This window comes from Microcaecilia unicolor, chromosome 1 (assembly GCF_901765095.1).
Source record: "Microcaecilia unicolor chromosome 1, aMicUni1.1, whole genome shotgun sequence".
Lineage (NCBI taxonomy): Eukaryota > Metazoa > Chordata > Amphibia > Gymnophiona > Siphonopidae > Microcaecilia > Microcaecilia unicolor.
The window spans coordinates 11,957,146-12,029,234 of NC_044031.1; the positions used below are offsets into that span (position 1 = coordinate 11,957,146).

At 45.6% G+C, this 72,089-nt stretch overlaps 1 protein-coding gene across 1 annotated transcript; it reads right to left on the reverse strand.

Moving 5' to 3' along the window:
* Positions 1-11,483: 11,483 nt before the first annotated feature.
* LOC115463017 (zinc finger protein 780A-like) lies at positions 11,484-51,427 on the reverse strand. Its single transcript, XM_030193182.1, has 9 exons — positions 51,191-51,427; positions 49,053-49,179; positions 48,130-48,243; positions 47,905-48,018; positions 47,651-47,811; positions 34,262-34,388; positions 29,162-29,275; positions 28,904-29,017; positions 11,484-13,268 (listed from the first exon to the last, which is right to left on the reverse strand). The coding sequence occupies exons 1-9, from the start codon at positions 51,212-51,214 to the stop codon at positions 11,626-11,628; spliced, it is 2,538 nt and encodes an 845-aa protein (XP_030049042.1). The 5' UTR covers positions 51,215-51,427; the 3' UTR covers positions 11,484-11,625.
* Between the last annotated feature and the right edge of the window lie 20,662 nt (positions 51,428-72,089).

The following is a 72,089-nucleotide window of genomic DNA, read 5'->3' on the forward strand; positions in this document are numbered from 1 at the left end:
CTTATGCATTATTCTTTGTTATGTATCTTATACAGTTTATTGTAAGCCACATCGAACCAAACTTGTTTGGGATAATGTGGGATATAAATGTCATAAAGAAATAAATCCATAATTTGCTCCTTTGGACTACAAAAATGTATTTTCTCGCTGTTTTCGTTGTTGAGTGTGATTCCTTTTACCTTCAGGTGGGTCTCCCTTCTGGATAACCTGTACCCGTATGTTTTAGGATCGGCTGAGACAAACTCTGTGATATGCTCACCCCTAGAGATCTCACTCTTTAATTCACTTAAATAGTCACCCAAAGGAGGATTCCATTTACCCTCCTTGCTCACAAAAATCAGAGTCTTGATAAGGACAGTGCTCTTGTAAAGCGTGATGAGCCCTGTACAGTTCTAACCTGCTTGCGTAGTTGTAAAAGAGGCTATGAAGATGTTAGTATTACCCGGTGGTGCACAAAATTCCTTTGTGCGCTTCCAGGTGCTGCATCATCGTCTATAAGATCACAAGACGACACGGTGTCTTCAGGGGGAAACAGGTGCATATAGAGCTCATCAGGGTCTCTTGTGATTCTTGTGGCAGGTAGATTTCTTCCTTGGCCAAACTTCCCCCACAAAGAGTTTAAGAACAGTTTTGTAATTTGTCATTTTGCAGGGTTCACGGTTATCTGATCAGCACGTAAAAGCACACTTTCTTTCTGATAGAAATCATCTATGTACCTGTTTTGTTGTTCAGCATCAGTACACCGCTGAGGAAACCCCGATGCTTCCTGCTTTGGACGCAGATGCATGCTTATGTATTCTCAAAGAGGTGTGTAGACACATGCAACACAACAGAAACATGAGTTTACCATGCAGCCTAACAGGAGGGAACAACTTGGCTTATACAAGCCCGAAATAATCGAAGGGTCCAAAATTTTCATAGATGATTTGGGGGTGACCAATAGGATATTCTTTAGTTTTATTGACAAAAAGGGTGTCTCGTGGAACTAAAGGTTTGGCTAACGCGGCTCTGCTCAGAAAGGCCGCATGTTCCCTATCTGTTTTAACCAAACTGTCCCACTCATGCTCTGAAAAATTTACAACCTTAAACCCTTTCTCTTTTAGGTAATCTGCCTTGCACTGTATTTTGTAGTTGAGTCTTTTTCAGAAGTTCTTTTTGTAAATCAAAAGTTGTAATCATGTTCTAGCTTGTACCGTCATGTGAAAGGTTCTCTTTCATCAAGCATCATGCTCTCAACACCGTAGTACTTTTCCTCAGGCATTTCCCCCACATAGTTTTGATTTTCCATGGTGTTAAAAAAGTGCTACCTTCAAAGGCCATGGCTTGCGGGAGCTTGGTAAGCTTCATGGGCAGAAATTTTAGAGAATCTATGAAGTGAATGACCAGCGCATCAACTCTGATTTATGAAAGCTTACCACATTGCGCTAACAAACTCATATCCATCGTTTCCTGCAACAGCTGACTGATGATGAAATAACCATCGTAGCCTTTTGAATTCTGAGCTATGAAAGTGTAGTCCTTGAACCGCTTGTCAATGAAACAACTTACGAACTCAGACAGTTCACCCCCTTGGATTCCCAGTCATGCTAACGGTAAAGATCCATTGTAAAGATGTAGTTGGGGATGTGTAACCCTGTCTCCTGCATATATTCACAGTTTTAAATTATATACCTTTCATGTGTTTTACGTCTAGCCAACCTTGTCATATAGCATAAGTGTTATTCGCCTTTCAGTACAGGATCACCGCACTGCAAACATGACTTTGCATTTGTGCTTTTTTTCTGTGTAAGAGTCGCACTTATTGCAAAATATTTTAGACAAGCATTCTCTCTCATTTTTGGATGTCAGGTTTGTATCTTGTTTTATACGTTCCTTACAGCCGGCAGTTAGGACACTTAGGACACCTCTCTCTACCACTGCCCGAACTGCACATGTGTTAGATAAACAAAGGTGACAGCATAATTTGCACGTATGGTTATGGCTGGTAAGGTGTTTACAGAAATGTTTCCTTACTATAGAACTGTTTGATATCAAAGATACCGTCAAAATGATCATGATGGAACAGCTGACAGTTGCTTGTTTTAAAAAGATACCAGCCATTTCTGGGCAAGTCACTTAACCCTCCATTGCCCCATGTAAGCCGCATTGAGCCTGCCATGAGTGGGAAAGCGCGGGGTACAAATATAATAATATATATATTTATACGATGTAGGACTCATACGTTGTGGGCCATCTAGCCCAGTATCCTGTTTCCAACAGTGGCCAAGCCAGATCACAAATACCTGGCAGAAACCCAAATAGTGGCAACATTGCGTGCTACCAATCTTAGGGCAAGCAGTAGCTTTCCCATGTCTGTCTCAATAGCAGACTATGGGCTTTTCCTCCAGGAACTTGTCCAAACTCTTTTTAAACCCAGATATGCTAACCACTGTTACCACATCCTCTGGCAAAGAGTTCCACAGCTTAATTATTTGGTTGAGTGAACAAAATCGTTGCTTCTATTTGTTTTAAAAGTACAGTGCACTCCATTTAGTGCACGTCGGATAAGCGCATGCTCTGTTTAACAGCATGCCGTACTTTGGTCCCGTTTTTGGCACCATCAATTTCTATTTATTTATTTATTGCATTTGTATCCCACATTATCCCACCTATTTGCAGGCTCAATGTGGCTTACATAGTTGTGTTATGACATTGTCACGCCGGAATATCAGATACAGTTAGTAGTGTGCAGAGATTGAGTAAGGGAGGAAAGAGGAAGTAATTAGGCGAGTGATTGTGGGAGTAGATTTTCATAGCTGGTTGGGTTGGTAAAGTGGGCCATTGAAGCTGTTGGTTCTCTTTGTAGGCTTTGTTGAAGAGGTGTGTCTTCAGAGATTTGCGAAAGTTATTTGTATCGGCGATTGATTTCAGATCTGTGGGTAGAGCATTCCATATCTATGTGCTCGTGTAAGAGAAGGTGGTGGCATGCATCAGCTTGTATTTTAGTCCTTTACAGCTGGGGAAGTGTAAATTGAGAAATTTGCGGGATGTTCTTGTGGCGTTTCTGGGTGGTAGGTCCACTAGGTTCAACATGTAGGTAGGGGCGTCTGTGTGCATGATTTTGTGTACAATCGTATATATCTTGAACGCAATGCGTTCCTTAAGTGGGAGCCAGTGCAGTTTCTCTCTAAGGGGTTTTGCACTATGGGGACAAACTTCGGTTTAGCCCACCACTGATAAGTGCAAGATTCGCTTATATGCATGGTTCAAGACTGCTCCTCTGTAGGAAACACTCCGCATAACCGCGCGCATGGAATATGGAAGCTGATTGGCACATGACAACCAACAAGATTTCAAATTTACTGCCTCTTTAACTGCCACAGGCAGAATAAGTGAAAGAATGTTGTTAGAGCGTACACCGGGGTCGTCGATGCAGCGGAACTGTAAGACTTTAACGCTTGCTGAACAAATAGAAGTTCTTAAAAAATTAGAAAACAAACAAAGTCAAGCACCTATTGCTAAAGAATATGGTGTCAATCCCAGTCAAATTTCACGTGTCTTGAAGCAGAAAGACCGGCTTCTGGAAGACTGGCAAAACAATACAAATCCACAACGGAAACGAAAATGGGCGGGAAAAGCTGAGGAGGTAGAAGATGCTCTTCTTCGGTGGTTTTCTTGAATCAGGAGCAGACAGTTTCCTATCAGTGGTCCACTGCTTATGGAGAAAGCTAACCAGCTAGCTGAAAGTCTTGGACTAACTGAATTCAAAGCCACTGTTGGATGGTTGGAAAGATGGAAGGAGAAGAACAGCATAAAATTCAAGAAACAGCATGGTGAGAAACAAGATGCTGATGACTTTGGTGCTGAAAATTGGGTTGTTTCAGTTCTTCCTACCATCTTGAACGAGTTTGCACCTCGTGACATTTTCAGTACTGACGAAAATGGTCTCTACTGGCGAGCGATTCGTGATGGAACACTTGCATTCAAACATGCCAAAACTACTGGAGGTAAAACATTGAAGGACCGACTGACGATCCTCCTTTGCTGCAATATGGATGGGAGTGAGAAGTTGGAACCCCTCATCATTTGAAAGAGCAAACAGCCCTGTTGTTTCAAGAAAGTTAAACGACTTCCTGTGTCATACGAGGCTAACGCAAATTCATGGATGACTGGGGAAATTTGGAAGCAGTGGCTAAAGAAGTTACACACTAGAATGCGGGCACAAAAGCGTCAGATTTTGCTGCTTTGTGATAATTGATGATGTCAGGCTGTCTAACGTCAAGGTGGTCTTCCTGCCACCAAACACTACCTCTCTGATCCAACCTATGGATCAGGGCATAATAGCCAATTTCAAACAACATTATTGGGCTCTTGTGCTACATTGTCTGATGAGCGTTATGGATGACCAGACTGGCAAGGATAAACGTGCTGTTGAACTGGCTCGTAATCTATCATTGTTGGATTCCCTATATATGCAGAAAGAAGCCTGGAATCATGTTACACAGGCAACCATTGTGAACTGCTATAAGCGGGCAAGCTTTGTTAAGGATGTGGAGAGGAACAAAACAGATGCAGCTGTTGCAAACGCGTCAGATGAAGAGATTATTGACATCCCAGCCGGTGTTACTGAAGAGTTCCATCACTACGTAGCTGTTGATTACGATCTACAAACAGCTGACGACAGCACTGATGTCGAGATATGCGCCTACATGCAGGCAACAACGGCTGATGATGGAACAGATGAAGAAATGAGCAGCGAGGCACATGCTGACGAAATTCAACAACCTCCTCCTGTCACTTTTGCAAGAGCACTGGAAAGTCTCAACACCGTGCGGGCCTATCTGGAGGCCACTGGATGTCAGTGCTATGACAGTTTTTACCGTCTGGCAGACGTAGTCTATGGAACTCACAGACCCAAGAGTGTACAGAGGACTATAACTGATTACTTCAAGTAAAGCCTAATGTCAGTTAACTGAGACTGTATACTGTACGTAAAATAATAAACAGTACTGTACATATGTTTATCAGATGTCAAGCTTCTTTGGGTCACAACGGTTAAGTGCACGCTCTGGTTAACTGCATGTATTTCTTTGGTCCCTGATGCTAGAGAAGGCAGATCAAGGGCGCACGGGACTTGGGGAAGGACAGACTATATGTTAATCTCAGAGGACCTCTTTCACTGCGTCAGGGATTGCAAAATCGAAGAAATAATGATATCCGATCATAGCCCCATCTGGTTTGAATTGGAGGCCCCAGGTAGCGTCCAACCGGCCAGACGGTGGCGATTTCCCAGTTATTTAGCAAAAGATAAATCCTTTCAAAAATTTCTAATCAAAACGTGGGAAGAATTCGAGTTATACAATAGAGACCATAAGTCTAATCCTCAATTGTTTTGGTGCACCGGTAAGGCGGTACTCCGGGGAGAACTGATTGCATATGTGGCAAATAGACGTAAAAGGGCCACAGTCAGCCTTATCCATCTAAATAGACAATTGCAAAAGCTAGGCGCCGCTACACGGTGCGACCATCCGTAGTTACCAGGGATGCCTACCTATCTGCCCAGGCTGCTATTAACTCACTGTTACATGAAAAAATGCTAAGAAATCGGACCTTTCAAAAATATAGATTCCAGAGATTTGGGAATAGAGTGGGCGGTCTGTTAGCTCGGGTGGTGCAGAGAAAAGGAGGGAATAGAACAATATCAACGCTGAAAGACAAGGGGGGAAATATCACTAATAGGCCAGACAAGATTCTTCAGATACTCCAAGAACACTTTAAAAATCTTTACACAGCCGAACAAACTAGGGGGGGAGAAAGAAATAAATGATTTTTTTGCGTAAAGTCCAAATGCCGCAATTAGGAGAGTTAGAGATATCACAGCTGGATTCCCCACTACAACCTAAAGAATTACAAGAAGCAATAAAGGGGCTGAAGTCTTTCTCGGCACCTGGGGTGGATGGATATTCAGGAAAATTTGCAATATCATTTGTTAGCTCCCCTATTTGAATATCATCAGGCTGTCATCTGAGAGAGGAAATTCCCCCTATATGAAAATACTGCTTGTATCTCCCTACTATTGAAGCCAGGAAAACCCATAGAGGAGGCAGAATCATATAGACCCATTTCCTTGATTAATGTGGATATTAAGCTGCTAGCAAAGGTCCTGGCAGTGAGGCTCAGAAATTGTCTGCCCAGTGTGATAGGGCCTGCGCAGGTGGGATTCATCCCTAAGAGACATTCAGTATTACATATTAGGAGAACCCTGTTAGTAATGGCCCAGTGTCGATATCAAGACAACCCGGGGATAATAGTGAGCCTTGACGCCACCAAGGCATTTGATAGGGTTGGATGGGACTTTTTGTTCCACATACTTGAATGGATAGGAATACCTGCTGGATTACGGCAAGCAATCCAGGCCCTCTACACTGGCATGGAGGAACAGGTAGCGGCCAATGGAGGGGGTCTTAAGGGGTTCCAGATAGGACGAGGTACGCGGCAAGGTTGCCCTCTCTCCCCGTTATTGTTTGACTTAACATTAGAACCGATGCTTCGACTATTAAACTCTGATCCAGGGATTAGTGGTGTATTGATCAGGGGACAAGAGGTTCGGGCACTGGCATACGCAGATGATGTTCTTCTGGTTTTGACAAACCCGCAACAATCCTTTGAGACAGCTTTGAAAGTGATATAGGAGTATGGTCATCTGTCAGGGTTTAGTCTCAACCTTACCAAGTCCTGTGCAATGCCCATAGATGCCATCACTAGAGCAAGCTGGCGGGGGGAGTTTCCAATTAACTGGATAGACGCAAAAATGAAATATCTAGGGGTGTTTCTATCGAACGATCGGTTCTCTTTGTACAGGGATAATAATGATCCACTGATAGACATGACCAAAAGCAAATTGTCCATGTGGAGAGAATTACCACTCACTATACGGGGTCAAATAGCACTATTCAATATGATGATCGCCCCTAGATGGCTATATGTTTTCCAACAATTACCTCTCTTCTTGCAAAATAGGGATGAAAAAACGTTGAGGAGACTAATACAAGATTATTTGTGGCAGGGGAGGAAACCTAGAATACCGTACTATCAGATAGCGACCCCAAGGGAGGGAGGGGTCATGGGACTCCTAAACGTTAAATTAATGACAGTTGCATGCTCCATATAAATGATTGGTACCGTGGGACCTCTGACTTCTCCCTTACTAAGATAGAGACCTCTGTGTTCCCGGGAATCCATTTCAGTCACCTACTCCACTCTGGAGGTAACCCACCTACTGATGCTTTTAAAAGACACCCTTTGCTGAGGTCCCTCAGAGAAACTTGGAGGTGGATGTGTAGGTGTCCTAATTTCTTGTCTCGAGTGTCCCCTTGGCTGTCAATTTGTGACAATCCAGCCTTTCCACCAGGCCAGGGAGGCAGTAAATGGGCCACAAAGGGGATAGTGTATTATAGCTCACGTAGTGACAGAAGAGGGACAAATACTCCCATATCCTGAGCTCCAGTTGCGGTATAAGATCCCCATAGGAAATCAATTTGCCTACTACCAGTTGAGGCACTATGTGGCTTCTCTGGAGTGGACGGATTTAACGGAAGATGTGGTGGAGGTTCTGTCAGAAGATTTAACTTTGGGAGCACAACTCTCGGTCCCATTGAGATTCCACCACCAACAGCTTAAAGACACAATAGCAGAGGTGGATACCTGGCTCGGAAATGGTCGAGGGATCTAGACTGTGCATTTTCAGAGGAAGATTGTAGATCATATATGAAATCTTTATATACACAGAGACTATCCATTCCACAGAGAGAGAGACTATACAGGTGGATATTAAGAACACACATATCTCCCCACCGAGCACGTTGGGCGGGGTTTGCCACAAGTGGGGCATGTCCAAAGTGTAATCATGGATCGGCTTCTCTGGGACATATGTTCTGGAGTTGCCCTTATATGAAACGGTTCTGGAATAGGGTGGTGAGGGGGGGGGGTGGATCAATTATGGAACTGCACCATTGTCTGGGATCCTCTACTATTATTTAATATCTTTAATTATACCATGGATCCCCCGGAGGGATTCAAGGCATTTGCAAGGATGGTAGTATATTTTGGAATAATTACTATTTTACAATTTTGGAGATCAAAAGAAGAACCCCCGTTGCAGGTCTGGCGATCACAATTAGTAAAACAAATGCGAATAGATAGATTGCGGAGTGACTGATATGGATAGCCCCCCAAGCTTGAAGTTCAGAGCGCAGTGGGAGGCCCTGTGGGTCACTCTTCCATCTAGAGGGAGAAGTCTCCTGTTGAATTTTTGAACCCCATTGTTAATAAACTATTTACGTTATGGATGGGGAAGGTTGATAGTAAAAATAGTGGTCCATGGTAAATTCCGCCCTGAAAGGCGCATAGTCTGGGCCCCATTGCCATGAGCTTGCATGGTGGGATTGAGGGATTTTCCTGAAGGACACCATCACTCATTCACAGGACCAACTATAGACACACAAGTTTCGTGTTGATATTCTAACACTGGTGGTAGAACGGGTACTACTACTACTACTATTTAACATTTCTAAAGCGCTACCAGGGTTGCGCAGCACTGTACAATTAACAAAGAAGGACAGTCCCTGCTCAAAGGAGCTTACAATCTAAAGGACAAAAAGTGCAGTTAATCAAGATTGAGGCAGTCTAGATTTCCTGGATAGAGGTACAATGGTTAGGTGCCGAAAGCGACATTGAAGAGGTGGGCTTTAAGCAAGGATTTGAAGATGGGTAGGGAGGGGGCTTGGCGTAAGGGCTCAGGAAGTTTATTCCAAGCATAGGGTGAGGCGAGGCAGAATTAGCGGAGCCTGGAGTTGGCGGTGGTGAAGGGTACTGAGAGGAGGGATTTGTCCTGTGAGCGGAGGTTACGGGTAGGAGCATAAGGGGAGATGAGGGTAATGAGGGGCTGCAGATTGAGTGCATTTGTAGGTTAGTAGGAGAAGCTTGAACTGTATGTGGTACCTGATCGGAAGCCAGTGAAGTGACTTGAGAGGGGTGATATGAGCATATCGGTAGGGAGGGGGGAGGGGATGGGAATGGGAAGGGATGGGAAGGGTGGAGGAGGGGGGGACATTTAAAACTTATCCATGTATTCGTTATAATTTACTGTTCAAGTGATGACATATTGTTGGATGATACGGTGTGATCCATGTTTATGTAATTTGCTGTTATCTTTCCAATAAAATATATTTGAACATAAAATCTCAGGGTCTTTTAACTAGAGGTTTGCCATGCGGCAATCTGGAATTACTGCCGGTGGCAGTTCCAACCCGAACATGCAGCATTTCCAGCGCTAGCGGAAATATTGGAAAAATATTTCCACAGGGGGTTACCGCTAAGTTAGTGTCAGAACCCTTACTCCCACCTAGATACTTATCGCACGGCCATTTCTTTTTTGGGGCTTTTTACCCGCTGCGGTAAAATGGGGGACTCTGCAAGCATCAAAACTATGCGTTGACGCTAGCGCAGGACCACTTTTACTGCAGCTTAGTAAAAGGGCCCCTTAAAACCCTCAAATTTTCTAGCGACTCATTATTATTTTTTTTTTTTTGTTACATTTGTACCCTGCGCTTTCCCACTCATGGCAGGCTCAATGCGGCTTACATGGGTCAATGGAGGGTTAAGTGACTTGCCCAGAGTCACAAGGAGCTGCCTGTGCCTGCAGTGGGAATCGAACTCAGTTCCTCAGGACCAAAGTCCACCACCCTAACCACTAGGCCACTCCTCCACGTCTAGTGGCTCATTATCTGGCTCCTTTACAGCTTCTGAAACTGTATCTAAAGAATATTGGTGGCTATCCTCATGCAGCTGTTCTAACTGTCGAGGGTATATTTTATGTTCAAAGAAGCTCAATCCAAATAAGAGGAGAGGGTGAAATGGACCAAGTACTGTCTAGTCCTGTAGAAAGTTTAGATTTATCTCAATTTTTGGAGTCGTCACAGGATTTCATAACAAAACAGAGCTACTCTTCTGGTTAAATTTTCCTCTAAAATTGAACCCCCCCCCCCCCCCCCCCCCCAATATTCTTAAATTATATTTCTCAAAAAAATCTGTACCTTTCTGTGGTCACCAAATTTATTTGTTTCCTGATGTCTCCAGGCAGACACAATTAAGTAGAAAGCAGTTCCCACAGTTAAAAGTAAAGTTTTGGCTGTGGGAGCAACTTTTTTCCTTAAATGCCTTCAAGAGGGAAACAATAGTTACATTTTTGGGAATTATTTCTTTCTGATAAACCGGTACTTACTAATCAGATTTCCTGAAATGTAATGGTTTTTGAGGTTTTGGAGTGATAGATGAATATCTTTGCATCGCCTGCTCTGCTTTACAGTGTTTCCATTTTCCTCTTGAGTTTCCAGCTTCCTCGTTAGCCTACTGCACTTTCCTACATGTGGACTAAGCCTATGTATCTTTTTCTTTATTATTATTTTTCTTAATTTTTGAATTATTCTTGGATGTTTCTCTACTTTGTATGGTAAAATTACAAATAAGAAAAAAAAATAGAATCAGGAAAGGAACTCCATAAAAATGATAGGAGAGAGATCAAGCACCCGAACGAGAAACCTTCCCTATGGCTGTCTCCAAATGCTTTGTGAGTAATATCATTTCCGTGCAGCTTTTCTTTTGAAAGAGTTATCATATTTAGAACATTTCAATGGTTTATGTCACATGTGACAATTACACAACACGATGATGAAAAGTCGCCACAAAAAAACTAGGAATAACCAAACACAAACCGGAGTGAAGAACACCTTAATTATTACCCTACTTTGAACATTACAAATCAAAATACATATGCACCCGAATCAACACACTTTATCTGTGGTAATGGAGGAAAAAGACCTCAGGAGCGGTAGAAGCTCTGAAGATCAGTGGCTTAACACACCTTACAGACCAGCAGCGGTACTTCCGAATTGCCACGCAGCGAGCCTGCAATAGGCTTTCTGCACTTCAGTAAAATGGTCCCTTTACACATTTATTTTAAACCATTTTTCTCTCCGGTGAGACCCTGTATGCCATTGCAGCATCACTTCTAAAACATTTAGAACATTTAACTGGTTTATTGTATAAGTCATTTCATGTTGTAGCTTGATATGGCATTCAGGAACATTAAAATGGTTTCCCTCCCATATGAATCCTTTTGTGCTATTTCAATTGGACCTTCTTATTAAAACATTTATCACATACTTAATATTTAAATGTTTTTTCTTCCATATGAGTTTTCGTGAACTTTCTCCTAGGCCTTCCTTCTGAAACATTTATCACATTTGGAACACTTATGGTTTCTCTCCCGTACGAGTCCTTTAGTGCTCTTTCAGTTGGTCCTTCCTATGGAAACATTTATCACATTCTGAACATTGAAATGGTTTCTCTCCTGTATGAGTTCTTTCATGCCATTGTAGCTCAGCCTTCCTTGTGAAACATTTATCACATTCTGAAGATTGAAATGGTTTCTCTCCTGTATGAGTTCTTTCAGGCCGTTGTAGCTCAGCCTTCCTTATGAAACATTTATCACATTCTGAACATATGAATTGTTTCTGTCGAATATGAGTCCTTTTGTGAATATTCAGGTAGGTCTTCCATTTGAAGCACTTTTCACATTCTGAACATTTAAAAAGGTTTCTCTCCGGTATGAATCCATTCATGCCGTTTCAGATTCCCTTTGAAGCTAAACAATTTATCACATTCTGAACATTGAAATGGTTTCTCTCCGGTATGAGTCCTTTTGTGGTTTTCCAGCCTTACCCTTGTTCTGAAACATTTATCACATTCTGAACAGTTAAATGGTTTCTCTCCAGTATGAGTCATTTCATGACGTGTCACATATGCCTTGACTCTGAAACATCTATCACATTCTGAACATTTAAATGGTTTCTCTCCTGTATGAATCCTTTCGTGACTTTCTAAGTCACCCTTGGTTCTGAAACATTTATCACATTCTGAACAGTTAAATTGTTTCTCTCCTGAATGAGTCCTCTTGTGCCTTCCCAGATTCACCTTGGTTCTGAAACATTTATCACATTCTGAACAGTTAAATGGTCTGTCTCCTGTATGAATCATTTCATGCCGTTCTAAGTCAACCTTGGATCTGAAACATTTATCACATTCTGAACAGTTAAATGGTCCCTCTCCTGTATGAATCATTTCATGCCGTTTCAGATGCTCTTTGAAGCTAAAGCATTTATCACATTTTGAACATTTAAATGGTTTCTCTCTATGAGTCAATTCATGAAGCTTCACCTCAGCCTTGGATCTGAAACATTTATCACATTCTGAACAGTTAAATGGTCTGTCTCCTGTATGAATCATTTCATGCCGTTCTAAATCAACCTTGGATCTGAAACAATTATCACATTCTGAACAGTTAAATGGTCTCTCTCCAGTATGAATCATTTCATGCCGTTTCAGATGCTTTTTGAAGCTAAAGCATTTATCACATTCTGAACATTTAAATGGTTTCTCTCCTGCATGAATCCTTTCATGAACTTTCAGGTTGCCCTTGGTTCTGAAGCATTTATGACATTGTGAACATTTAAAATTCTCTCTATGAGTCAATTCATGAACTGTCACCTCAGCCTTGCTTCTGAAACGCTTATCACATTCTGAACATTTAAATAGTTTCTGTCCTGTATGAATCATTTCATGACATTTTACCTCAAACTTCGTATTGAAACATTTATCACATTCTGAACAGTTAAGTGGTTTCTCTCCGGTATGTGTCCATTCATGAGGTTTCACCACGGCCATATTGCTGAAACATTTATCACATTCTGAACATTTAAATGGTTTATGTTCCATGTGACCTATTTTATGCAGTTGTAGGTTCCTTTTCTCACTGGAACATTTATCACATTCAGAATATTTACATGGTTTTTCACAGTTTCCAGAGTATCCAGATGGATTAGTTTTGTACATACCTTGGCAGTCATGAATTTCAGTCCTAAGCCCACTTACGTGGTGCTCAATAAAATTGGAGGTTTCCCAAACATCAGCACTTTTAAAATCTCTCTCATCTTTGAGTCTTCCAGGTTGTAAAAGTCTTGGGAAACAGCTACAGTTTCTCTTTTGTCTCTCTAATCTTTCTCCTTTCTGAGCTGCTGCTTTCTCATTGGTTGGTACTATGCTACCGATACCTCCTTCACAGTCTGCTGAAGGATCTGTGCTGTCTCTGGAGGAGTCTTCGTGTTTCCATTCCTCTTTCTGCTGCTCATCGCACATTCTCACTCTTTCACTCTCATTCCCAAATCCATCATCTGTTGGATAAAATAGAAGAGTACGATCATTCATTTTACAGCTGCTTCAATGCCACTGAACACTGGGGGTTAGGCAGCCCCAGGGGATTCTTGAGAATATGGCCTCGTAAATATGAAGGGTACAAATTTACAGACGTGAAGATGTTAAATACATTTCTCTTACTATGGATTAAACAAAACACAAAAACATTCCCCTGCACTACTCAGGCCAAAGCAATTAAATTACCTCAGAACAAAACCTCCCCCTTTCCCTGAGAGGACCTCTCTGCTACAGTATAATTAGGTCCATGACTTTGTTTGATCAAAGAGGGAAACAGCTGGAGAGAAGGAAGCAGGTGGCCAGTGTTTCCATCAGCGCTATATTATGGCTGGAGGGTTCTGGAGGGAACAGGGCAGGTGAAGAGACCTGGATGCCTTAAGGTGAGACAGAAAAGATGGAACAGTAAAACCAACTGGTTCCTGAGAACGTCACCTTTTCCTCAGAACCATGACCCCTTACCTTGTATAAGTGTGATAAGAGGTTCTAACAAGAATGGGCCCAATTAGGTCCCAGGAAATGCATCTTTTATGTGCCTTCTCAATCAAAAATAAAATGACATTTTACAGAACCAATGTCTTTGAATTCTAAGCTAAGAGAAATTGTACGTAAGTCTCACTGACCATCTCTCCCTTTTGCCTGTGTAGCCCAATTACCCTGCGGCCACCTGGAGGGTCTGTCTCCAACATTGCTCAGGACCGCCTGCACCTGGGCATGTGCTCTATACTAGCACCCTCCTCCCACCGACTGTGTGCCTCTGAGCTAGTCTCCAACTCTCAGATTATTCTTTGGTGATTTCTAGGACACTGGGGCCACACTCCAGGAGTTCCACAGTTTCTAGAAAGCAAACCCAAAAACACAAACCAGGACTTAGTCAGTCCAGGACAGCAGAACTAATAAACTATAGGTTTATTATCATGAAAACGAACAGTGAATGTTTGAAAAAACAGATGAAAAAGTACAGCAAGCAATAACAGATAACCACCAAAACAAGGGCCAACATTAAAACTATCTAACACTTGTTACTACCTGGGTAGCACCTGGGGAGTTCAGGAACTTAACTGTTCACAAGCCATGAACAGGATCTCAGGACAGAGATGTTCCTCCTGTGTATCCCCACACTGAAAATAGAGAAACTTCCAGTACCTCCTGGCTAGTTTGAAGTCCAGGGCTAATCAGAGCCCCAGGGCATCAACTTTGAAAGTATCTGGCCAATGATTGCAGATTGCCTTTCCATAAGCTTAAACTGGAAAAGAGAAAGCCTTTTTTTCTGCTACAGCTTTAAAACTCAAAACAAGAGCTATCTGCTGGCCAACTAGTAGAAAAACATTTCATGAAATAATACAGTTTTCAGGCTTAGAAACCCAGTGTTTCGTCACATTTATGTTATCTTTTGGAAGGCACGTCAAGGGTGGATACCTCGAATATTTTTACTGCTCTAATTGCCTACTGCTCATGTTTGATCTATTCTTACTGTACACCGCCTTGAGTAAATTCCTTCAAAAAGGCAGTAAATAAATCCTAATAAATAAATAAATGATAACAGTAGCTTTATATAGGGAAAGAACAGACCCAGAGTAGCCCGGGAGGCTGTATTCCAGTCTAAAGGGAATGGGGGGATGGGTAAACCCAATCTGGAAAAATATTACCAAGATGCACAACCTAAGGCAGAGTAGCAGGTACCCCCAATCCACCCCAAACAATTGTTAGTCTGGGCGTGAGCCCTTGGACCTAGGCCAAGGCCTAATATAGCTTTTAGGCCAAGGCCTAGGTTGGACCAAACAGGCACTATACACGACCCCAGCTACCAAGCCCTGCACACACACACGCAACCAACTTGCACAGAAAGGGAAAGATAGGGCATTCAGGCGGGCCTCACGGCCTATCTGGAACCGATGCACTCAGAATGCATGCATGCAGGCCTCACGGCCTACCTGGAACCGAGTCATACTTAGGGAGGGGAGAAAGAGACTAAGCGAGGCCCCCCCCCCCCCCCAGGGGACTGGAGCACCAGCAACACCCTCAGTGCTGGTAAACAAGGAGAAAGGGTAGCTTACACAGAGACACGTCAAGTGAGGGACTGATAAGATACTGTAGGCAAAGACCCTCAGTAAACAGGGAAGGGAAAGGTTAGCAAAAGGGAGAACCCCTGGTAAGCCTTTTCTCAGCTGAGAGGTGCCCAGCTCTACCACCGGCTGCCTTTCAGGTGCTGTGGAGGACTTGCAGCTCATCTGCATATCCTTTACAGCCTTCTCCGGGGTGACTCCCAGGTCCACTCCGATCCACTCAGGGCCTCTGCTTTAGGTGCCGCACGCCGTTATTTTCTCTTTACATCTATTTTTCTTCCAGTTACTACTTATGGCTCCAGTACACTTTTTCTTCTTGGCACTGTCTCTTCCTAATTTGTTTCTCCATCTTAAAACACTGTATACTCCAGGAACACATTGTCCACCATCTGTATTCATCATCTCACCATCTCTTTTTTCCTCTTCCTTTTTCTCAGCTCTCAACCTTAAACATTTACTTCCTTCTATTCGTCCATCTCCTTTCTATCTGAGTACATCTTGCCTTCGTCACTGTTGTCGTACCTCTCCTACTCTTCTCCGTACTCTTTTACTCCTTCTCCTGCTCTCCGCTGGGGACATTAATCCCAGTCCTGGTCCTCCACATCAGCTCTCATCCTATTTGTGCAGGTCACACCGTGATATCTCCAATCTAATTTCTGTTCCTCTCCTCCCACCTCCTTCCCTGCCTTGCATTCTGTGGAATGCCCGCTCTGTCTGTAACAAACTTTCCTAAATCCATGACTTCTTTATCTCTCGTGCTCTCTATCTGCTTGCCCTAACAGAAACTTGGCTTTACCCTGAAGACTCTGCTTCAGTTGTGGCCCTATGCCATAGAGGTTATCTTTTCTCCCATACTCTTCGCCCGGTTGGCCGCGGAGGTGGTGTCGGGCTACTACTTTCACCCTCTTGTAGATTTCAACCTCTTCTACCTCAGTCTCACTGTTTTTCTTCCTTCGAAGTCCACTCCATCCGTCTATTTGCTCCTCTGCCTCTCCGAGTAGCAGTTATTTATCGACCCCCTGATGTCCCTTTCTTCCTTTCTCACTGACTTTGATGCTTGGCTTTCCTTCTTTCTTGAACCTTCATCTCATTCCCTCATTCTTGGGGATTTTAACATTATTTATTTATTTATTTATTACATTTGTACCCCACATTATCCCACCTATTTGCAGGCTCAATGTGGCTTACAGAGTGTTATTATGACATATTCATGACAGGATAATAGATATAGTCGGTGGTAGGACGAAGATATTTGAAGAAAGAGAAGGGGGTATTAAATAGGGTGATGTAGGAGGTGTAATTGGTTGTGTGGGTGGGTTGTGTGGTGATTTGTGTCTTTAGGGGTTCTTTTTGTAGGATCTGTTGAAGAGATGTGTCTTCAAGGATTTGCGAAAGTTGCTTAGATTGTCCATGGTTTTTAAGGTTGGGGGTAACGCATTCCATAGCTGTGTGCTTCTATACGAGAAGGTGGTGGCGTTTGCTTGCTTGTATTTGAGTCCTTTACAGCTGGGGAAGTTCAGGTTGAGGAATTTGCGGGCTGATCTCTTGGCGTTTCTGGGCGGTAGGTCCACTAGATTAGACATGTAAAGTGGGGCATCTGCGTGAATGATCTTGTGTACAATCGTGCATATCTTGAATTCGATGCGTTCCTTGAGTGGTAACCAGTGAAGGTTCTCTCTTAAGAGTGTCGCACTTTCGTATTTGGTTTTACCAAATATGAGTCTGGCTGCGGTATTTTGGGCTGTTTGGAGTTTCTTAATAGTCTGTTCTTTGCAGCCGGCGTACAGAGTGTTACAGTAGTCCAAGTGACTTAATACCATAGACTGTATCAGGGTACGGAAAATGCTTCTCGGGAAATAAGGCTTGACTCTTTTGAGTTTCCACATCGAGTAGAACATCTTTTTTGTCGTGTTCTTCACGTGGGTATCGAGAGTGAGGTTTCGGTCTATGGTAACTCCGAGAATCTTCAGGTTTTCTGAGATAGGAAGGGTCCAGTATGGTGTAGTAATAGTGGAGTAGTTGTTTGTGTTATATTGAGAAGTGAGTACTAGGCATTGAATTTTTTCAGTGTTGAGTTTTAGACGGAATGAATCTGCCCAGGTGTGCATGATTCTGAGGCCTTGGTTGATCTCGTTGGTGATTTCGGTTATATTGTGTTTGAACGGGATGTAGATTGTGACATCGTCTGCATATATGAAAGGGTTAAGGTTTTGACTGGCTAATAGTTTGGCTAGTGGTATCATCATTAAGTTGAAGATGGTAGGTGATAAGGGGGATCCTTGAGGAACTCCGCATTCCGGTGTCCATGGAGGTGATCTTTCGGCATAGGGTATGATACATACCTGTAGCAGTTGTTCTCCGAGGACAGCAGGCTGATTGTTCTCACGACTGGGTTGACGTCCGCGGCAGCCCCCACCAACCGGAAGAAGCTTCGCGGGACGGTCGGCACGCAGGCCACGCCCACCGCGCATGCGCGGCCGCCTTCCCGCCCGTGCGCGACCGCTCCCGCCAGTTGAATGACAAGCAATAAAATATGAAACACACAACTCCAAAGGGGAGGAGGGAGGGTAGGTGAGAACAATCAGCCTGCTGTCCTCGGAGAACAACTGCTACAGGTATGTATCATACCCTTTCTCCGAGGACAAGCAGGCTGCTTGTTCTCACGACTGGGGTATCCCTAGCTCTCAGGCTCACTCAAAACAATAACCCAGGTCAATTGAACCTCGCAACGGCGAGGGTACAACAGAAATTGACCTACGAAGAACAACTAACTGAGAGTGCAGCCTGACCAGAATAAATTCGGGTCCTGGAGGGTGGAGTTGGATTTACACCCCAAACAGATTCTGCAACACCGACTGCCCGAACCGACTGTCGCGTCGGGTATCCTGCTGGAGGCAGTAATGTGATGTGAATGTGTGGACAGATGACCACGTCGCAGCCTTGCAAATCTCTTCAATAGTGGCTGACTTCAAGTGGGCCACCGACGCTGCCATGGCTCTGACACTATGAGCCGTGACATGACCCTCAAGAGCCAGCCCAGCCTGGGCGTAAGTGAAGGAAATGCAATCTGCTAGCCAATTGGAGATGGTGCGTTTCCCGACAGCGACCCCTAGCCTGTTAGGGTCGAAAGAAATAAACAATTGGGCGGACTGTCTGTGGGGCTGTGTCCGCTCCAAGTAGAAGGCCAATGCTCTCTTGCAGTCCAATGTGTGCAACTGACGTTCAGCAGGGCGGGTATGCGGCCTGGGGAAGAATGTTGGCAAGACAATTGACTGGTTAAGATGGAACTCCGACACCACCTTCGGCAGGAACTTTGGGTGAGTGCGGAGCACTACTCTGTTGTGATGAAATTTAGTATATGGAGCATGAGCTACTAGGGCTTGAAGCTCACTGACCCTACGAGCTGAAGTAACTGCCACCAAGAAAATGACCTTCCAGGTCAAGTACTTCAGATGGCAGGTATTCAGTGGCTCAAAAGGAGGTTTCATCAGCTGGGTGAGGACGACGTTGAGATCCCATGACACAGTAGGAGGCTTGATAGGGGGCTTTGACAAAAGCAAGCCTCTCATGAATCGAACGACTAAAGGCTCTCCAGAGATGGCTTTACCTTCCACACGATAATGGTAAGCACTAATCGCACTAAGGTGATTCCTTACTGAGTTGGTCTTGAGGCCAGACTCTGATAAGTGCAGAAGGTATTCAAGCAGGTTCTGTGCAGGGCAAGAACGAGGTTCTAGGGCCTTGCTCTCACACCAAACGACAAACCTCCTCCACTTGAAAAAGTAACTCTTTTTAGTGGAATCCTTCCTAGAGGCAAGCAAGACCCGGGAGACACCCTCAGACAGACCCAACGCAGCGAAGTCTACGCCCTCAACATCCAGGCCGTGAGAGCCAGGGATTGAAGGTTGGGGTGCAGCAACGCTCCGTCGTTCTGCGAAATGAGAGTCGGAAAACACTCCAATCTCCACGGTTCTTCGGAGGACAACTCCAGAAGAAGAGGGAACCAGATCTGACGGGGCCAAAAGGGCGCTATCAGAATCATGGTGCCGCGGTCTTGCTTGAGCTTCAGTAAGGTCTTCCCCACCAAAGGTATGGGAGGATAAGCATACAGGAGGCCGGTCCCCCAATGAAGGAGAAAGGCATCTGACGCTAGCCTGCCGTGTGTCTGAAGTCTGGAACAGAACAGAGGCAGCTTGTGGTTGGTCTGAGAGGCGAAAAGATCCACCGAGGGGGTGCCCCACTCTCGGAAGATCTTGCGTACCACTCTGGAATGGAGCGACCACTCGTGCGGTTGCATGACTCTGCTCAGTCTGTCGGCCAGACTGTTGTTTACGCCTGCCAGGTACGTGGCTTGGAGAAGCATGCCGAACCGACACGCCCAACGCCACATACCGACGGCTTCCTGACACAGGGGGCGAGATCCGGTGCCCCCCTGCTTGTTGACGTAATACATTGCAACCTGATTGTCTGTCCGAATTTGGATAATTTGGCAGGACAGCCGATCTCTGAAAGCCTTCAGTGCGTTCCAGATCGCTCGGAGCTCCAGGAGGTTGATCTGCAGATCCTTTTCCTGGAGGGACCACAGACCCTGGGTGTGAAGCCCATCGACATGGGCTCCCCACCCCAGGCGAGATGCATCCGTCGTCAGCACTTTCGTGGGCTGCGGAATTTGGAATGGACGTCCCAGGGTCAAATTGGTCCGTATGGTCCACCAGAGCAGTGAAGTGCGGCAACTGGTGGAGAGGCGGATGACATCCTCTAGATTCCCGGTGGCTTGAAACCACTGGGAAGCTAGGGTCCATTGAGCAGATCTCATGTGAAGACGAGCCATGGGAGTCACATGAACTGTGGAGGCCATATGACCCAGAAGTCTCAACATCTGCCGAGCTGTGATCTGCTGAGACGCTCTGGTCTGCGAAGCCAGGGCCAAGAGATTGGTGGCCCTCGCTTCGGGAAGGTAGGCCTGAGCCGTCTGGGAATTCAGCAGCGCTCCTATGAATTCCAGAGACTGAGTTGGCTGGAGATGGGACTTTGGGTAATTTATCACAAACCCCAGCAGCTCCAGAAGTTGAATAGTGCACTGCATGGACCGGAGGGCTCCTGCCTCCGAGGTGTTCTTGACCAGCCAATCGTCGAGATATGGGAACACGTGCACTCCCAGCTTGCGTAGGTAGGCCGCTACCACCACGAGGCACTTGGTAAACACTCGTGGGGCAGAGGCGAGCCCAAATGGCAGCACACAATACTGAAAGTGGCGTGCGCCCAGGCGGAATCTGAGATACTGTCTGTGAGCTGGCAGTATCGGTATGTGAGTATATGCGTCCTTTAAATCCAGGGAACATAGCCAATCGTTTTTCTGAATCATTGGCAGAAGGGTGCCCAAGGAAAGCATCCTGAACTTTTCTTTGACCAGGAATTTGTTCAGGCCTCTCAGGTCTAGGATGGGACGCATCCCCCCTGTTTTCTTTTCCACAAGGAAGTACCTGGAATAGAATCCCTGCCCTTCCTGCCCGGGTGGTACGGGCTCGACCGCATTGGCGCTGAGAAGGGCGGAGAGTTCCTCTGCAAGTACCCGCTTGTGATGGGAGCTGAAAGACTGAGCTCCCGGAGGACAATTTGGAGGCAGGGAGGCCAAATTCAGGGCGTATCCGTACCGCACTATTTGGAGAACCCACTGGTCGGAGGTTATGAGAGGCCACCTTTGGTGAAAGAATTTTAACCTCCCTCCGACCGGCAGGTCGTCCGGCACGGACACTTGTAGGGCGGCTACGTTCCCATGGATCCAGTCAAAAGCCCGTCCCCGGCTTTTGCTGTGGAGGCGCAGGGGGCTGCTTAGGCGCACGCTGTTGACGGGAACGAGCGCGCTGGGGCTGTCCCTGTGCCTGACGAGGCCTTCGGGCCGGCTGGTTGTACCTACGCTTCGCAAAAGAATAGGGTGCAGCCTGCCGAGCCCGGGAAAAAACGCCCGCCCGCGGGGGCGGGTGCTGAAGGCGCCCGGTGGGAGAGCTTGTCGAGAGCGGTTTCCCGCTGATGCAGTTGGTCAACCATCTGCTCGACCTTCTCGCCAAAAATATTATCCCCCCGGCAAGGGACATCAGCCAGTCTCTGCTGGGTGCGGTTGTCCAGGTCAGAGGCACGCAGCCATGAGAGCCTGCGCATCACTATACCTTGGGCCGCAGCACGAGATGCCACGTCACAGGTGTCAAAAATCCCCCTGGACAGGAACTTTCTGCACGCCTTCAGCTGCCTGACCACCTCCTGATAAGGCCTGGACTGCTCCGGCGGGAGCTTATCGACCAGGTCCGCCAGCTGTTGCACATTGGTCCGCATGTGGATGCTCATATAGAGCAGGTAAGATTGGATGCGGGTCACGAGCATGGAGGATTGGTAGGCCTTCCTCCCAAATGAGTCCAGAGTGCGAGACTCCCGCCCCGGGGGCGCCGAGGCGGTATCCCTCGAACTCCGTGCCCTCTTGAGAGCAGAATCCACGACCGCTGAGTCATGGGGCAACTGGGGCCGCATGAGCTCTGGGTCAGAGTGGATCCTGTACTGGGACTCTGCTTTCTTGGGAATGGTGGGGTTAGTTAGTGGTCGCACCCAGTTCCGAAGCAGCGTCTCCTTCAGGACATTGTGCAGCGGTACCGTAGAGGACTCTCTAGGTGGTGATGGATAGTCGAGGACCTCGAGCATCTCGGCCCTCGGCTCTTCCACAGAGACCACGGGAAAGGGAATGCTTATAGACATATCCCGCACAAAGGAGGCAAAGGAGAGACTCTCAGGAGGTGAGAGCTTCCTCTCCGGTGACGGCGTGGGGTCCGAGGGAAGGCCCGTAGACTCCTCTGAGGAGAAATATCTCGGGTCCTCCTCTTCCCCCCACGAGTCCTCATCCTCGGTATCGGACATTAGCTCATGTAGCTGAGTCCGGTACCGGGCCTGGCTCGACGTCGAGGCACCAAGGTCTCGGTGTCGTCGAGCGGTGGACTCCCGCGCCGGCGGGGACGGAGCTCCCTCCATCGACGTCGACGGGGACTCCACCTGCGTGGCGGTCGAGACCGGCACCGCAAGCGGCGGCGGTGTCGACAGCCCCGGCGCCGGGCTAGAGCTCGCCGGCGCCACAGTCATCGGCGCCGGGGGCGCAAGCACCCCCGACGCCGGCACAGCCTGGCGCATCAGCCCTTCCAGGATCCCCGGAAGGATGGCTCTGAGGCACTCGTCCAGGCCCGCTGCCGGGAAAGGCGGTGGGGCCGGTAAGGGTGTCGGTGCCAGAAGCTGCTGGGGGCCAGGAGACGGCACCGAGGTGCCGGAACCCCGACGCGTCGGTACCTCCACCACCGACGGAGATCTCTCCTCTCTGCGATGACGCTTCGGCGTCGACTCCTCTTCAGGGTGCACCGAGGGCTCCCGGTGACGGCGCTTCTTATCTTTTTTCCGGTGCACGTCACCGGCGCCGGAGGGCATGGAGGAGGAGGAGGTCGATCCCCCTCGGTCTCGAGGTACCGGGTCCGACAGGGTTCGGTCCCGTGGCTCACGAGTTGAGGGAGTGACCGGGGCCGACTGCCCACGCGGCCTCTCAACCCCACTCTCACCGGCGGACCGGCGGGCCGACGGGACCTGTTCTCCTGGGGTCGCTGCCATCGGTGCCGATGTCTCGGGCATCGATACCGGTACCGAAGAACCGGCCTTCGATACCGATGCCGTCGAGGTCGACGTCGAGGGGCCGGCGCAAGTTCCAAAAAGACGGTCCCGCAGAACTTGCCTCGCAACCTGAGTCCGTTTCCGGAGACCGAGACACAAAGCGCACGACTTGAGATTGTGCTCCGGCCCGAGGCACTGGAGGCACCAAGCGTGGGTGTCGGTCTGCGAGATCGGCCGGCCGCAGCGACCACACTTTTTAAATCCACTCGGGACCTTCGAGGACATCGACGGAAAAATCGCGTCGGCGAAGTCAAAGTCGGCAATGGTGGCTAAAATCACACCACGAAAAACTCAACCGACCGAGTGGCCACTAGGCCGCAACGTGGTGTCCCCGCTAGAAAGCGAGGGAAAAAGGGGAGCGCGTGCTCCACACGCGCAAAAAATTTCTTTTTTTTTTTTTTTTTTTTTTTAAACAATACAAACAAAATCAGAGGAAACCGAACGGGAATCCAAGCGACGATCCGCGTAAACGCGGTCGAAAATCCGGCGGCTGAACAGAGAGAGAGGCAAACGCACCACTCTCTCAGTCGCGGAAAAAAAGTAACTGGCGGGAGCGGTCGCGCACGGGCGGGAAGGCGGCCGCGCATGCGCGGTGGGCGTGGCCTGCGTGCCGACCGTCCCGCGAAGCTTCTTCCGGTTGGTGGGGGCTGCCGCGGACGTCAACCCAGTCGTGAGAACAAGCAGCCTGCTTGTCCTCGGAGAACTGTTATTACTTGGTAGGATCTGGTGGTGAGGAATCCCTCGAACCACCTGAGGACCGGGCCTCCGACTCCGAAGTATTCTAGAATATGAAGTAATATTCCATGATCAACCATGTCGAAGGCGCTTGACATGTCAAATTGCAGTACTAGTATGTTCTTGCCAGTTGCAATTGTTTTTTTGAATGAGTTCATTGCCGCCACTAGTAAAGTTTCGGTGCTGTGATTTGATCGAAATCCTGATTGTGATTCATGTAGAATTGAGTGTTTATTTAGGTATTCAGTGAGTTGTTTCGTAACTATACCCTCCATTATTTTGGTAATGAGCGGTATAGACGCAACTGGTCGATAATTAGTTAGGTCCATTGTGCTTTTTTTAGCGTCTTTTGGCAAAGGTGTGAGTAGGATGTTTCCTTTATTCGTGGGGAATAGGCCATTTTGGAGTCTGTGGTTGATTTGGTCCGTAAGGTCTTTCTTGAATTGTTTTGGAGCGGCTCTTATTAAGCTAACAGGGCAAATGTCTAATTTGCATTGAGACTTGCTATATTTTTTAAGCCATTGTGAGAGTTCATCTACTGAGATTTCGTCGAAGTTGGTCCATGAACAATCAGCTGGGTATTCCCCAGGTTTTGGATCTAAGCAATCAAGGATTCTTGTATAGTCGGTGGTGTTGTTTGGTATCATGCGCCGGAGTTTTATGATTTTTTCGTTAAAATAATTCGCTGTTAGTAGCGGATGGGGTGTCTGTGTTGTTAGAAGTAACCGGTGTAGTGTTTAGGAGTTTGTTCACAAGTGAGAAGAGCTTATGTGCATCTTTGTAGCTTGGTCCTATTATGGTTTTGTAGTACATTCTTTTAGTTTGTCTGATTTTGTATTTGTATTTTCTTTGCAGCTGTTTCCAGTCATTAAGAGTGATTTCGTCTTTTCTTTTGCTCCATATTCTTTCCAGTCTTCTAACCTGTGTTTTTAAGTCTTTCAATTCTTCATTGAACCATGGTATGGAGTTTTTTCTTTTTGAGGATCTAGTTTGGAGCGGTGCTATGCTGTCTAGTATTGCTGTACATTTGTTGTCCCATTCTTGTAGAAATTGGGGTGAGTCTGTGGGAGTTGCCCATTCGTCAGTATAAAGTTCTTGCCAGAATGTTAGTGGGTCTATTTTGCCTCTTGTGGTATAGGTTCTTTTTTCCTGTTTTCGTTGTGACCCTTTTGTTTTCCATGAGAGGGAGGTATTAGCTTTGTAGTGATCTGACCATGGTGCAGCTGTCCATTTTGTATCTGTGATAGTGAGGATGGGCTCTGATGAGAATTTGTGAGTTATAATGTCTAGTGTGTGTCCTTTTTTGTGGGTGGGTTGCATATTAGGCCAGTGGAGCTCCCATAGTTGGATGAATTCCTTGCATTCGTTTACGCTATTTATGTTAGTGTCTTCGAGGTGTAGGTTGATGTCCCCTGCTATGAGGATGTTCTGGGAGGACACGCAAGTGTTTGATATGAAGTCCATAAAATGTGTTTGTGAATCTTTCCAGTTGCCCGGGGGCCTGTAGAAAATGATTAGGTTTAGTTGATCAAGTAGATCGGGGTGGTTGATTCTAACTGAGGCTATTTCAAGTTGGGGTAGGATGGATTCTGCTGTTGTAGTAACTCTGAATAGTGATTTATAGATTATTGCTATGCCTCCTCCTCTTTTTCCTTCTCTTGTCCAATGGGTAATTTTGTATCCTGGTGGACATAGTTCTAATGATCCCTCTGACTCTTATGTTTCGCTGTTTCTTGCTTTAACATCCTCTTTCAATCTTCAACTGTGCTCCACTGCCCCCACTCACCAGAACGGCCACTGTCTTGATCTTATCCTCTCCTCAAACTGCTCACTCACCAGTTTCTGTGCCTCAACTCTTCCTCTCTCTGACCATCATCTGATAACTTTCACACTTAAAAACCCTCCTCCCCAGTCCCGTCCAATCTTAACCAATACATTTAGGAATCTTCAGGCTATTGACCCTTCTACTCTGTCCTCCAATGTTTCAAATCTCTTCTCTACCACTATGTTATCCAAGTCTGTCAATGAGGCTGTCTCTTCCTATAATACTATTCTCTCCTCTGCTCTGGATACTCTCGCTCCTCTCATTCCCCGTTCTGTAAAACATACCAAACCCCAACCTTGGCTGACCTTTAGAATCCGCTACCTACGTTCCTGTGCCTGCTCTGCCGAACGCCTTGAGCTGAAATCCCGTGCCCATGCTGACTTCATACATTTCAAATTCTTGCTGACCTCCTTCCAGTCTGCTCTTTTACTTGGCAAACAGGACTATTACATCCAGTTGACTAATTCCCTTGGCTTAAACCCTCGTCGTCTCTTTGCCACTTTGAACTCTCTCCTCAAAGTGTCTTCACCTCCAAGCCCCCCTTCACTTTCCCCCCAGACTCTGGCTGAGTTCTTTCATGATAAGGTTCACAAGATTAAACTTGAATTCTCAACCAGGTCACCACCACCTCTCCTTCCCTTAGTCCATTCTCTCAACCCTCCAACCCCTGCCTCCTTTTCTTCCTTTTCTGAAATCACTGAAGAGGAAACTACACATCTTCTTTCCTCCTCAAAACTAACTACCTGTTCCTCTGATCCTATTTCCACCCATCTACTTAACACTATCTCTCGTACTGTCATCCCGTTTATCTATCATATCCTCAATCTTTCACTGTCCACTGCGACCGTTCCTGATGCCTTCAAACATGCCGTAGTCACACCACTCCTTAAAAAAACCTTCATTGGACCATACCTGTCCTTCCAACTATCGCCCCATCTCCCTCCTCCCTTTCCTATCCAAGATACTTGAACATGCTATTCACCGCCTTGACTTGACTTTCTTTCATCTCAAGCTATTCTTGATCCACTTCAATCTGGCTTTCGCCCCCATTCGTTCAACTGAAACAACGCTTGCTAAAGTCTCCAATGATCTGTTCCTAGCCAGATCTAAAGGTCTCTATTCTATCCTCATCCTTCTCGATCTATCTGCTGCTTTTGACACTGTTGATCACAGCCTACTCCTTGATACACTGTCCTCGCTTGGATTTCAGAACTCTGTTCTTTCCTGGTTTTCTTATCTCTCCCAGCGTACCTTTAGTGTATACTCTAGTGGATCCTCTTCTACTTCTATCCCACTGTCAGTTGGTGTACCTCAGGGATCTGTCCTGGGACCTCTTCTCTTCTCTATCTAAACTTCTTCCCTTGGTACTCTGATCTCATCCCATGGTTTTCAGTATCATCTTTATGCTGATGACTCCCAGATCTACCTCTCCACACCAGAAATCTCAGCCGAAATCCAGGCCAAAGTATCAGCCTGCCTGTCTGACATTGCTGCCTGGATGTCTCAGCGCCATCTGAAACTAAACATGACCAAGACTGCGCTTCTTATCTTTCACCCTAAACCAACCTCTCCTCCTCCCCCATTCTCTATTTCTGTGGATAACACTCTCATCCTTCCTGTCTCATCAGCTCGTAACCTTGGGGTCATCTTCGACTCCTCCCTCTCCTTCTCTGCACATATTCAACAGACTGCTAAAACCTGTCGTTTCTTTCTCTACAATATCAGCAAAATTCGCCCTTTCCTTTCTGAGCACACTACCAGAACCCTCATCCACGCTCTTATCACCTCTCGCTTAGACTATTGCAACATGCTTCTCACAGGTCTCCCATTTAGCCATCTCTCTCTTCTTCAATCTGTTCAAAATTCTGCTGCACGACTAATATTCCGCCAGGGTCGTTATGCTCATATTAGCCCTCTCCTCAAGTCACTTAACTGGCTTCCTATCTGTTTCCGCATACAGTTCAAACTCCTCTTATTGACCTATAAGTGCATTCACTCTGCAGCTCCTCGGTACCTCACCACTCTCATCTCTCCCTACATTCCTCCCCGGGAACTCCGTTCACTGGGTAAATCTCTCTTATCTGCACCCGTCTCCTCCACTGCTAACTCCAGACTTCATTCCTTTTATCTTGCTGCACCATATGCCTGGAATAGACTTCCTGAGCCGGTACGTCAAGCTCCATCTCTGGCTGTCTTCAAATCTAAGCTAAAAGCCCACCTTTTTAATGCTGCTTTTAACTCCTAACCCTTATTCACTCAGAACCCTTATTTTATCATCCTCACTTTAATATTCCCTTATCTTTTGTTTGTCCTGTTTGTCTGTCCTAATTAGATTGTAAGCTCTGTCGAGCAGGGACTGTCTCTTCATGTTCAAGTATACAGCGCTGCGTACGTCCAGTAGCACTATAGAAATGATAAGTAGTAGTAGAACGGAGCCTAACACACACACACACACCAGTACAGAAAGGGACAGTGCTCAGCAATACTGGAGGTAGTAAAGGAAGTACTGGAGCAGACACAAAGGGAAGACTGCAATAACAAATAACTGCCAGAAGCAGAGAAGCTCTGCAGACAAAGGGTTAAACCCAGCTGAGCACTCAAATAGAAACCAGAGGCAGGGAATAGGGCAAACAAGGGGTAATCGGGGAGAACGAAGAAAAACAAACAAACAACCCCCACAGAAAGAAATAAGGGACAGGACCTGACAGGCAGAAACAAACACAGAACGAACTCTGAAGGAAGGGCAGCAAACAAGAAACTGGAACAGAACCAGGGCACCAGAGCTAAACAGAGATTCCCAGGTGTAGGGAGAGGGGTAATTAGCCACACACAGACAGAGACAGAGCAAACAGAAACTGCAGCCAGGAGAGGAGAAACTACTCCAGGCAAGCACAGAGCTAACAGCTCACACAGAGATTTAGAGTAAACACCAAAGCAGGGGTTGATGGGAGGGGTGGGCTTAAATAGACAGACTGACATCAGCGCAGCCCCTGATGGACCAATCAGGAGCGGTTTCAAGCATTCCCCTGTCTGACTAGCAGGATTCAAACAGTAACAAAACAACAATGGGTGCAAGCAGAACAAGAGGCTAGTACCTGGTTTCAGTTGAAGATTCTCTCCTGGGCAGCTTTCAAGAGGTCCAAACCCCATCTCCAAAGTAGGGAAATAGACAGTGGAAGGAGAAGAGGAGATGACAGACTTTTATTCCACCAGCGCTGAATTCCTGAATGGTCTCGGCTGACCTTAGTAAGATGTGCAAGAGGAATTTTATACTTACTTGTTACAGAAGGGTGAGTCTGTTCAGCCACCGGTGATTCAGGATTTTCCATGACGGGGAGCTCTTCCTCTTGCTTAATACTCAGTGACAACACAGATGTTACAACTGGAAGGTCTGTGATGAGAAAACAAATTTACAAGGATTCACCAAGTATCTGATAATATTAAATCAGGAAACATGTCCAAATGTTTGATGTTAATGACCAATCTCCCGTGATCTAAAAATGCAAAGCCTGTTAAATCCAGAACATTTACTTACTGTTGTTGGAGTCATTTAGATTTTCTTTTCCCTCCCACTCAAATTGTTGAGTGAAATATTTCTCATCTTCCTTTTTAATCTTGAATATAACATCCGGATTAACAATTGAATAGCCTGTTGATAAGAAGGAAAATTACGTTGAAATTGTATTTATAGAATCCCTCGGGAGGTTCCCTCCGCTTCATGTTTTGATGGAGCAGTGTGTGATGTGTGCACGGAGATGTGTGTATAGATATCTTGAGACGTGTGTATTTGTGTGACAAAACTTGGAGAGAAGAGGCAGCAGTGGCCTGACACTTGATTAAGATTATATCATAGACGTTTTCTCTTCATAGACTCTGCTAATATCCCTATCGTCCATCAGATGGAAAAATTAGTCGTTACCTGAGGAAGCCAAATGGGAATATGAAGGTAAGCCTCCTTGAGATCGAGGGCGGTCAAAAACTGCAATAACGGAGTGGAGGGTTTCCATGCGGAAGTGACGTACTCAGAGCGCCTTGTTTACCTTTTTGAGATCCAAGACTGGCCAGTGAGAGCCTGCCTTTTTGGGAACCACAAAGTATATGGAATAACGGCCCTGTCCAAGCTTTGACTGCAGAACCAGCCGAACTGTCCCGAGTTGAAGTAAGTTGTCCAAGGTTTGTCAGATTGCCTTCACCTTGATGGGTGACTTGCATGGGGACTCGAGAAAGCAATCTGACAGAGGATGAGCAAACTCCAGTTTGAAACCATCTCGGATGACCTCCAAGACCCATTCGTCAGAAGTTACCCTGGCCCATTCCCCCAGGAAGAGGGACAAACAGCCCCCTATGACCGACAGGGGATGGACCAGGGCCCCATCATTGGGAAGCTCTTGCCGCTGGCTGAGCTCACGAGCCCGAGGCGGGATCACGTTGGTCTCCATGAAAGGGCTGGGGCTTCGGAGAGAAACGAGGCTTTTGGAATGCACCAACCCGGCCCGGCCTATAACACCTAGAGGGGCATAATCGAAAGGGATGCCCAAGTTTTCCTGGGGACATCCTCGCAGGACGGCTCCAGCAAGGGGCGGGGAAACCTGTATTATTGAAACAAGATGGGTGGCCATCTTTCATTTCTTTAATACGATCGGGGACGCCCAAATCAGCAAATTTAGGTCGACCTTAGAGATGTTCGTCCCCAGGACTTGGTCGTTTCTGATTTTCAGCGATAATGGAAAGCGAGGACACCCATCTCAGAAACAACCAAATCCAAGCCATTTAGTCATGGGAGGAGCCAGCACTCGTACTGCACTGGTCCCACTAACTGAACGGAAAAATCCCTTCCCTTACCGATCCTTTAGCGATTCGGAAAGGAACGGCATGCATGAAGGAAATCGCATGCAAATGAGCTGCTCGCTGTTAGCTCATTTGCACACGATTTCCTTCCTAAGGAGGAGAAGCCAGTGCAGAGCAGCCAAGCGTTATGCGTGGCTGCACTGTGCATGCCAAAGACGGCTTCATACATGCAGACAAGCTGCGTGTATAATAGCCGTCTACAACCTTAGAAAAACACAAGTCCAGGTGAAAATGTCCAAGTGCTCGTCAGGGACATCTTTTCTATGGTTGAAGGATGTCCTCCGCTATACCTCTGCGATGGCAGTTGAGGATGTCCAAAATGTGGATGTTTCTGTGAGAAGGATGTCCATGCCTTTGCTATGCCTCTGACACCCCCTTTATTTATTTGGATTTTGGATCACAAGTAGCAGCAGTGGGATCTGAACTGGCTACCTCTGGACTGCAAGACCAGTCCTCTAACCACTAGGCCAGTCCTCCACTCCACTCCACTCCCTTGAAATTTGGTCATCCCTGTGGGGGGGGGGGGGGGGCAGTTGAGGATGTCCAAAATGTTTGAAAGAAGGATGTCCATGGCTTCGTTATGCCTCCGCTGACACACACATACCTCTCCCCCCAGGGACCTGCATACTGACCCCCCCCCTCCACAGGGACGGCCAAATTTCAAGGGAGTGGAGTGGAGTGAAGGAGTGGCCTAGTGGTTAGAAGACTGGTCTTGCAGTCCAGAGGTGGCCAGTTCAGATCCCACTGCTGCTACTTGTGATCCAAAATCCAAATAAATAAAGGGGGTGTCAGAGGCATAGCAAAGGCATGGACATTCTTCTCACAGAAACATCCACATTTTGAGGCATAGCAAAGGACGTCCTTCACCCATACGCCAAAAAAAAGCGGATAGGGAGCCAGTGAAGTGACTTGAGGAGTGGGCTAGTCTGGACATAGACTAAACAGTTCAATTGATTGGCATATATTTTATTAATTAAATTATTCAGTGTTGAAATGCACCATTCCAGATTTCCATTAACAAGCTGTGCACTAGTAAGAGTGAGTCTGGCCCTTTAAATCTTGTAAGTTCTGCATTGATGACACTATATATACTCCCTTTTTGGCGTGTGACGTCGCAGCGCCATTTTGAATCTTTCTAAGCGAATGAGCTAGCTAGTGCCTTTGTGAGTTGGTTAAGTTGTTTTCCTTTGTATATTTTCTTGTGATAAGTTTTATAAGTTGCCGTATGTTGACTGATATTATCTTTTCAGCGCCACCACAGAACATTGTTCCTGATGAAGCCCGGATAAGGGGTGAAACGAATGGGCCCCGTTGAACTTTAAAAGCTGGGTGCTGTTTGATTCTCACTTTGCTGATGGCGTTTTGAAGCTCAAAGCTAAGTATCTGCAACTCAGTGCAGCTTTGATTTTTGGCACAAATCTTTGAAGTTAAAATGACACGAATTTAAATGTCAGTTATTAATTTTGATATAAAGTCACAAAAAAAATAGTGGAACGAATAAGCCTCATGATAGAAATCAAACACTAACAAAATTTACAAAGCCGGTAAAAAATTAACCAGCTCTTCTGTCGAGGACGCTTTCTGGACCCACGACAGGCACGCCCGAGCCGCATAGGATCCACACACTGACGCTTGCAGGCAAAGGACTGTTACTTTGAAAAATAACTTCAGTGAAGATTCCAGCTTCCTATCCTGAGGATCCTTAAGGGCTGTGTCACCTTCCACTGGAAGAGTGGTCTTCTTGGTAACCGTCGTAATTAACAAATCCACCGCTGGGAGCCTAAGGGCTTCCAAATCTGACGCCGGGAGCGGGTCCCATAGCCTGTGCCACCTTGAGGCCACGATCAGCTGTGTCTCATTGAGCTGAAATAAGAATTTTCATGGCCTCATAAATATGAAAAGACCTAGAATGGCACTTAGTGCCAGACATTATGGAAGGAGGAGGAGACACCGCCAACACGTCTGGAGAAGAAATATTCAAAATTTCTAGTGCCCAGATAATCAAAATAAGAAGTTCCACCCTGTGGAACAAACGTGCCGCAGTGGGGACATCCCCTTTCTCTGGCTGAAGATACGCGTCTTCCATGAATTCCGCGGATCCAGAGGGAGAACCCCAGGACAGTGATCTTCCTCCCCATCTGAAACCTTCTCCAACTCCATAAACACCAATCTAGGCCGCTTGGTCAACAAAGATTGAGAGAAGGGCAAGATGGGGGGGGGGGGGGGGGGAGGGTCAGCCTGAGAGGGCAAAGAAGAGGCTAATGGACCCCCAGTGCGCTTTAAAAACAAAGTACAGAGGCACTCACTGCGTCTGAAGTGCCTGAAAGCTCTTCACAGCTCAAAGAGGGAGCTGCCGAAAAACTGTCCAGCGCCACGCTGTCCGAGCGCAGAAACACTGAATAAAATGGCACCCGCCAGTGCGCACATCACCGTGGGCCCGGAGCTTCCTGCCAAACTAGCACCTGATGCTGACCCACCGTCGGCCTTGCCAGGAGGAGTTAAAGCGCGCTCTATATCCAATGCGGTTTGGCGCAAACACGACTCGCATTCCCCTGACGCTGCTCGCTGGCTCTCACACCGGGAGCAGCGCTTCGCAGCCTCTAAAGGCACCGACATACTACAGACCGCCGAAGCACGGTCCCTCTCCCTCCCCCCGCGCCGAACTACTGTTCTAGAGAGGAGTCCTCCAGAGCACAGAAAAACACTCAGCTTACCTCAAGGCTGTTTTTTTGCTTTTTTTTAAAGAGGCAGGAGAGACAGCCAGCTGGATTCTAGTAACCGACACCAGCAGTTGAGAGGGGGGGGGGGGGGTGTTGGGGGGAGAGAGGGAGGGACCTGACACCACCAGGTGTGCACCCCAAATGCCCAGTTCGGGCCTCAACCCCAGTCCAGTCTCAACCAGATCCTCAGAGAGTACTAGGAGCCGGATCCATCCAGAGCTGCACAGCTATGACCGTCCACCTGCTAGATAGAGAGAATACTGAGGTGTTGTTGGCTGCACATGACCACATATAGCAAGCCTCTGGTATTCTCTCTATCTCCACCTGCTGGTAGAAGGACATAACCCACAAGTCTCTGGATTGATCTGTGGGACGCTATGGAATAAAAATTTGGGGGTGCAACTTGACACTACATTATCTATGAAAAACCAGGTTGGAAACATAACAGCAAAGGTATTTTATAAATTGTTATGATCATGATACTCCAATTTTGAAATCACTGCATTGGCTCCCTGTAAATTTCGCATTGAATTTAAAATTTGATTGCTAGCTTTCAAAATATCGAATGGTAATATTTCACCAACTCTTAGTGCCACTCTAAGATGTTATCGACCTACTCACTCTCTGACATCATCTCAGAAACAGCTACTTGACGTGCCTTCATCAGGTTTATTTAGAAGAATGTAGATCGTCCATTCTCTACATCAAAGGTCTGAAATTATGGAATGCTTTACCCAATGAACTTCATTCAATACAAAATATGGACCAGTTTTAAAAAAGCATTGAAAACTCACTGATTTCTTCAGGCTTTTGGTTCCTCTGATGTACAAATTATTTTAATACCATATAAATTTTAATCTGCTGTTTTTGAATTGTAGAGCTTTTTGTATAGTTTGTTGTGCAAAGAAATAACTTTCATTGCTTTGTTTTTTAATATTTTGTATGTGATTTGTTCTCCGCTTAGACTTTTAAAGATAAAGCGGGTTATAAATAAAGTTTTATTATTATTATTTTATCCTTATTATGATGATGCACTTGTGTGGTAGATGACAGAGAAACATATTTACCTTGTGACAAGAGGATGTCATGAATCTCCTTGATGACCTCCTTGTACAGCTCTTTCTGCCTTTCTCCCAGAATGTCCCACTCTACGTCCAAGAAATAAGCAGCGACATCCCTGAATGTGACCAAGGCCTAGAACAGCAAACAGGACACCCTACATCAAAATGTCATTATTTTTTCATTTCATTTTAAATATTCACCCATCTATTTTATTTTGTTATATATACACCTATCAACATACTTCTAGATGGTTTACAAGAAACATTTGTAATAGTTCACATAAAAAGAAACAATTACAGAAACAGAAAATCATTCAAAATAAAATGGGAAAGTAGAAGAAAACAGCCAAGCCTTTTTTTTTAAATCAAATAATACTACACACACCACAACTTCAAAGGTAAACAGCACCCCGACATAATAGCCCTGAAAAAACAGCCTGGTAACAAAATAGCCCTTGACAAAATAGCCCCTAGAAAAAAATGCAGTGCCATAATCTGGGCAGCCTGATTGGGCCCTTTTGACAGTGGCTGTTATGTAAGGGGCTATTATGTCGGGAACGTTTTCTGTTTAGAGCTTTTTTGTCGGGGCTATTTTGACCGGGTACCAAGGTAAACTGTTACAGTTGTGTACGTCATACTGAAAACACACACTGTCTCATGGATGTTTTATAAACCACAGCACTGTTAAGAAGAATGAAGGTTTCTAGTAGGAAGACATTTAAGTAGTGTGCGATATTTTACAGGTATCCAACGCAACTCCCTCAGAATGGAAGAACTAGGCATTAAATGGGCAACTCTATAATCTAGGTGCCGCATACGTAAATGCCTAGAATACCAGCATTTCAGCGTGTATGTGTGCTTGTACCTGCATTACTACTAGCAGGGAGCTTAAGCGCTATTCTGCAAATACCCACTTACATAGCGTGTACTTCCAAGGGAGCGACACAGCACCAGAAAACCTCATCTAACATAGTAACATAGTAGATGACGGCAGAAAAAGACCTGCATGGTCCATCCAGTCTGCCCATGACAAACTCATATGTTTTCCACCACCTCCCACGGGAGGGCATTCCAAGCATCCACCACCCTCTCTGTGAAAAAATACTTCCTGACATCTTTCCTGAGTCTGCCCCCCTTCAATCTCATTTCATGTCCTCTTGTTCTACCGCCTTCCCATCTCCGGAAAAGATTTGTTTGTGGATTAATACCTTTCAAGTATTTGAACGTCTGTATCATATCACCCCTGTTCCTCCTTTCCTCCAGGGTATACATGTTCAGGTCAGCAAGTCTTTGCTCATACGTCTTGGAACGCAAATCCCATACCATTCTCGTAGCTTTTCTTTGCACCGCTTCCATTTTTTTTAACATCCTTCGCAAGGTACGGCCTCCAAAACTGAACACAATGCTCCAGGTGGGGCCTCACCAACGACTTGTACAGGGGCATCAACACTTCCTTTCTTCTGCTGATCACACCTCTCTCTATACAGCCTAGCAACCTTCTCGCTAAGGCCACCGCCTTGTCACACTGTTTTGTCGCCTTCAGATCCTCGGATACTATCACCCCAAGATCCCTCTCCTCCTCAGTACCTATCAGACTTTCACCGCCTAACACATAAGTCTCTCGTGGGTTTTTACTCCCTAAATGCATCACTTTGCATTTCTTCACATTGAATTTTAATTGCCAAACCTTAGACCATTCTTCTAGCTTCCTCAGATCCTTTTTCATGCTTTACACTCCCTCCCGGGTGTCCACTCTGTTGCAAATCTTAGAATCATCCGCAAATAGGCAAACTTTACCTTCTAACCCTTCGGCAATGTCACTCACAAATATACTGTCTTCAAGGTAAGATCTTTACAGGTGCTCGCTTCAAGTGGTTCGAAAGGAGCACCCACCAGCACCTCCAAAACCAGACTCAAATTCCATAGGGGCATCAAGGGATGCCACGGAGGCCTAAGAAGCTTCACCCCATGCAAAATACGGACCATACCTGGCAAAGAAGCCAAGGACACCCTCTCAACTTTCCCCCGGAAACAAGCCAAAGCTGCGACCTGCACTTTCAAAGACAAAGCCAGACCTCTGTCCAAACCATCCTGCAGAAACTCTAAAATCTACGTGATTGAAGAACACAAAGGCCAATAAGACCTATCTTGGCACCAGCTTTCAAAAATACACCACACTCTCACATAGGCCAGGTAGACCACTTATGCGACTGCAGCACAGAAGAAATCACCTTGGGATAAAAACCTTTTCTCCTCAACTGGTCCCTCTCAAGAGCCAAGCCGTAAGCGAGAACAGACACGGTCGGCCATCACAATAGGACCCTGATGCAACAAGTTCATCTCCCCATGCAACGGCAATGGATCCTGCACCGCCAGACGTACCAAGTCTCCGTACCAAGGACGGCGCGGCCAGTTTGGAGCAACCAGAATCCTGAGTTGAGCTCAATCCTCTGGACCACAAGACCCACCAAGGGCCACGGTGGAAACACGTAAAGCAACACCTGAGGAGGCCATGGAAGAACCAACGCATCGATCATCTTGGAATGCAGATCACTCCGACGACTGAAGTAACGAGGAACCTGAGCACTTTTGGTAGTCGCCATGAGATCCACCTGAGGCAGACCCCATCTTGCCACAATACGGTCGAAAACCGAACAATGAAGAGACCACTGGCGGGATCTAGAGTGTGCCTGCTCAGAGATTATCCATGCTGGCCACGTGTACAGCAGAGAGATCCTGAAGATGAGCTTCTGCCTAGCATACCAACAATACCATCTCTTCTGTGACCGCCTGGCTCTTTGTGTCCCCCTAAGATCCTTGTTCATAGGAAAGGGCTGTGGAGGATGCCGAATCCCTTTGACCAAAGGATCCACCTGCTTAACGTCCCCCGCAGGAATCTCCACAGGTTCCAACTTAAGAGTAGAAGACACACCTAATCTATTAACTTCGCAAGCTCGTCTCTGTGAAAAATCCTAACTACTGAAGGGTCCTCCCCTGGCAGTAAGACATCCTTCTCTGGAGAATCCAGGGAATCTTCCTACTCGATCTCACTAAAAGCTTCCTCTGAGCCCAGGAGGGAAACAGCATCCAGATCCTCAGCCCAATCCAGGTGAGGTGTTTTGGCCACCACCGGACCAGCTTCCCCACTGGGAGCATCAGCCCTGGCTGGTCCTGTCTTCCAGGCCTGATATAAGGTCCAGACAAACTCAGGAGGGAACCCCATCCGTCCTGAGCATTCACCGGCCAAAAAAGGCCCAGACCGAATATCTTCCTGCAACAACTAAGGCGGCCCAGTATCACGGGAAAAATCCAAAATGGCGGAATGGAACCACCGGCGGCGAACCCACTGGCAGGGCAGCCTCCCAGCCATTCCTGCCACACTGTGCTCCGCGGTCAAATCGAGCGGTGTTGCCAAGGACGACTTCGGCTCACCTCAAAGCCGTTGCTGCGATCCATGTGCCTCAACCCCCCCCCCCCCCGGCGCGCACATGAGCGGCAGCGGAGGAGCTTACTGCACACATCACCGCGGTAAAAACAGGAGGGAGGGAGGAAGAGTGCTACCCGCACTACAAACCAAGCAAAACCAACTTCCCCTCCAGCACAGAATCAACACTCTGCTCTCCCAGACAGCTCAAACACACTGGCACTGAGTCCAGTGCTGTTACTCTTTTTTTTTTTTTAAAGCTTGAGACCCGCTGCTGAAGGCTGAACAAGGCAATCAAGACTCCCACCTGGATATGGCAGCTGAGGCACACAGCTATTCACTCCACAGAGCAGAGAATGAGGAGGGACCTGGCCACCCGGGTTTAACACTCCAAGGGGAGACGGGGCCCCACCGGACCCACATCCTAGAAGCACTACAAAGGACCAACCAAAGGTTGTTTTTTTTTTTTTTTTTTGGGGGGGGGGGGTCTAAAACTCAAGAAGAAGAAAAGCCCCCAAAGAAAAAACAACCACATTGCACCAAAACACCCCCTAGGGCCTACCAGACTGGTCAGGCTGCACAGACTGCCACACCTACCCTCTGCTGGAGACTGAGAAATACTGGCTGGTTGGGGTTTATTTATTTATTGTGAACATTTATATCCCACATAATCCCACTAAGGCAGGCTCTATGTGGCTTACAACATGTAATGAAAGAATAACATAAGAAGTCTAGTACAAAACAGAGAATAAGGTTGAGGAGGGGGAGGGGGAAACAGCAGGAGAAAGGAGTGCGAGATTGCAGGAGATCAAGCTGCAAAGGAGTATGAGCGATCACATAGACAGGTCTTTAGGGACTTCTTGAACAGACTGTGATCGGCTGTCTCTCGTAACGTGGATGGTAGAGCATTCCAGTAATGGGGACACATAAAGCAAAAAGAGGAGGCAAAAAGTAGTTTGTATCTTAAGTTCCGGCAGTTAGGAAAGTGGAGAGTGAGATAGGTGTGGGACGACTTCTCTGAATTTCTGGGAGGGAGGTCAATCAGGCTTTACATATAAGCAGGAGCGTCCCCGTATACAATCTTGTGGGCAAGAGTACAGATTTTGAATTCGATGCGTTCTTTAATCGGGAGCCAGTGGAGCTTCTCACGAAGGGGTTTTGCTGCCTCAAACCAAGATTTACAAAATAGTAGTCTCGTCGCCGTGTTCTGTGCTGTCTGGAGTTTCTTAAGGGTGTGTTCTTTACAGCCGGTGTAAATTCCATTGCAGTAGTCGAAATGGCTCAATACGAGGGAGTGAATTAGAGACCTGAATAGGTCAAACGGTAGGAACTGCTTAATACGCTTAAGGGACCTCATGGAAAGGAACATTCGCTTCGTAATTGACAAAACTTGAAGGTCAAGAGTCAAGTGGGAATCCAGAATGATCCCAAGTAGCTTCAAACTTGCTGCAATAGGGATGGAGAAGTACAGCGCAGCAACCGTGCCCGTTATAGACTTTTTGAACAGGGAGGAGAGAATGCAGCAATGCGTTTTTTCCTTATTAAGCTTAAACTTAAATGTGTTAGCCGAATTGACCATGATGGCGAGACTGTTCTGAATTTCTGCTGAGATTTCGGCTAAGGAAGATCAGAAGGGGATGTAGATAGTCACATCATCAGCATAGATGTAAGGATTCAGGCCATGGTTGTAAAGGGCTGTTGCTAGTGGAGTCATCATGATGTTGAATAGGGTAGGCGATAGGGGGGAGCCTTGAGGAACTCCACAGTGGGATCTCCAAGATGGCGAAATAGTGGACTGGACTTTGATCTGATAGGATCGGCAAGACAGAAATTCCCTAAACCAATCCAAGACAGTACCTCCAACACCATATTCAGCTAGTAATGTAAGGAGGAGATTGTGGTCAACCATGTTGAACGCGCTGGACAAATCGAATTAAAGAAGTAAAATGTTCTTCCCAAAGATAGATCCTTCCTAAAGTTGGACAGGAGAGTAACCAATACTGTCTCGGTACTGTGGTGAGACCGGAATCCAGATTGGGAGGCATGAAGAATCGAAAATTTATCCAAATAATCAGAGAGCTGAGAATTTACCATGCTTTCCATAGTCTTGACAAGCAATGGGATAGTAGCAACAGGGCGGTAATTAGAGATAACACTAGGCTCGCACAGGGTTCTGCACAGGGGCCCTTTTACTCGCATGCAGCACACACTCAAATGAGGCTACCACCAGGCCAGAGTGCCCTCCTGGCGGTAATTTCAGATTTGGCGCATGCCCATAATGCATGGATGAATTATATATTTCCGCCTACACGCCAGTTCCAGCAGTAATTGGCACTTGGCGCGCACTGGTCACTGCGTGTGTAGTGCGTAAGCCCTTACCGCTAGATCAATGGGTGGCGTTAAAGGCTCAGACCAGTTTTGGAAGCCCGCTGGTTTTACCACAGGCCCTTTTCCCATCCCATTAAATAAAATTCCTTTTTTGTATTCGCGGCAAAAACTGGCCCGGTGCGTGCCCAATACACGTGCCTACACTACCGCAGGCCACTTTTTACCGTGGCTTAGTAAAAGAGTCCTACAGTGTTCAAAAACAGGTGTTTTCAGTCTCCCTCTGCTGGTAGGTGTGTATACCAAACCCAATTCACTACCGAAACTATTGCCGAATCCATTACACCCCAACTAGAAATTGCTTCATTCAGAATCCATAACAAATCCCTGATCGATCATCTGAACTGCGTCCTGTTTTACAGACTGCCCGGTAACTGGTACAAAAGCCAGTCTATCTTCACTGACTTCATCTCAAACACTTGTGTAAACAACTCCAATACACGAATACTAGGTGACATAAACATTCACCTAGAAGACCCCAACTCCACCAATGCACATGAATGCAAAGACTTCCTACAGTCCTGGGATCTTAAATCGCCTCACATGCAAGCTACCCACACCAAGGGACACACACTGGACCTCTTATCACACAAACTGTCCACAGATCATAACATATTAATAACAGACATCAAATGGACAGAAATACCTTGGACCGACCACTATAAACTGAACCTATCCCTAGACTGGTGGAAGAAGGGATTAAACCACACACCAGAACAAACAACTTACACTACGAGAGGGCAAACAGACCCACAAGTATTCTGGCAACAGATATATGATAACGAATGGACTACTTGAACGGATTCCATACATTATCTCAATCACTGGGAGGATCGATGCAGAAGCGTACTAAACAAAATATCACCCTTAAAGCCGAGATTGGGTGGCAGAGCCGGTGGTGGGAGGCGAGGCTGGTGGTTGGGAGGCAGGGATAGTGCTGGGCAGACTTATACGGTCTGTGCCAGAGCCGGTGGTGGGAGGCGGGGCTGGTGGTTGGGAGGCGGGGATAGTGCTGGGCAGCCTTATACGGTCTGTGCCCTGAAAAGGACAGGTACAAATCAAGGTAAGGTATACACAAAAAGTAGTACATATGAGTTTATCTTGTTGGGCAGACTGGATGGACCGTGCAGGTCTTTTTCTGCCGTCATCTACTATGTTACTATGTTACTATATGTAAAGATAAGAATATCAAGAAGACAAAACTCGATAACATGGTTCAATGCCAAATTAAAAAAACTCAAAACACAATCTAGGAAACTTGAATGGGCAAGGAAAAAAATAAAAGATAAACATACACATACACTCAATGAATGGAAACAAATACATAGAAAATACAAATATGTAATGAGACAAACCAAAAGGTCCTACTACAAAACTAAAATAGGACCGGATTACAAAGATCTGAAGAAACTATTCCAACTCGTAAACAAATTACTAGACACCATCCCTATCACCACAACCAACACAGACATCCCACCTGCAGACAAACATGCTAACTACTTTAATGAAAAAATAATAAAACTATGCAGCACACTTCCTCAGCACAACACCGACATCGAAAATTTCTTCAACGACCTGGACCCAATCCCTGGTGGATACCCAGCTGACCGCTTCTGGTCAACATTTACCCTCCTCACCACTGAATCAGTTACACAAGCGACTCATAGGTTCGCCAGCACCCACTGCAAACTAGATATATGCCCCAGTCATCTACTTAAATGTGCCCCAGGCCACTTCATAGCAGACCTCACAACCCACCTAAACTTCATGCTACAACAAGGCCTCGTCCCCGAGGAATATGGTAACATCCTACTCACCCCAATACCAAAAGACTCTAAGAAAAACACAAACGATCTCACCAATTACCGTCCAGTTGCGTCCATCCCACTAGTAGTCAAACTGACGGAAAGCCTGGTGACCAAACAGCTTACAGAATACTTGGACAAGTTCTCAATAATACACGACTCACAATCAGGATTCCGCCCCCACCATAGTACTGAAAATGTCCTAGTCACTCTCCTGGCCAAATTCAAGCAGGAAATAGCCATAGGCAAAAGCATACTTCTCCTCCAATTCCACATGTCGGGCGCATTCGGCATGGGACTACTACTACTACTACTACTACTTAGCATTTCTATAGCGCTGCCAGGGTTACGCAGCGCTGTACAAGTTTAAACATGGGGAAGGACAGTCCCTGCTCAAGAGAGCTTACAATCTAAAGGTAACAAACTATGTAGTCAGTGTAGGTATCATGAATGGGGAAGGTGGTTAGGCGCCAAAAGCAAGGGAGAAGACATGGGCTTTGAGTAAGGACTTGAAAATGGGCAGGGAGGGCGCATGGCGTATGGGCTCGGGAAGTCTGTTCCAGGCATAAGGTGATGCGAGGCAGAAGGGGCGGAGTCTGGAGTTAGCGGTGGTGGAGAAGGGTACAGATAGGAGTGATTTGTCCTGAGAGCGGAGGTTACGGGTGGGAACATTCGGGGAGAGGAGGGTAGAGAGGTAATGGGGAGCTGCAGATTGAGTGCACTTGAAGGTCAATAGGAGAAGCTTGAACTGTATACGGTAGCGGATCGGGAGCCAGTGAAGCGACTTGAGGAGAGGGGTGATATGAGAGTATCGGTTCACGCGGTAGATAAGACGTGCGGCGGAATTTTGGACAGATTGAAGGGGGGATAGGATATACTGCTAAGACTCCTTGGCCACTTTGGGATTGATGGAAATGTACTTAATTGGACCAAGGGCTTTTTAACAACCAGAACATACCAAGTAAAATCAAACTCAAACATATCACCACCGTGGAAAGCAGACTGCGGCATACCTCAAGGATCATCACTATCACCAATACTCTTCAATATAATGATGATCCCACTGGCAAAGTCCCTATCCAATCAAGGCCTCAACCTGTTCATCTATGCAGATGACGTTACAATCTACATTCCCTTCAGACATGACTTAACAGAAATAACCACTGAAATCAATGACGGCCTGAAAATCATGAACTCTTAGGCAAATTCATTCCAACTAAAACTGAAAAGACACACTGCCTCATCCTCTCATCTCAACATAATAAGTATAAACCCACAACCATAAACACCCCAGGACACACCCTCCCTACCTCAGACAGCCTAAAAATACTCGGCGTCACAATCGACCGCAACCTTACCCTTGAGAGCCAAGTAAACTCCGTAATAAAGAAAATGTTCTACTCAATGTGGAAACTTAAACGAGTAAAACCTTTCTTCCCGAGAGAAATCTTCCAAAACCTAATACAATCAATGGTCCTAAGCCATGCAGATTACTGCAACGGAATCAATGCAGGTTGCAAAGAACAACTCACAAAAAAACTCCAAACCGCCCAAAACACAGCAGCCAGACTGATATTTGGTAAAACACGATTCGAAAGTGCTAAACCCCTCCGAGAAAAGCTGCACTGGCTCCCAATCAAAGAACGGATCACCTTCAAACTCTGCACTATGGTCCACAAAATTATCTACGGCATAGTCCCAGGCTACATGACAGACCTCATAGACCTACCAACCAGAAACAGAATCGGATCATCACGTTCATACCTAAACCTACATTACCCAAATTGCAAAGGACTTAAATACAAAACAACTTACGCATCCTGCTTCCCCTACATAAGCACACAACTATGGAACGGACTCCCAAAAGCTGTGAAAACAATCCATGACCACCTAAACTTCAGGAAATCACTAAAAACCAACCTCTTCAAAAAGGCTTACCCCACCGACCCACCGTAACCCCCCACACCCAGCAACACCGCATAACCAATGATCTTACTGGACAATATACAATCTTCTTTCACTCCGACCCTCATGGTGCCTGAAACACATCATCTCATTCGACCACAATCCAGCTTATAATCGAAAGACAAAAACGCCTATATTGCGACCTAAATCGGGAGATAGGCGTTTATCTCCCAAAAACGAATAACGCGGTATAATTGAAAGCCGAACTTGGACGTTTTCAACTGCACTCCCACGGAAGCGTACAAAGTTGACGGGGGCGTGTCGGAGGCGTGGTGAAGGCGGGACTGGGGCGTGGTTATCACCCGAACAGAGATGGGCGCCTTTCGCCGATAATGGGAAAAAAGTATGTGTTTGTAGCTAGAATTTAGGGCACTTTTCCTGGACCCTGTTTTTTCACGAATAAGGCCCCAAAAAGTGCCCTAAATGACCAGATTACCACCAGAGGGAATTGGGGATGACCTCCCCTGACTCCCCCAGTGGTCACTAACCCCCTCCCACCACAAAAAAATGATGTTTCACAACTTTTTATTTTCACCCTCAAATGTCATACCCACCTCCCTGGCAGCAGTATGCAGGTCCCTGGAGCAGGGGGTGCAGTGGACTTCAGGCAGGTGGACCCAGGCCCATCCCCCCCCCCCCACCTGTTACAATTGTGCTGCTTAATGCTTAGTCGTCCAACCCCCCCAAACCCACTGTACCCACATGTAGGTGCCCCCCTTCACCCCTTAGGGCTATAGTAATGGTGTAGACTTGTGGGCAGTGGGTTTTGAGGGGGATTTGGGGGGCTCAACACACAAGGGAAGGGTGCTATGCACCTGGGAGCTCTTTTACATTTTTTTTGGTTTTGTAAAAGTGCCCCCTAGGGTGCCCGGTTGGTGTCCTGGCATGTGAGGGGGACCAGTGCACTACGAATCCTGGCCCCTCCCACGAACAAATGCCTTGGATTTATTCGTTTTTGAGCTGGGCACTTTCATTTTCCATTATCGCTGAAAAACAAAAACGTCCAGCTCACAAATTGTCGAATAAAACATGGACGTCTATTTTTTTTTCGAAAATATGGTTCGGTCCGCCCCTTCACGGACCCGTTCTCGGAGATAAACGCCCATGGAGATAGACGTTTTCGTTCAATTATGCCCCGAAATGGCGAACGCCTTCTCAGTACTATGTAAGCCACACTGAGCCTGCAAATAGGTGGGAAAATGTGGGGTACAAATGTAACAAATAAATAAATAAATAAAACGCAAGCGTCATGAACAGTCTGGAGGGTTGCTGAGGAAATACAGAATATTGAGGTAATCAAATGAAGAGAAAATCAACAATTCTGTCAGCATACAAAAACCATCTGACATGTGAAGATGAAGCAGCAAATAAAGTTTAAAAATAAAAAAAACACAAATACAAAAACCTGTGGCCAAAATGTCAGCAGAGTCAAGTACTATTCCTAGATAACAGATTTGATGCTGAATTGGAATAGGTTCAAGAAAGGAGGGTAAAGACAAAAATGCAGCTGATCAGTGGGTACCACCGGTACCCACCATCATCTCAGTCTTTTCCATATTCATTGTTAGACCATTTTGACCATACTGTGTTCAAATCTCACTAAAATGACTGATGAGACCCAAGAGACTTAGGAAAAAGTGCAGTCGATAATATAGCATCAGCTTAAAAACTGACAACCAATACATAAAGAGGACATATAGATGTCAAATAATATAGCAGAACCCCCCGAGACCCCTCCCCCCCCAATACTAAACCACTGTGACTGGCATTGAATATCCAATTTATTTTTGGCTAGTTTCGACTTAACTGCTCGATATTCAGCGCTGACCAGCTAAGTTGAAACCTATCAAAGATATTCAAGCTACCAACGTGGCCAAATATGGCTGCCAAACTGGTACTAAAAATCTATATAAATTAATATCCCAATGAATAAATATTGTGCAAAATAATCAGCTAGCTGCTAACTTTCAATGAGTCATGGCCGGCCAAGTCCTGCTGAAAATTTACAGATAGCCGGTTATTGGATATTTAACCAGCCAGGTGCCAATCCTGGCCAGATCAAAGCTTTTGAGTATCAGGGGGAGAGAGTCTATTGTTGCTATTACCAGTCTTAAATCTGTTTAGGAAGATGGCAGAAAAGGGGGAGATATTTGTCACCACAGGCTATGTTCGTCGGCACGATTCACCCTATACAACAAATAATTTGCAGTTCAGTGAGAAAAACACAAAAGCATAAAATATGCCAAATAATCTTAAGGCCCTTTATATTACTTTAGGTATCCTTACTCTCTTAGCATGTTTGAATAACTAAACAATTCACCAATATTAATATGCAGACAGCAATCTAGCAGTAAGATGTGGCACTTAATTCAAAAGACTGGACAGCACCCATGTATGCTTATCTCCCAGCTGGTGAGAGATCACATGTGTGTACTCAATGCAAAGAGCTCCTGGTTCTCAAGGAGTAAGTCTGATTTGTCAAGGGTACTGTACCAAATTTGGAAGCACTGAAGCAGACAGAGAGGCATATAGTGGAGAACAAACATGGACATAGTAGAGAAGTCCCATCTCTAGTCTGGCAGCCTCTGTACTATCTTGGAATAGAGATCATCTAAAAAGGAAAGCATCACTTTGGTGAGGCAGAAATAATCCAATAGCCAGGATCTAGCCTGCTAGGGAGGGAAGGGTAAGGATGGTGTGAAGGAGGCAGATCTCACACATTACCTAGATAAGATTTTAAAAAGTGATGGGGAGGAGCCAGCTGTCTTGGTACATGTGGGTACCAAAAACCTAGGAAAGCATGCGAGGGAAGTCCTGGAAGTCAAATTTAGGCTCTTAGATAGAAAGCTGAAATCCAGAAGCTCCAGAGTAACATTCTCAGAAATACTCCCAGTTCCACATGCAGGACCCAAGAGACAGCCAGAGCTCCAGAGTTTCAATATGTGGCTGAGACAATGGTACAGGGAAGGATTTAGATGTGGGGAAGGGGAAGCATGTTCCAAAAGGATGTGCCACACCTTAACCAGGGCAGAATCAGGCTGCTGGAACTAGTGTTTCAAAAGAGATACAACTTTTAAACTAGAACATGGGGGAAAGTTGACAGTTGCTCCAGAGCAGATGGACTGAGATTAGGTATCTTTAAAGGAACAGGGAAGAAAGGGCATCCCGATAGGGAAATTGAAACAAAGGCAGAGGTAGGCCAGGTACCTTCAAAGGATGAGCAGATGGAGAGTGAAGACTGCTAACTATCCCTGTCAACTACTAAGCAAGTTGTAAATACAGTAGAGACAAAAAACACACTTTGAAATGTCTGTACACAATCCTAGAAGCCTGAAAATTAAGATGGGAGAGTTAGAGTTTGTTGCACTAAATGAAAAGGCCTCAAATAATTATATCATCATGACAGAGTGGATTAAACTGGAGGGTGTTAGTGCTATATGTTAACGAGGAAATTGAGTGAAACAGAATAAAAGTTCAGCAGGAAACAGACAGAAAAATGGATAGAAAGAGGTCAGAAATAGTGAGAGATACAGGGAAGATTATAAAAATTGATAAAGGAAGACAGACAATAGATATTAAAGAAGATGAAGGAAAGAGAGAGAAACATGGGTAAGGGTGGGGGAGAATAAGAGAAAGAGAAGAAATGAAAAATAAAGAAAAGAGTAAATGAAAGAAGAAACGTAAAAGAAGAAAACTAGAACAAACACATTATCTACATAACAAGAGTTAGAAGTCAGAGGCTGTGATTATAACACCTCATTCTCACTATCCCTGGTCCAGAAGAAACTTCTTTCTTATAGGAAAAGTTTGTTTCACCTCATTACTAGCTTTAATCGTAGCTTCATCACATGCTTCAGGCAGTTCCTCACATCTCCCTGTGGTGGTCAGATTTCCTCTTTCCTCAGATCCCTGAGGCTCAGTCTTGAATCCCTCTTGCTCAAATCGGATTAAAATGTCAGGCCTGACATTGTAGAAATCTATTATAAGGAAAAGACAGCAAAATATGTTGTTTTTTAAAGTTACCACAGAGCTTACTTTATTAAGATGTGCAAGAAGAATTTTATACTTACTTGTTACAGGAGGCTGAGTCTGTTCAGATGTCTCTGATTTAGGAGGATCCATCAAGGGGAGATCTTCCTCTTGTTTAACACCGAGTGAGATCACAGACGTTATAATCGGAAGGTCTGTTAAGGGAAAACACATCTAGAAGGATTCACCAAGGATACGACAATACATTTGGATTTTAAGTCTCCAAATGTCTGGGTACTTTGATCAAATCCAAAACATCTACTTACTCTTCATGGGATCATCTGGGTTTTCTTTTCCCTCCCACTCAAAGTGTTGTGTGAAATATTTCTCATCTTCTTTTTTAATCTTGAACATAACATCAGGATTAACAACTGAATAACCTGTAAATAAGTAGGAAAATGTCATTTCAATTTATATGTAGAAGCCCTGGGGAGGTTCCATCTGTTTCCTGTTCTGGACAAGCAGTGCACATGTGTGTGGGGGTGGGGGGAGAAATCCACAACCAATTTTCGGTGCAGATCTCCCTTGTTCTGTAACACTGCGTGCAAATGCCCTGATCCACCCATGCCCCTCCCGTGTCCGCATCCCCATTCTGGATCCACGTGTAAGGTTAAATTAATGCCAATATGCACTGATAATTGATCATTAGCGCCCATGTATTGATCCTGATTGGCTTGTTATGCATTTAATTTGCATACACGCAATTTACAGCGTCATATATAGACTTAGGGTGACTCTCTATATCTTGGGCTGTGTTTGGAGAGAAGAGGGAGCTGTAGTTTGCTGCCTGACTTATACAAAATGTTGGAGGTTTTCTGGTGCCTCATTTCTATTCAGGAACCTCTAAGCTGAAGTCACGGCAGGTGTCAAACTGCTCTGTGATATCTGGTTACCATCTGAAGGGGTTACACATTGAGAAGCTGACAATCAGGCCCTTTACACAGAAGTTGTAGTTCTCAGTAAGAAGGGTCAGAATTTGTTGTACGGAAAAGGGAGACAGACTGCAGCTGGTCATGTATGAAGCCTCCAGTTTAAGGTAAACATTTTATCTTACAGCACAGAGCAGCATCTTTGGCACCAGAAGCCAGGTCTGAATTTCAGGTGCCCACGGGACCTGGTACCTGGGATTTTTGCAGCTCTGATAAACTAACAGCACCCACGCCATAATGTGCTTGTGTGGTAGATTTACCTCGTGAGATGAGGATGTCATGAATCTCCTTGATGACCTTTTTGTACAGCTCCTTCTGCCATTCTCCCAGAATGTCCCAGTCCACGTCCAAGAAATAAGCAGCAACATCCTTGAATGTGACCAATACCTAGAACAGCAGACAGGACACTGTCAGTCACAGTTTCATTATCATGTTTTTCTTGTTGGGAAAACTGGCTGGACCGTGCAGGTCTTTATCTGCCATCATCTACTATGTTTGTGTAACATACCACATACGACCTCTGTCAGTAAGATCAGAGCTCCCCTGCAGCCACTCATGTCCAGCGACCCTCCTCGCTCCCCTGCCCCTCCTCCAACCACCCATGTCTAGCGACCCTCCTCTGGACATGGATCAGCTGTGAGGCATGTTTTTTTTCCCCGGGTTCTGAAGTTGACATCATAATGGCTACGGTGATGTCAGCCTGATCTACGGAGCCTAGCAGACCAGCTCGGAAGGAGCCACGGTCCCAGGCAGCAAGACATAATGTTGGAGGTGAGAATTATTATATAGGACTAGTAAAAAAGGCCCGTTTCCGAAACCAATGAAACGGGCGCTAGAATGTGGCTTTTTGTGTGTGTGTGTGTGTGAGTATGTGTCACAGAGTTATTTTGTGTGTGTGTGTGTGTGTGTGTGTGTGTGTGTGTGTGAGTGTGCGGTGTGTGTCTTTTTTTGTTTTGTTTTTTGCTTGGGGGTTGGGGGATGTGCTGTGCTGTCCTTGGTCGCTGTTTGCTGCTGGCTGGGTCGCGGGTAATCCTTCCAGCTGGCCCGCAGCTTATCCTGTTCGCCCACGTCCCAGATGGTGACGGGCACGTTGTTTTCCGGCTCCTCTGACTCCATGTCAAGCGATTCCAAATATAGTCTGTGCTATAGGCCCTCTGGCACTCTTCAGTACTGGCATTAGGCATTTAAAAATTTCTCCCCCCCCCCCCCCCCCCCCCCCCCCCGGTTTATTTTTGCACATACCCACAGCAGGAATATTCTTCTCTCATTCCAGCGGTGGTTCTGTGCTCTCCGTGCTGCACAGATAATGAGCCATTCTGCTGGGGAATGCTCCTCCCTTATTGTCACGTAGTTTCTTCTGATTGGTCCGTCTTACGTTGCCTAGTGTTGCCTGGGAACGGTGTTGTGATGGTCCTTTCTGTTTCAGAATGTTGAGGGTGTTTTTTCTGATTGGTCCGTCATGCGAGGGCGGGGCAGAGAGACATGGTCAGTGTTGTAAGCTCTTCTGAGCAGGGACCGTCCTTAATTGTTAATTTGTACAGCGCTGCGTAACCCTAGTAGCGCTCTAGAAATGTTAAGTAGTAGTAGTAGTAGTAGTGTTGTGGCTTCACCACCATTAATCCATGAACCCTTCAGGGAGTGACTGAGTGACTTCAGAACGTTGAGGGTGAGTTTTATTATAGTAGATATGGAAACATGCACACACACTAAAATGAACATTGTCTTGAGGTGAGGAGGGTGGGAGGTGGAATGAGGAGGGGAGAGGGTAGGGGAACCAGGGGGGGGGGAGGAATTGTAAAAATAAACAAGTGAACGTTTATTGCTATGGGATACTACTAATAAATGGTTGTATTATGTATGTACCTTGTGAGACATGTTAACCGTTAAATACTTTGTATGGCTATGTTTATTTGTTAATAAAAAAACTTTTATAAATTAAAAAAAAAAACATGTAGCAGCACACCACTGGTTTAAGCTATTGACTGCAGGGTGGACATTTGGACTAAATGGTGAACAGTGGTCTGCCAGCTTTCTTTCTTAGGGATCTGGACCTTGACTTTGAGTTTCCCACCCGCCATCTCTTCTTTCCCCAGGTGGAGGCACCGTGCACCAAGTGAGTGAGTGAGTGAGCAAGGGTCCCACGGAGTCTGCCTTTCGTGGGGGCTCCTCCAGCCCGCTCAGACCCCGGTCCCAGAGGTGCCCAGGCAAAGGGACATTATACTTACATCAAAGTTCGTTTCTAATATTCTGAGTGTTGATCTTTTCTTTAGCTAAGCAGGATATTAAAAGTTTGTAAAGTAGACCCACTGCTTCACTCAACACAGACAAATAAGGAGAGAGAAGAGAAAGCTAAATATTTTCCTTTTATTGCTGGAACCCTGGGTGAATCATTTCTTACCTGATCAGGAACCAGGGCAGACATTTCCCTGCTGTTTCCCCTCTGAATTCTGCAGCTGCTGGGATGGATTCAGGCTGGAGATTTGCCTTTTCCTGCAAAGACAAATAAAACAGGAGGAGGCTGAGTCGATTCTAGGGATCAGATAAATTCCCTCTGCAGATCTGGGACTGGGTCTTGCAGGGATTTCCAGACCCCAGTTTCTGCTCTTGTTCTTCTGAGTCTTTTCCCCCTTTGCAGCTCTGCAGACACTTTAGATAATGAAAGGACAGACAGAGCATGTTCAGAGCTCCTCCTCCTGGTGTGGTCAAGGAACTATGATGATTAACAGCAAGTGGCATGACATCACAGGGCTGAAGCCACTTCACCCAGGAAGTTTTCATTCTCTCCAAAGCAGCCACTGTCATCTCAGTACACCCAAAACATAGGGTGGCAAGCTCCGCCTACTGACCTCAGGTCAGATAATGGGTCATCATGCTCAATGAAACCTCCTTGGTGAGGTCATTCTAAGATTTCCCACCTCCTTAAAGTGGATCTGTAATGTATAGGAAGTAGTTAACAGGCAAAGGGGTCCCAATTTTTGAGAGGGAGATTTTAGTACACGCCCCAGCCCCGCCTCACTGTGCATTGGCTCCGCCCCTGGAACACCTCAAACCTGCAGCCATTTCAGAAAATCTTTTATTTAATAGCCTAATACCCTTTTCAATTAGCTTTCAGAGGTCAAACCCTTCTGCCTCAGGTCAGTATAATGTTGTTATGGTATCCTCTCCTGACCTAAGGAAGGAAGTGTTGGTCTCTGAAAGCTAGGGTTACCATATTTTGTCCTCTCAAAAAGAGGACACATGTCCCGCCCCCTGCCCCGCCCCTTTCACATCCTCACCCCACCCCCTGTCACATATTCCCCTCCCCTCCCCCCCGGGTCACATAGTGCCCTCTCCTGCCACCCCCTGCCACCTTCCCTTCCCCGGGTCACCTCCCCTTACTTACTATCTACTGCCCTGGTGGTCTAGTGACCTCTTCAGGGCAGGAAAGAGACCCCTCTTTCCTGCCCAGAGCTCTGTCCTTGCCCTACATCCTGTTGCTGTGATGGTCTCGGTATTCAAAATGTCCACCAAGAGTTAAAGTCTTGCGAGGCCGCTTCAACTCTCGGCGGCCATTTTGAATCCCGAGACCGTCACAGCAACAGGATGCAGGGCAAGGGCAGCGCTCCGGGCATTAAAAGAGGGGGCTCTTTTCTGCCTCGAAGAGGTCACTAGACCACCAGGGCAGTAGATAGTAAGTAAGGGAAGGGGAGGCTAGGATAGGCCCGCCGCCCGCCCGCCCGCCCGTTTGTCCAGAAATCCGGGTAAATCTGGACATATGGTAACCCTACTGAAAGCTAATCAAAAATGTTTTAAAATCAGTGAAGGTATCACCTTATTTTCTATTTTGTGCTTTATTTGCATTTATTAAACTTCATTAACACAGCTAACACATTACTTTATCCTAAATTAAAAATAAAATTATTTTCTTTACCTTTGTTGTCTGGCCATTGACTTTTTCTAATTGTGTTGCTCCCAGTCTCTTGATTCTGCTTTCCTTCGTCTTTCTCTTGCCAGGGTTTCCTGCCATTCACCATTTTCTCTCCTTTTTTCTTTGTTTTCTTCAATATTTTTCTGCCTCTCTCTCTGTCCAGATTTAATTCATTCTTACTATCCATTTTTTAATTTCCTTCTTTTTCCTTCATCTACCTATGGCTTTTCATCTTTTCCTCACCCATGTTCTCCACATGCCCCTTCCGCTTATTCTCCAGTCTTTCACTACTCTGTCCTTTCCCCATTTCATCCAGCAGAGCTCCCCTCTTTCTCTCCCCATCACTCTAGTGTCTTCCCTCTTTCTTTCTGCATCCTTCCATCCAGCGTTCCTTTTTCTCCCTACCTTTCCTTCCAGCATCTTCCCTCTTTCTCGCCCCATCTTTCCACCCATCTACCCTCTCTCCTGATCCTTCCATCTGTTTTCCCTCTTTCTCTCCCCATCCTTCTGTCTTTCCTCTATCTCTCCTTATCCTTCCACCTGTCTACCCCCTCTCCCGATCCTTCCATCCAGTGTCTCTCTCTCTCTCTCTCTATCCCCTTCTTTCCATCCAGTGTCTCTCTCTCTCTACCCTTTTCCATTCATCATGTCCCCCCTCTCTCTCCCCATCCTTCAATGTCTCTCCTGTTTCTCTCCCTACCCTTCCTTCCAGTGTCTTTCCTCTTCTGTTCTCAGCCAGGATCCCCACTTTCTCCTCATCTTCAGCAGCTTCTCTCTTTCTCCAGCCCTTCTCCATGTCTCCTCCTTCTCTCCCCATCTTCCTACTGTCTCCATTCTACTTGCCTCCCGCTCCCCCTTCCACCCGATAATCATTTCCTGGCCACTGCTGCTTCTCCTGTTGATCAGCAGCGGCCGTGACAAAAAAAAAGAGCTAACAAACAAAAAACATTAAAAAAGCAAGCGCGGGGCCACAGCAGCCTTCAAGCATGGGCTGTCGGCGCTTCAGCCGTTCCTCTCTCTGTCCCCAGAGCGGAGCAGGAAGTCAATGTAAACTTCCTGTTCCTCCAGGGGCAGAGAGAGAAAAGAGAGGAGCAGCTGTAGAGTTGACAGCCCATGCTTGAAGGCTGCTGCGGCCCCGTGCTTGCTTTTTTAAATGTTTTTTTTTGTTGTTGTTGCAGCCGCTGTTGCTGAAGAGAAGCAGCAGTGGCTAGGAAATTAATACCAGGTGGAAGAGGGAGCTGCCGACGCCGTGTCTCAGCGGGAGACTTTCCCACTTTGGCGGGAGTGCAGGAGATGACCCGCCAAAGCAGGAGTCTCCCGCTGAATGCGGGAGACTTGACATGTCTGCAGTGGGTCCTACACAGGGAGAACACATCAGGGAAATGATTTAGGGCCTGATGCACAGAAGTCCCTGGAAAGAGACGCTTCCTATTTCCAGCTCAGGAAAAATTACCAAGGTGGAAATAGCCAGCAATTCACAAAAGAAACTGCATGCAAATGAGCTGCATGGACTTTTATGGTGCAGCTCAGGTATGGAAAGTGTGGCTGCTATGTGCTTACCCAAAACAGTTTTACTACATACGTGTTTTGCACATGCATATGAGCTGTGTGTATGAAAGCCGTGTGTATTGTCATCACGAATAGCTGCTTAACCTCCTCCCCCTCAAAAGAGCCAGTTTCAAAGGATGGAGGGGGAGCAAACGGAAGAGCTCATGACAAGAAACATTCCCAGACTACTCTGAGCACCCCTGGAGCTCCCAAACGCTGTCCAGACAACCACGGCCAACTGACCCACCTGCTACAACCCCTGGAGTTCTCAGGCGCTGAGCATACCCTAGTCCCCGGGCTCTACCGCCCGCCTGCTGCAGCTCACACCCATAATTCTGTGCCACCTTGATGCTTTCCTTGGCTTCATGCTTCAGTGTTATGGCTTCTTTTTCCATCCCCCACATGGAGCCAGAAGAAACCGGAGCCGTCTGCTCACGAGCTTCCGAAACGGGACACCTATGCACACCTGCTCCCCGCCTGTACTCTCTGCTACAAGACCCGCCCTCCTAGTCACTGGCGGCGGAGACAGAAGAGCAAACATCAAGGAAAATTAAATAATTTATTCTAATTTTGCGTCATACTAGAAAAAAATTATATGCAGTCGGGATGCCGCCAGCATGCTACGACAACGCCTGACCTCCCGTAAATATTCCCCTTTAAGAGCTAGGCGTTTCTTCATGTGCATCGCTCGTAAATGGCTGTGCACATTTAAATACTAATCAGCTCATTTGCATAGATTTGCATTCAGTTCCCATTGGCTGCCTCCTTGGACAGAAAAGAGCCCACAGGACCCCTTTGTGCCTGTCTTGCAAAGTACTGTACTTGCTAAACCAGTCTAAACGCACAGTTCTGCCCTGGTAATCGAAGCCTTAGTCCTCTTGCATCTGCTTCCCTGCGGTTCTTGAGACCTGAATCTATCTGAAAATTCTGGTCCTCTCACTATGGAGAATTACATTTATATCTTGTTAGTGTTTATTCAGGCACTTCAGTAATTTTTTTTTTAATGCAAACTGCTTCTTGAAATTGAACAAAGACAGCAAATGCAGTGGAATAACTGGCTGGTAAATGGTCTCAGCTTCTGGATCTGTGTTTAATTCCTGGTTGTAAGGGGGTTGAAAGAGTGTTGCCAGATCTAAAATAGAATATTATGTGGTGGTAACCCCATCATCATACACTGTATGGAAGTAAAGAGTTAAAAATTTTAGTTACTTCTCGTTTTTCCAGAAGACAAACGATTTCTCTCCTTAGCACATAACTTCCTCAGGCTTGTGGTTAGCTAGACCCCTAGTCTGCTTGAAAGCTAATTTCTATTTTCTTAAAGCATTACATTTTAACTCTTTACTTCCATAACTGCAAAAATGCAGTGACAGGTAGTAAAACAGTTTAAAAAGTTGAGAATGTGAGCCTTCACCAGAAGTCCCAGCATGCTCAGAGCAGGAAGGAAATAGCAGGGAGTGGCCAGTGTTGCCATTCTCACTTAATTCCCACAAGATTGGGCTTGTTTTTGTTAGGACTTGCGAGTTAGGGCGGTGTCCCACAAATAAGCTAATTTGTGGGACACCGCCCTAACTCATGGGAAATAAGCGGGGTTGACAACATGGTTTCTGTACAGGGAACTTGCCCACTTGGTTATATGAACCGTCAATCTTCTCAATCCAGCCAGTTCTCAGTCACTATTGGCTGTCTCGGTTGCAGAGGCGGTGTCCGCGCTGCTGCTCTGGGATTGGCTGCTTCCTCGCCTGTTCGGGCAATTGAATTTGGCAATTGTGAATTAACTTATGAACTCGGGAGGGTGATGAGCAGTTGTGGTACTTTTAGGGTTTCCTGTAAGAAAACATCACCTTCGTTTTTAGCGACTTGGTTGGGGAAATTGATAACTTATTATTTAGCGTAACCAGACATTACCATGGAAGTCCCATTAGTTCAAGAGCTAGAAGTACTCAAATACTCAAAGCTGCAAAAAGTCACCAAGAAAGCAGGGCTGAGGGCAAATTTGAAGGTGAGTGTGGAGAAGGACTTTGTGGTACATGGGTTCTGTGAACTGCGGAATGTTGACCTGGGAACTGCCCCATCAGTGCATGGAGGTTTTTCTTAGTGTGTTTGTTGTTATGGACTTGGTAGGTTCCCCTCGCTCCTTTAGGCTTTCAGCTTAAGTGGAACCGACCTTCGTGTTGGGGTTATTTGCTGTCTGCAGCCTGTCAGGACAGGGTGATCTAGTTCTATATTTTATTTAAAGCAGGCAAGGACTCTTACGCTTGTTTTACTTCAGGCTATCTTGGAAAATCAGTATTATAAGTTTCTGCATGTGATCGAGTAAAACCAGGACTGGATTGTCTTGAAAACCTGGAGCCACTCAGAAATTCTAAATATGTTACTGTCAGAGACGAGTGTAACCTTAAGGTAGACCAGGCATACAGGAACGTTCTTCTTGATTGGCGGGAACAAACCAACCAATCTCCATCCCCCTGTTGATGTTGTGCTGGCCAAAATGGCTGTTTATCTGTGTGGTTTTTCTTCAACCCTTTTCCTTCTGTGTTTGCTGTTTCAGTTTGTAGGAGTTTGCTCCTCCGTGTCCTCGTGCTGTAGCTCAGCTGTAGACTGCTTCTCTGTGTGGTTCTTGTTTGAACCTGTGTGAATTACTGTCCTGTTAGTTCTTCCAGTCAGGCTGTGTGGCACAGCCCTGAGCTGCGTCTTTGCGTGCTTGCTGTAGTGTTGTTGTTTGAATCTGAGTGAACTGCTCTTCTTGTTAGCTGTGCCTTCGAGCACAGCCCTGAGCTCTTCCTGTGTGTGTGGTTCTTGTTTGAACCTATGTGAATTACTCTTCTGTTAGCTGTGCTTCCTAGCACAGTCCTGAGCTGTCTCTCTGTGTGGTTTCCCTCTTCCTACTATTTGCTCTTGTTGGTACTGTTAGTACCTGTGTGTTTGGTCTTGTGACCTTTTGTTGGTGACTGTGTTTTGCGCAGTATGAGCGGCCTAGTTAGTATTCCCTTCTGGGACTTGTTCTGTTCCCTTTTCCCTTCTTTCTTGATTGTTTGGGTTCCAGTTCGGCCTTGCGGCCTGTATCCTTGGACTCTGTTATGGTTCCAGTTCAGCCTTGCGGCCAGTATGAGTGCTCTATCTGACCTTTCTGGTGGTGCTTTCTGGTCTTCCTGAGTATTCTGGGCTTCATAGTCTTTTGTCTCTGTACTTGTGCAGGCTCAGTCTGTCTTAGGCCTCGGCCTAAGTCCAAGGGCTCATGATGACCAAACATAACACTGATCCCTGCAGCACTACACTGTTCACCCTCCTCCATTGACAGAAATTACCATTTAACCCTACCGTCTGTTTTCTGTCCAACAACTAATTCCTAATCCACACCAGAACATTGCTTCTTATCCCACGACTCTTTCATTTTCTCAGGAGTCTCTCATGAGAAACTTTATGAAAAGCTTTCTGAAAATCTAGATACACTATATCAACCGGCTCACCTTTATAAACATGTTTATTCATGCCTTCAAAGAAATGAAGCAAATTGGTGAACCAAGACTTCCCTCGGCTGAACCCATGCTGATTCTGTCCCATTAAACCATGTTTGTCTACGTGTTCTATAATTTTATTTTTTATAATAGTTTCACTATTTTGCCCAGCACCAATGTCAGGTTTCCCGGTCTATAATTTCCCGGTTCACTCCTAGAACCTTTTTAAAAAATCTGCATCACATTGGCCACCCTTTAAACTTCATGTACTTTGGATTTTAATGACAGCTTACATATTACTAACAGCAGATCAGCAATTTTAAGCTTGAGTTCCTAGGATGTATGCCATCTGGTCCAGGTGATTTACTACTCTTTAATTTATCAATTTGGCTCAGTACATCTTCCAAGTTCACCGAGATTTCTTTCAGTTCCTGCGCATCATCACCCTTGAAAACTATTTCCGGTAAAGGCAGATTTCTTACATCTTATTATGTAAAGACAGAAGCAAAGAATTAATTCAGTTTCTCCACTATAGGCTTGTCCTCCCTGAGCCTGCTAGAGGCTATTTGTTAATACTGTGGTTCAAAGTTCAAGTTTTAAAACTAGGGGGAAAAGAGTATGGAGATTAGTTGATAAAGTTCGCTTTTTTATATTTGTATTCTGCCTATCACTAGCCTACAATTCCTCCTTTAAACTCCAATCTTTAAGTTCCAAAGCACAAAGCAAAATAATGTCACTTACCAGAGAAATGTCCTCTTCTCTCAGAACTTCTCAGAAAGAAAGTTAAGTGGGACTTTGCCTCTTTATATAGTTTTGAATCTAAGGAGACTGCTTCAAACAGACCCTTTCAAGCTAACTCAGTAACCTTTGCAAATATTCTACTTCCTTACAACTTAATTAACACCTAATTCAGATCAGTAGCAGTACTACCTCTCCAGCAACCAAAGAACAGAAAATAACTGTCTTTTACAACAAGATTTGAGCCTTCCTACTATCCTTTTAAAGTTCTTTGGCTGTTAAGTTTCTACTTCTAGAAAAAGTTTCAGTTTGAAACTATGGGAAAAGTGTCCAGTTCTAGAGAAAATTTCAGTTTAAAACTATTGGAAATGCTTGCTTTTCTTTCTCTCTCTTTGCTTCCCCCCCCCCCCCCCAACATAGTAACATAGTAGATGACGGCAGAGAAAGACCTGTACGGTCCATCCAGTCTGCCCAACAAGATAAACTCATATGTGCTACTTTATGTGTATGCCTGACTTTGATTTGTATCTGCCATTTTCAGGGCACAGACCGTAAAAGTCTGCCCAGCACTAGCCCCGCCTCCCAACCACTAGCCCTGCCTCCCACCACAGGCTCTGCCACCCAATCTCCGATAAGCTTCTGAGGATCCATTCCTTCTGAACAGGATTCCTTTGTGTTTATCCCACGCATTTTGGAATTCCGTTACCGTTTTCTTCCTCACCACCTCCCGCGGGAGGGCATTCCAAGTATCCACCACTCTCTCCGTGAAAAAATACTTCCTGACATTTATCTTGAGTCTGACCCCTTCAATCTGATTTCATGTCCTCTAGTTCTACCGCCCTCCCATCTACGGAAAAGGTTCATTTGCGGATTAATACCTTTCAAATATTTGAACGTCTGTATCATATCACCCCTGTTTCTCCTTTCCTCCAGGGTATACATGTTGAGGTCAGCAAGTCTCTCCTCATACATCTTGTAACGCAAATCCCTTACCCTTTTTGTAGCTTTTCTTTGCACCGCTCCAATTCTTTTTACATCCTTAGCAAAATATGGCCTCCAAAACTGAACACAATACTCCAGGTGGGGCCTCACCAACGACTTATACAGGGGCATCAACACCTCCTTTCTTCTGCTGATCACACCTCTCTCTATACAGCCTAGCAACCTTCTCCCTATGACCACCGCCTTGTCACACTGTTTCATTGCCTTCAGATTCTCAGATACTATCACCCCAAGATCCCTCTCCCCATCCGTACCTATCAGACTCTCACCGCTTAACACATACGTCTCCCGTGGATTTATTTTTCTTAAGTGCATCACATTGCATTTTTTCGCATTGAATTTTAATTGCTAAACCTTAGACCATTCTTCTACCTTCTGCAGATCCTTTTTCATGTTTTCCACTCCCTCCTGGGTGTCCACTCTGTTACAAATGTTAGTATCATCCGCAAAAAGGCAAACTTTACCTTCTAACCCTTCGGCAATGTCACTCACAAATATATTGAACAGAATGGGCCCTAGCACCGATCCCTGAGGCACTCCACTACTCACCTTTCCCTCATCCGAGCAAATTCCATTTACCACCACCCTCTGGCGTCTGCCCGTCAACCAGTTCCTAATCCAGTTCACCACGTCGGGTCCTAGCCCGTCAAGTTTATTCAAGAGCCTCCTGTGGGGAACCGTGTCAAATGCCTTGCTGAAATCTAAGTAGATTACGTCTATAGCACGTCCATGATTCAATTCTCCGGTCACCCAGTCAAAGAATTAAATGATTCAATGAAGTCATTGGTGAGGCCCCACCTGGAGTATTGTGTTCAGTTTTGGAAGCCGTATCTTGCGAAGGATGTAAAAAGAATTGAAGCAGTGCAAAAAAGCTACGAGAATGGTATGGGATTTGTGTTACAAGAAGTATGAGGGGAGACTTGCGGACCTGAACATGTATACTCTGGAGGAAAGGAGAAATAGGGGTGATATGATACAGACGTTCAAATATTTGAAAGGTATTAATCTGCAAACGAATCTTTTCTGGAGATGTGAAGGCAGTAGAAGGAGAGGGCATGAAATGAGATTGAAGGGGGGCAGACTCAGGAAAGTTGTCAGGAAGTATTTTTTCATGGAGAGAGTGGTGGATACTTGGAATCAGTGGCGTAGCCAGACTGCCAATTTTGGATGGGCCTGAACCCAAAGTGGGTGGGCACAAAATTTTCTCTCTACCCCCCTCCCCCAGCAAAATTTAGTCATGCTAATCAGATGCATTTGTCACACAGGGTAAAGTGCTGCTTTTCAGTGCATCAGATTTCAGAAAATTTATTTAATAGCCTAACACCCTTTTCAGTGAGCTTTCAGAGGCCAAAACCTCCTGCCTCAGGTCAGTATAATGCTGTTACGGTATCCTCGCCTGACCTAAGGAAGGAAGTATTGGTCTCTGAAACTTCATTAACACAGGTATCATATTACTTTATCCTAAATTAAAAATAAAATTATTTTCTTTACCTTTCTTGTATGGCCATTTACTTTTTCTCATTGTGTCGCTCCCAGTCTCTAGATTCTGCTTTCCTTCGTTTTCGCTTAACTCTTCTGCCATGGTTTCCTGGCCATTTCTCATTTTTCTCTCCTTTTTCTTTGCTTTCTTCAATATTTTTCTGCCTCTCTCTCTCTGTCCTGATTTAATTCATTCTTACTATCCATTCTTTAATTTCCTTCATCTACTTATGGCTTTTCATCTTTCTCTCACCCTTGTTCTCCCCATGCCCCTTCCTCTTATTCTCCAGCCTTTCACTACTCTCCTTTTCCATCCAGCAGCTCTCTTCTTTCTCTCCCCATCCTTCCAGTCTCCCCTCTCTCTCCCCATCCTTCCAGTAGTCTCCCCTCTTTCTTTCTGCATTCTTCCGTCCAGTGTCACCTCTTTCTCCCTACCCTTCCATCCAGCGTCTTCCCTCTTTCTCTCCCCATCCTTCCATCCATCTACCCTCGCTCCTGATCCTTCCATCTAATGTCTCTCTCCCTCTTTCTAACCAGTATCTCTGTATCACTCTACCCTTTTCTGTTCAGTGTCCCTTCTCTCTCCACATCCTTCCAGTCTCTCACCTTTCTCTCTGCATCCTTCCAGTCTCTCCCCTTTCTCTCCCCATCCTTCCATCCAGAGTCTCTCTCCCAATCCATCCGTTTTCCCTCTTTCTCTCCCCATCCTTCCATCTGTTTTCTATCTTTTCTCCCCATCCTTCCATGTTTTCCCTTTCTCCCCATCCTTCCATGTTTTCCCTCATTCTCTGCCATCCTTCCATCTGTTTTCCCTCTTTTCTCCCCATCCTTCCATGTTTCCCTCTTTCTCCCCATCCTTCCATGTTTTCCCTCATTCTCTGCCATCCTTCCATCTGTTTTCCCTCTTTCTCCCCATCCTTCCACGTTTTCCCTCTTTCTCCCCATCCTTCCATGTTTTCCCTATTTCTCTGCCATCCTTCCATCTGTTTTCCCTCTTTTTCTCCCCATCCTTCCATGTTTTCCCTCTTTTCTTCGACGAGGCCCGCCCTGCATGCCAGCGCCAGCCCCAGCTCCCATTGCCGGCCACTGCTGCTTTTCCTGTTGAGCAGCAGGGCCGGCGCTACAAAAAGAAGAAGCGCTAACGGCGCTAAGGACGAGAAATGTTAAAAAAAAAAAAGCGCGGCACCGGCAGGCACTGTCTAGGCAGCCTTGAGGCATTGGCTGCTGGCTCGCAGGCTCCTCCCGTCTCAAGTGACGTAGGAGACGGGAGGAGCCTGCGAGCCAGCAGCCAATGCCTCAAGGCTGCCTAGACAGTGCCTGCCGGTGCCGCGCTTTTTTTTTTTTAAACATTTCTCGTCCTTAGCGCCGTTAGCGCTTCTTCTTTTTGTAGCGCCGGCCCTGCTGCTCAACAGGAAAAGCAGAAGTGGCCGGCAATGGGTGCTGGGGCTGGCGCTGGGCGGACCTGGGCTGAAATTGGGTGGGCCTAGGCCCAGCCAGGCCCACCCGTAGCTACGCCCCTGCTTGGAATGCCCTCCTTTGGGAGGTGGTGGAGATGAAAACGGTAACAGAATTCAAACATGCGTGGGATAAACATAAAGGAATCCTGTTCAGAAGGAATGTATCTTTGGGAGCTTAGCCGAGTTTAGGTGGCAGAGCCAGTGGTGGGAGGCAGGGCTAGTGGTTGGGAGGCGGGGATAGTGCTGGGCAGACTTATACGGTCTGTGCCAGAGCCGGTGGTGGGAGATGGGGCTGGTGGTTGGGAGGCGGAGATAGTGCTGGCCAGACTTATACGGTCTGTGCCCTGAAGAGGACAGGTACAAATAAAAAGTAGCACATATGAATTTATCTTGTTGGGCAGACTGGATGGACCGTGCAGGTCTTTTTCTGCCGTCATCTACTATGTTGTTTTTTTTTTTGTTACATTTGTACCCAGCGCTTTCCCACTCATGGCAGGCTCAATGCGGCTTACATGGGGCAATGGAGGGTTAAGTGACTTGCCCAGAGTCACAAGGAGCTGCCTGTGCCGGGACTCAAACCCAGTTCCTCAGTTCCCCAGGACCAAAGTCCACCACCCTAACCACTAGGCCACTCCTCCACTGTTACTATATATATATATATATATATATATATATACACACACATACATACACATACATATATTTGCATCGCCTGCTCTGCTTTACAGTGTTTCCATTTTCCTCTTCAGTTTCCAGCTTCCTCGTTAGCCTACTGCACGTTCCTAGTTGTGGACTAAGCCTACGTATCTTTTTCTTATTATTTTTCTAATTTTTGAATTATTCTTGGATGTTTCTCTACTTTGTATGGTAAAATTACAAATAAGAAAAAAAAATAGAATCAGGAAAGGAACTCCATAAAAATGATAGGAGAGAGATCAAGCACCCGAACGAGAAACCTTCCCTATGGCTGCCTCCAAAAGCTCTGTGAGTAATATCATTTCCGTTCAGCTTTTCTTTTTTTTTTTAAATTTATTAAGGTCTTTATTTAGCATTGACAAGGTATATTAGCCAGTTACACACCAGCAAAAGTATTACAAAACTTAACATTAATCAGGCTTCAATCTGTCAGCCCTACATTACAAACCAAATACAGTAGTCATTTTAGTGATCAATGCTGCAAACAAATACCTAATGACCCTTAAATTTTTTAAAACCTATATAGTTTTTGAAATTTATGTAAGCCCTCCCTAGTTCCTCCCTTCCCTCTAAGCCTCCATTCCATTCTTCTCATTTAAACCCCCTCCCACTAAGTCCCATCCCACCCTTTCCCACCCTGTATCTCTCCAACATTCAAACAAGGTCAATCCACAAGACATAGTCACCCATCTATTTCAAACCGGACATGCATTTACAAACGGGCTCCACATTCTCTCCCACTTAGCCAAGAGTTTCTTTTTCTCCGCAGTCAAGCGTTCCATTTCACTTATATACCAGACCTTTGATATCCACCTCACCATCGAAGGAACCTTAGGGGACTTCCAACTCTGCGCCAAATTAATACGAGCAGCTTGTAAGAGTCCCTGAAGCAATCTAAAGTGGGAGTCCGTAAGACCAATCGGTCTCATCCCCAACAAAAAGACAGCAGGATGCCACTGCACCGGTCTACCCACCCAAACCTGGGCCCGAGACTGGACTCCTTTCCAGTAGGCTCGTGCCTTAGGACAGGTCCACCAAATATGGCCCATAGATCCCACACCCCCACATCCCCTCCAGCACCTATCTGATGTCGTACTAAACATATGATGGAGCCACACCGGTGTTAGATACCACCTGTAGAAAATCTTAATAGCGTTCTCTTTCAAGGCAACCGATATAGACGATTTCAAAAGGTTTTTTTCAAGATGCAACCAAGAAGCCTCCGACAGAGTAAAGTCTAGTTCTTTTTCCCAATTCTTTCTATGGAGAGTATACTGCCGGAGGCGCTGCAACGCATAACCATACAGCGTGGTGATCATGCCCCTTGTACTCCTGTTGTCCACACATATCTCTTCCAACAAGGTAATCTCACGAGTCAGAGCCAATTTATGTGCCGGAAATTGCAGAAAGTGTTTCAATTGTAAATAAGCATAATGGTCCTTCCACGGAATCCGATAAGTTTTTACCAAGGTCTCAAATGTGACCATCTTTCCCTCCTCGTATAATTGTCCCCAGAGGTCCAAGCCCAATTCCCCCCACCGCTTAAATACAGTGTTACCAATCCCTGGCTCAAACAACGGGTGATCTCCCAGGGGCGCGAGTCTAGACAGCTCTGACTTCCGAGTCTGTGTAAGAAGATCCCAATAATGAAATGTAACCTGCACATTAGGTGGAAAGTGCTCCACCCTACCTCTGTATCTTGACTGGAGCCACAGCAATTGACCCAATGGACGACTGCCCACCAGGTCTTGTTCCAAATGCACCCACAATTTGTGGTCCTCCCCCCGGAACCATTCTATCGCTGATCTCGACTGCGCTGCACAATGATACCAAAACAAATTTGGTACCCCCAACCCCCCTTCTCGCCTAGATTTATATAAAAAGGTGCGTGGCAATCTTGGTCGCTTTTGATTCCAAATAAACCGAATAAGTCTATCCTGCAAGCCAGAAATATAAGAACGCGGCAGACATAGTGGGAGTACCTGAAACAAATACAATAAACGCGGAAGAATATTCATTTTAAGAGCCGCTATCCTCCCTAACCAAGAGATACCTAAATTTTGCCAACGTTCTAAATCCCTAATTAGGGCCTGCTTTAGAGGTAAGTAATTAACTGAAAACAACTCTGACAACTTCCAAGGTATTTGTACCCCAAGATATCTAATATCCCTTGCAGACCACTTAAATGCAAAGAATTTTTCCAGGGTTTCCATCAGCTGGGGCGATATTCTAACCGCCATTCCAATAGACTTGCTCGCGTTCAACTTATACCCAGATACAGCTGAATACGCTTCTATTTCCTGCAATAGATTTGGGAGCGATACAAGTGGATTAGTCAAAGACAAAAGGACATCGTCCGCAAAAAGTGCAATCTTAAATTCCTGACCTCTCACTTTCACCCCTGTGATATCTACATTACCCCGAATCGCTGCTGCTAGGGGCTCCATTGCCAAGGCGAATAAAAGAGGCGACAATGGACACCCCTGTCTCGTACCCCGCTCCAACTCAAAAAGGCCCGAGTGACCCCCATTGATTCTTACACAGGCTTTGGGGAACATGTAAAAAGCTTGGATCCAGGATGTAAAGAATGGCCCCACACCGAATTTATTCAAGACCTTATCCAGGTATCCCCAATGGACCCTATCAAAGGCCTTTTCCGCGTCTAATCCTAACAAGACCATCGGCAAGTCCTTCACCTAAGATACGTGCAATAAGTTCAAAGTCCTCCTGATATTGTCCATAGCCTGCCTATTGGCCACAAATCCCACCTGATCCGGGTGTACCAGGGTGGGTAGCACCTTAGCCAGACGATTAGCCAATATTTTTGCCAGTATTTTAACATCTGTGTTTAAGATGGATATTGGTCGGTAAGAGGCGCATATAGTCTTATCTTTTCCCGGCTTGGGGATAACAGCCAGCCAAGCCTCCATCATTGACTCTGGCAGCTGTACCCCCTCCCGCACCGAATTGAGTACCCGAACCAGGTAGGGGGCCAACTCCTTTGCATAGGCCTTATAAAACTCGTTCGTCAAGCCATCAAGTCCAGGAACTTTACCTGCCGGCAATTCTTTAATTACTTTTAATACCTCCCCAACTGTCACTGAGGCATCCAATGCCTCTCTCTGACCCTCCAATAACCCCGGCAACACTCTATCTGCCAAGTAAGTATCAATTTCTGAATCCTGTACAGTGGCATCCCGTTTATATAACTTCTTGTAGAACTGTGCAAAGCATTCCCGAATTTGAGGAGAGCTATGCACTTGACCGCCCCGCTCATCCTGTACACGCCAGTATGTGTCTATCAGCTCTCATCTGTCTCAGTTTGGATGCCAAAAGTCGCCCAGGCTTATTACTGCATTCATAATGTACCTGCTTCAAGCGCGCATGCACAAATTTCAAACTCTCCTCATGCAACGCAGCCACTTCCAACCTCACAGCCTGAAGCTCCCGGAAAACGGACACCGACCCAGTGGCCTTGTACCCACTCTCCAGCGACCCCAGTCTCTCCATACAATTTTGCAGACGTACTCTATGCACTCTATTTCGTTTACTGGCACATTTAATAAAGTAACCCCTGGCTACTGCCTTGAAAGCATCCCATATCACACCCAACTGTGGGCCTGAATCTAGATTCAGCTCAAAGTATTCCTTTAAAATAGGGACAAAGTTCTCAACAATTTCAGGATCATTTAACAAGCAATTATTTAAGGACCATCTCCGATCCTTGATCTCCTCTCTCAATGATGGAACAGAGACCCAGACAGGAGCATGATCTGACATAGTTATATGTCCAATGAACGAGTCACCTCCCCCCTCAGACATAGTTTTATCTAATAATACATAGTCCAACCGAGAATGAGATAGATGAACATGTGAATAAAAAGTGTAGTCTCTGATCCGTGGGTGGGCTGAACGCCATGCATCATACATACCCATTGAGTCCACAAAGCTTCCAAATGCCTTAGAAAGTTTATAATCAGTGGAAACCGGGATGACAGATTTATCTATTCCTGGCTGTAAAGTGGAATTAAAATCCCCTGCTACTATCAGTTTTCCCCGTACAAAATGTTGTAATTCTTTCTGAAGATGTACAAAGAATTGGTCCTGTCTCTCATTTGGGGCATAAACACACCCCAGAGTAAATTCCTCATGCTCTAAGAGGATGTGCAGAAACAGATAACGTCCCTCCAAATCTCTCTTCAGGTGCAGAAGCTGCACCTGCTCATCCTTATGAAATAAAATGGCCACACCCCTCTTTTTTGCTCCTTGAGCATCTGAAGCAAAGTAGGCAAGGGGGTACTGTGAAAAATTTAATAAACCTTCCGCTCTCTTAAGCAAATGGGTCTCTTGCAAAAAAACCGCCTGAGGCTGAATCAATTTCAGTTCTTTGAGCAAGGTGTGTCTTTTATAGGGTGTGTTTAGGCCTTTTACATTATAGGTCAAAATTTTAAAATCAGCCATAGTCTCTATGCCTAAAGTGCTGAAGAAACCTTGGAGAAAATCCCCCCCCTCTTCTCCTAATCTTCCTTTCCCCTATCCCGCCCCACAGCCACTCCTCTTCTCCCCCCCCAACCCTCTCCTACCCTCCCTCTCCCCTCTTCCTCCCCACTCAAGCACATCCCCAATCTCTTACACCATCTGTCAAACAAACTCTTCCCCTGAACAGAACCCCTTAAACGTCTCCCTCCCCCCAATTCGACACTCACCCCCCTCCCAACTCTCATACCCCCACCAGACAGAACCAATGGCTCTGAATGGGAGAAAACAAAGGAAATTCCTCCCCGAGACTAAATGAACCCCCCTCCGACTAACATCAACCCCTGTCTTTCTATTCCCCTTCACAATTAAAAATATTGCAAACTGTAAATCTAACCACACATCAGAACCCCAACATACTGGCATTAGCTGCAACAACACCTCGGTCCAACTGGTACCGCATAACATTGACCATTCAGCGCGCTCCTCAAGTATAACTGCACAACCAATGATCAAAATCAACCTGTTATTAAATCAAGAAGAAAAAAATTGTCAAAGTCATTTAGGAGCACGCTTGCTTTTAGCTGTAGATTCGATCTTCCGCCATTTCTGCATCTGTGCCTTGGTGGTTGGCGCCATCTCACCCGGCGGTACCGCCATTGCGGTCAATCCCGCCTCGTGTAGCATTTTCCAGGCCTCTGCCACCTTGCGGGCTCGTGTTGATTTCCCATTAACTGTAAATCCCAGCGCAAATGGAAACAGCCATCTGTAAGCGATCTTTTCCTTCACTAATATCTCCAAGACTGGTTTCATTGCTCTTCTTTGCGTCAACGTGAAGAGCGATAGGTCCTGATAAACCGTTACTGATGCATTATTGTAATCCAGGGACTGAACTTGGCGCGCCTTCAACCACAACTGTTCTTTAAAAGCATAAGAGGTAAAGCATGCTATGATATCCCGCGGGCGATTGTCTCTAGGTTTACCTAGTGCTCTGTGTGCACGCTCAATCCCCACTGAATTCAGATCCGTGGTGTCTCCCATAATCTTGGCGCATAACATACGGACCACAGCCGGAACATCCTCCATATTGCTATTCTCTGGAACCCCCCGAAACCGGAGGTTATTTCTTCGTCCCCGGTTTTCTAAATCATCAATCTTATAGTCCAGTTCTTCCGATTTCTCCATCAGCTGTTTCCAAGTAGCATTCATCCCATCAAATCTTTCCTCCTGCTCGTCCGCTCTCTCTTCAAGTGCCTCCACACGTCCTCCCAATTCTCGGAGGTCCACACTGATTGCATCCACATGGTCCAGTATTTCCTGCTTGGATGCTTTTATTTCGGCGCGAATTTCTTCAAGGCATTTGGTTAATTCTTTCGGAAAGGTCTTCCTCGGTGTCGGACGGCATAGTTCAAGTTGCGAGGAAGCTGATTCCGACCCCGACGATCTTCCCGCCCCTGGAGACACATGTCTTAGCAGGTCCCGCGCCGACTTCCTCGGCGGGCCGCGTTCTCCGTCTTTCTGTGAATTACCAGCATTCTTGCTCATTTCGACCACTTTTTCGTGAATCGCACTTCAAGACCCTTCTACACAAGTATCTTTCACCCGTTTTTGGGTCCCGATGACAGCAGATTTTGCAACTTATTGACGGGGAAGTTCAGGAGCTAAAAGCTCAGGCGACCATCTAGCCTCGTGACGTCACTTCCCTCTCCCGTTCAGCTTTTCTTTTGAAAGAATTATCATATTTAGAACATTTCAATGGTTTATGTCACATGTGACAATTACACAACACGATGATGAAAAGTCCCCACAAAAAAACTAGGAATAACCAAACACAAACCGGAGTGAGGAACACCTTAATTATTACTCTACTTTGAACATTACAAATCAAAATACATATGCACCCGAATCAACACACTTTATCTGTGGTAATGGAGGAAAAAGACCTCAGGAGCAGTAGAAGCTCTGAAGATCAGTGGCTTAATATACCTTACAGACCAGCGGTACTTCCGAATTGCCACGCAGTGAGCCTGCAATAGGCTTTCTGCACTTCAGTAAAATGGTCCCTTTATACATTTCTTTTAAACCATTTTTCTCTCCAGTGAGACTCTATAGGCCACTGCAGCTTCACTTCTAAAACATTTAGAATATTTAACTGGTTTATTGTATAAGTCATTTCATGTCGTTGCAGCTCAATATGGCATTCAGGAACATCTAAATGGTTTATCTTGTGTATGATTCATTATTTGCCATTTGCATCTCTTTCTCCATAACCAGCCCACCATACACTCACTGTGAGGTTTAACCTCTTCACACCACCATGTGATGGGGATGTCTTACCCAAAAATGTCTCACACATCCAGCTGTCAAATTCAGCAAGATTTTCTTTATTTTTCTTACTTCAAGCGGTAGACAAAAATCATAAGCAAGGGAAGAGTGCAAGCAGCTACTGAAACATAAAAGAGAAAGATCAGGGGGGGAGCTCAGCTTGGGAAGATAAGACTCCCCTCGAGCTAAGGGTGGATCCCCTTTTATAGTTTCCATCCCTCCCATATTCCATAACCATCTTTCCCATCTTCTAACTTGTTTCGGTGTTATGTCCAGCTACAGTTTGCTCCTGGTACCTTCCTTATCTGCTTAGAATACAAACTTATAAGCAGTGGTAATAATGAACAGAATAAATGTTAAAGTACATATCTCCATACAGGCTTACCTTAATGCAATTTATATAAGTAAAGCTAATATAATTCATATATGTAACTCCCTGTCCAGAAGAGCTTATAATGTTACCATTTTTACAATGCTTAATGTGCAATGAACTCTTCCACACTCTCTACTGAACTGCCACACAGTTCACACATACTGGTCCACGATCCTTGTTCTTAAGCATGCCTTAACGGCTTAAACTATGTGACAGGCCTACGCAATCCCTCTTTTCAGATATTCCTAGTTGTTTGTCCAGGCCATTGGCCTACTCTGACCTTCCTCTCTGACAGTAACCCCTTGTTTTTGAAACATGTATAACATCTTGAATATTTAAGTGGTTTTTCTACTGTGATTTATTGCAAGCCGAGTCAGATGGTTCTTCCCTCTGAAACATTAATCATATTGTAAACATTTAAATGGTTTCCCTCCCATATGAGTCCTTTTGTGCTATTTCAATTGGACCTTCTAATTCAAACATTTATCACATACTTAATATTTAAATGTTTTTTCTTCCATATTAGTTTTCATGAACTTTCTCCTTGGCCTTCCTTCTGAAACATTTATCACATTTGGAACACTTATGGTTTATCTCCTGTATGAGTCCTTTTGTGCTGTTTCAGTTGGTCCTTCCTATGGAAACATTTATCACATTCTGAACATTGTAAAGGTTTTTCTCCTCTATGAGTCATTTTATGATGGTTTACCTTGGTCTTGGTTCTGAAACATTTATCACATTCTGAACAGTTAAATGCTTTCTCTCTTGTATGTATCTTTTCTTGCCATTTCAGATGCCCTTTGAAGCTAAAAGATTTATCACATTCTGAACATCGAAATTGTTTCTCTCCTGTATGAGTTCTTTTGTGGCATTCCAGGTTTACCTTGATTCTAAAACATTTATCACATTCTGAACATTGAAATGGTTTCTCTCCACTATGAATCATTCTGTGACTTTTCATCTCGGTCTTGGTTTTGAAAAATTTATCACATTCTGAACAGTTCTCTCCAGTATGAATCATTCTGTGACTGTTCACCTTGGTCTTGAAACATTTATCACATTCTGAACATTTAAATGGTTTCTCTCCTGTATGAGTCCTTTTGTGGTTTTCCAGGTTTACCTTGGTTCTGAAACTTTTATCACATTCTGAACAGTGAAATGGTTTCTCTCCTGTATGAATCCCTTCATGCCGTTTCAGATTATCTTTGAAGCTAAAGGATTTCTCATATTCTGAACAGTTAAATGGCTTATCTTCAGGATGACTCATTCTGTGACTTTTCACCTCGGTCTTAGTTTTGAAACATTTATCACGTTCTGAACATTTAAATGGTTTCTCTCCTGTATGAATCCTTTCATGCTGTTTCAGATTATCTTTGACGCTAAAGGATTTCTCACATTCTGAACAGTTAAATGCTTTATGTTCCATGTGTCCTATTTTTTGCAGTTGTAGATTCCTTTTCTCATTGCAACATTTATCACATTCAGAACGTTTACATGGTTTTTCACAGTTTCCAGAGTATCCAGCTGGGTTTGTTTTCTGCATACCTTGACAATCATGAACCCTAAGCCTACTTATGTGGTGCTCAATAACATTGGAGTCGGTAGTAAAGGTTTCCCAAACATTAGCACTTTTAAAATCTCTGTCACCATTGAGTCTTCCAGGCTGTACAAGTCTTGGGAAAAAGCTACAGTTTCTCTTTTGTCTTTCTAATCTTTCTCCTTTCTGAGCTGCTGCTTTCTCACCATTTGGTATTATGCTACCGATATCTGCTGAAGGATCTATGCTGTCTCTGGAGGAGTCTTCGTGTTTCCATTCCTCTTTCTGCTGCTCATCGCACATT

Excerpts from the sequence above, each read along its gene's own strand:
- LOC115463017 (XM_030193182.1), bottom strand. The coding sequence starts at position 51,214 with ATGTCTGCCCTGGTTCCTGATCAG. Across the intron at positions 34,389-47,650 it reads CGATTAAAGCTAGTAATGAG|GCCTTGGTCACATTCAGGGA; the intron begins GTGAAACAAACT and ends TTGCTGTTCTAG. Across the intron at positions 29,276-34,261 it reads TGACATCCTCTTGTCACAAG|GCTATTCAATTGTTAATCCG; the intron begins GTAAATATGTTT and ends TCTTATCAACAG.